This window comes from Xyrauchen texanus, chromosome 48 (assembly GCF_025860055.1).
Source record: "Xyrauchen texanus isolate HMW12.3.18 chromosome 48, RBS_HiC_50CHRs, whole genome shotgun sequence".
Taxonomy (NCBI): Eukaryota; Metazoa; Chordata; class Actinopteri; order Cypriniformes; family Catostomidae; genus Xyrauchen; species Xyrauchen texanus.
Window position 1 is genome coordinate 22,616,259 of NC_068323.1, and position 72,089 is coordinate 22,688,347.

The window sequence follows — 72,089 nt, forward strand, 5'->3', positions numbered from 1 at the left end:
TAATTATTTTTTTGAAGGGTTAATTTCCTTGCGCACAACCCTGGAAACCCCACTTATCATTTCTCAAAATGGCATGCTGTCCAAAACTCATTGCAGTAATGGCACAGCTTGCAAAAGTTCAGATGAAGGGGGAGAACGAAGGGTTATTCTGTTTTCTTTTCTTTTTTTCTAATGAAATGTCTCTCTTATTACTCTCTTATGGCTTTAGTATGCAATTGTTGCTTTATGTTGTAAAAAAACTTCAGCAAATGCTTGCAGTGTCAATGTGACCACTGAGATAACTGCCAATTGGTTTCTTATCCCAAGTCCTAATCAGGCTTAAATCCTCCTGTGAATCCCTGCAGTTGTGCTCACCCAGATACTGCAAGTAAATTGGCACAATTAAAGCCCCATCGTTAATTCCAAATCATTTTAATGTTCTCTTTCTGTTAGAATGTAAAACTTGTCCATTTTCTGAGGTGTTTTGTGTAATCTACTCGACTTTGTCTACTGTCCCCTGCAAGACATCCACTTGCGTTGCGATGGGTGTGGTGGCAGGCGTTGACGTGGATTCGGTTTCAGCCATGATCCCAGAATCCTGCCCCTCTGACCTCATCATCAGTTTGAGCTTTTTCTTTGGTGGGTTCTTCAATGTGCCCAACCTCTCCTTAACCTTGTATTCCAAGGTACTGTGGGGAATCCCGTAGATGTTCTGTGCCTTCGAAACGCTCATCTTTCCACCCATCACCACGGCAATGGCTTCTTCTAGTATCTCGCTGTTATACTGACGATAGCGGCCCCTTTTCTTTCGGGGTTGCTTGGAGCCTGTTGGGTCAGTCTCTGGATCAGATGTTGGGTACTGCGGCCCCAAAGTTGGCTGCTCGATGTCTGCACCCCAGTACTCTCCAACGGCTCCTCCATTGAGAAGGCCTCCTAGGGCAGCCCTGCGACTCTGCTTTGGCAAGATGGCCCTCAACTTTCTGCTGAGCGCATTCTCAGAGTGCACGTTGCCCAGAGATAAGGAGCTATAACTGTAGAGATCCGAAGCATTCCCATGAGAGTCCCAGGACAGGTCCATGCCTCGGACTTGTGGAATCTTCAAGTCCACTGGAGGGGAATGTCCCGGTTCTTTCTTAATCATAATGGAACTGGTGTCAAGGGACTTTGTATCCTTAGAAAATATGCTATGGTTCTCCTGCAAAAGAGGCAGGTCGTTGATGTCACTAAGGTTGCCAGTTACATGTTTAAGCTTCAGGAGGCCATCTAGATGAGATTTTCCCCATACTCCATTACGGGATAGAAGGGGCTGGCTGTTGAGGAGACCTACGGACTCTAGGCTAGCTAATGAAAGAGGTGTTGGTTGGCCAATGAGGCGGTGCTTCTGACTCAGGAGTTCCTCTTTTATGAGGAGTGAGTGAACCAATGGTGGCTTGATGGGTCCAGAAACAATACAATTCTCTCTTATCCCATCATGCAAGCTTCTCGGTGGCAAGTCATCTTCATCGTCAACATCTCGATATTTGTGATCAGCTCTCTGGGAACGCCTAATTTGTGGAAAGATAAGATTGTTTATATGTGAGAATGTGGTATGTTACTGTAGTATTTTTTTGGAATGAACCTGGGAACAAATACTGTACTTCAAAGGACAGGTCTCTTTCTATTAAAGCTCAAGTTTTTTAACATTAGAATAACTTCCAGTACCTGCTTAATATGGCAAGATAACATAACGTAGGCACTGTGGCACCATCAAAACATGCTTTGTTTGTCTAAGTGTTCTGACCAGCCAAACACAACAACATTGGCTCAAACCAATGGTGTGGGGCATTGTTTGGGGCAGTACTATCTTAATTGGCCGACCTATGGCAGATGGATGAAGTGTTTAGGAAACCTGTTTGAAAAGAACATCTTCTTTTCCACCATTGGGTTGAACGGTTTTGACCACGGAAAGTAGCAGTTCCAGTAGCATTTCCATTTAAGAACGGTTTAGTATGGTTCAATTACAAACCATTCCCACCAAGGAATTCTCATCATAGTTAGCAAACAGTGCTCAGGATAGAGAATCGTACTGGTGGAATGGCTGTTATGACGTCACGACTCATGATTGGTCACTTGCTATGTCATTCAATTAAAATCTTAATTTTACATAAAAATACAAAATAAAATCCAACGAACCTGGAACACAAGAACTGTTTGACCCGATGGTGGAAAAGTTCCCTATGATTTTTATTGCAGCTCTGTTTGGTAACACTTCAGCTTTAAGTGTCCCACAGAAAGTTCACAGATAAAATGTATCTATCAGACATCAAAAATGTCTTGTTACAAAAACTTTTACCACATCCAGGAGGTACACCAAGGGTGGTGTAGCCTACCTGTTACAGTTTACTAACCCTAAAGTGTTCTTAGTGAAAGACAGAAAACAGAATGCTGTCTGGATAGTGGTAAAAATCTAGGGTGGAAATTGAAATGTTTTTGGTTTAAATTTTAAAGGAACAAACTATCACAACTGTAAAAAGCGAGGTTAAGACATTTCACCTCAAGTTGTTCTGGCTGGTATGTTCCTGTAATAAGTGTAAATAAAGCATCAGCTAAATTACAAATTAGAACATGTAAAGAGGTATCTTTTGGGGTATTCATTAGCATTTACAAGGTACAAATTTGTTTCACCATGAAAGTCCCCCCCCCATTTTAAGTGTACCTTTTTGTGTATAGGGATTAAAATGTATGCATTAAAGGGATAGATCACCTAACAACAAATAAATTCTGTCTCACCCTCATGTTGCTTTAAACCCACATGACTTGTTTTCCCCGTGGAAAACAATCCCCATTCATTGTATGGAAAAAAAAGAGCAGTGTCAGCATTCTTCCAAAAAAAAGAAGAAAGAAATTGTGTTACATGAAAGAAAGTCCTATGGGTTTGTAAAAACATGACTGCCTGTAAATGCCTGGGTGAACTACAGGTGAAACTCGAAAAATTAGAATATCGTGCAAAAGTTCATTAATTTCAGTAATTCAACTTAAAAGGTGAAACTAATATATTATATAGACTCATTACAAGCAAAGTAAGATATTTCAAGCCTTTATTTGATATAATTTTGATGATTATGGCTTACAGCTTATGAAAACCCCAAATTCAGAATCTCAGAAAATTAGAATATTACATGAAATCAATAAAAAAAAAGGGTTTTAAATACAGAAATGTCGGCCCTCTGAAACGTATAATCATGCATATGTACTCAGTACTTGGTTTGGGCCCCTTTTGCATTAATTACTGCCTCAATGCGGCGTGGCATGGATGCTATCAGCCTGTGGCACTGCTGAGGTGTTATGGAAGACCAAGATGCTTCAATATGTCCCGGTAGACGGCTGCGTTGACTCTGGACTTAATAAAGCACAGTGGACCAACACCAGCCGATGAAATGGCTCCCCAAACCAACACAGACTGTGGAAACTTCACACTGGACTTCAAGCATCTTGGATTGTGTGCCTCTCCATTCTTCCTCCAGACTCTGGGACCTTGGTTTCCAAATGAGATGCAAAATTTGCTCTCATCAGAAAAGAGGACTTTGGACCACTGAGCAACAGACCAGTTCTTTTTTTCTTTAGCCCAGGTAAGACGTTTGACATTTGAAGCCCATGTCCAGGACCCGTCTGTGTGTGGTGGCTCTTGATGCAGTAACTCCAGCCTCAGTCCACTCCTTGTGAAGCTCCCCACACATTTGAATGGCCTTTTCCTGACAATCCTCTCCAGGCTCCGGTCATCCCTGCTGCTTGTGCACCTTTTTCTTCCACACTTTTCCCTTCCACTTAACTTTCTATTAATGTGCTTTGATACAGCACTTTGAGAACATCCAACTTCTTTTGCAATTACCTTTTGAGGCTTTCCCTCCTTGTGGAGGGTGTCAATGATGGTTTTCTGCACAACTGTCAGGTCAGCAGTCTTCCCCATGATTGTGAATTCAACTGAACCAGACTGAGAGACCATTTAAAGGCTCAGGAACCCTTTGCAGGTGTTTAGCTGATTAGAGTGTGACACTTTGAGCCTACAATACTGAACCTTTTCACAATATTCTAATTTTCTGAGATTCTGAATTTGGGGTTTTCATAAGCTGTAAGCCATAATCATCAAAATTATATCAAATAAAGGCTTGAAATATCTTACTTTGCTTGTAATGAGTCTATATAATATATTAGTTTCACCTTTTAAGTTGAATTACTGAAATTAATGAACTTTTGCACGATATTCTAATTTTTCGAGTTTCACCTGTAACCTTTTGAAGGATAGTGATTCGATTTAGTAAAGCTAAATAGATTTGTAAATACAGATTCGTAAATATAGATTTATATCTTATACTAGACACTCATGTTTGACCAGCCGAACAGTAGTTAACTAATGCAGTAGCTTATGTGGGAATTAAAAAAAAGGAAATATATTTTTTTTAGATCAAATAGAGAACAGTGCTTGAGTTCGCTTACATGATGTTACGACATAAAAAAATCCATAAAGACTGTTCTTACCCCTTAACTGTGGGCACAATTGAGAAACCATGAGAGCTTTTCAGTGAGACACTACCATGACTGTGGTTCTTCTTAGTTGAGAGGTCAAGGACTCCATCTGCGAACACAGTTATAAGTCATTATGTTGCAAGATCTATCTTAACCCCTGTGCAACCCTCAGGACATTTTTGTCTTTTTTATTTTTTCAATAATTTTGGCTGTGTTGATGCAAACGGCATATATTTTGCCAAAGGTGTGTATTTTGGGGGGAATTTTTATATTTCAACCTCAGTTCCTATAATACATCTATAATACACTCAAGACCTTCAGGACAAAAATGTCCTCATTGAAACCCATTAAAACTGCAATATTTGATCCCAGTGCCATTAAAGTGCAAAATCATGAATTCTATGATTATAAAGCTTTCATTCTGGAGCCCTGGCTTCAAAATTAAATGTTTAAATATTTTCCAACAGATGACACCATTTTCCCCTCATGTTTAGCCTATGGAGCAAATACATGCTTTTTACCTATTTTCTGTTTGCTGTATTATAAAGCACTGCAGGCCAACTGAATAAATGATGCAGCTAAAATTGTGTGGGTGTGGTGATATGGATGTCAGAGTGTGTTTTGTATGTGTGTACTGTGAAATGTGTGTGTGTGTGTGTGTGTGTGTGTGTGTGTGAAAACCAACAGTGGCATTATATAAACACACTGGCATATAGAATAGAATATATTTATTGTCATTGTATAAATACAATTATTATTGCACAGGTACAACGAAATTAGGTTTGTGACATTCCTTACTATACTATAGAACAATAAAACAATAAATAAGATAAAATAAACCAAGTGAATACAATAAAAATACCAAACATTATAGGAAAGTCCAGCAAATGTAAATAGTGCTATAGCTCAGGTATGTAGTGCAGCAATGGAATCAGTCGTGTGGAAAGATATGAAATGTCAAACAGTAACACACAGTATACACCGTATGCACAATATGTACATTAAGTTATATATAACAATGTAAACAGTGACCAAACAGATCTGTGGGCAAATGACACAAGATGTCAGGGGGTCAGTGGATTGATTCATAACAGTTATTGCTCTGGGGAATTAACTGTTACTCAGTCTGGGTTAATTTCCTGAAAATGAATGAATATTTGGTTGTTATGATCCAAACTGATGTTGTCATGATTACTGTTGTAACCTCCGTTCCTCGATGGAAGGAATGTCCTGAAAACCTGTCTGACATTCGCTCCCCTTTATACCCGTATATCCGGGGGTGGGGCATGCAAATTCTGTCTGCCAACTTGACATTGGCCTTTTCTCAAGTTCAGAGGTACATGAGGCTCTCAGAAAAGAACCGTTGTGTCACTACAATCGACACAACGTCTCGTTCCTGGTCCCTGTGGGCGCATAGTAACTCGCGAGAGTGTGCTAGGTTGAGCCAGTCGTCGAGGTAATCGAGTATGCGGATGACCACTTCACGTAGCGGGGTAAGGGCTGCCTCTGTGACCTTGGTGAAGACGCAAGGTGACAGGGACGGGCCAACAGGGAGGACCTTGGGCATGACTATGAGTGGTGCCTTGGCCCGAGGAACCGATCAATTAGCCGCGAGGGGGGGGGTGGAGGTTTCCAGTCCACCTCGCGCTCGTGGTGGCCCGGGAAAGTATAGTGGACATCCGTGCGTCAGGCTCAGACTGGGCGAGCAGACCCGAAGGTGGCAGCCCAGACGAGTCATCAGCATCAGACGCAGATGTGACGCTCTCCGATGCAGCGGCGGAATCGTCATCCAATTCCGGGGGCTCAAAGGAGAATGCCGGCTGAGAAGTGCCATGGGGCGTGGACTGCACAGCGTGCAGAGAGGAGAAAGCTACTGGAATGCTACTGGAACCACGTAGATCCAAAAGCAGTGCTTATCGCCAGTAGAGGTGAGTGGAACAGTGATGAACTCAGCTTTGCTTTTGCACAACCGTTTGGCTCAGAAGAAAAAATCTGTCTGATATTCGCTTCCCCACTCCCATTTATACCCGTATGTCCGGGGGCGGGGCATGCAAATTCTGCCTGCCAACTTGACATTGGCCTTTTCTCAAGTTCAGAGGTACGCGAGGCTCTCGGAAGAGACCCATTGTGTCACTACAATCGACACAACGTCAAGTGAGTGACAGAAGGGGAATCTAAATTTTGATGTGGAGATTTTTATTCTCTAATGTCCTACTTTAAGTTTTCTAGTCTTGTGAAACTGATGTACTCTTAGTTAAAGTTTGAGTACAGGTTCTATTTTAACCGATTTCTGTGATCACATAAACAGTTTCAATTTCCCAACTGTTTAATGCACATTCCTAATGCAAGGCACTTTTGCAAGATGTGCATAAAATATTATTGAATATTATAAATGTATACCGCTGCAAAACATAGCCTTGAACATGATACATTTCCAGCTAAAATTGCATTCTGGCTTGCCTATATAAACAGTCTCCTAATGGAAAGACAACTTAAGGCTGTGCCATATATTGCATAGTTACGATATTTGCATTATTATTTTGTTGCAATAAAATTGCAATGATTTGAATTGCAAAATAATTTCTTAAGGAAACAAGTTTTATACAAGAAATATTTATTCTTAAATTTGACAAAGATAATATGACTAAATATCATTCTTCCTCATATTCACATATTCAAAACTGTTGAAAACATGACTTTTTATTATATACTATACATGTACTGATTATTTTTTAACTATCCTTTTGGTTTATTTTAATTTATGCTTTAACATTTTTGAATCTACTTGCAATTAATATATGTTTGGTTTAAGTCAGGGGTCAGCATTTTTGACATGAAGTGTCTATTACTTGTGCTGTGGGTCACACAGATTATCCTAATATAAGATCTTACATGTCCCTAAAATTTTACTTGACTAAACGATGGTTCTGATAAAAAATTTCAATCAAAATATATAAATATATAAAAAAAAGAAAAAGAAAACGTGAGAAAAACTGACTGAACTTCTGTGAAGTCTCACCTTGTTCCCTGGGCTCTGTCTCTAGTTTCTTGATGGTGAGGTCCAGTGGGGAGTCCTGATCTGCCATGAGAAGCTTGCTGAGGACGGGATTCTGTGCGGAGGCAGCGGTGCCGGTACCGGCGCCACCACAGACGGAATCAGGTGTGGAGGCGTCCGGCTCCAGCGAGGGCGCTTTCGGCAGGCTTTGGTCCTTAGTGCCGTTGGGCTGGGACTTGGATTGGGGTACGTCCTGAGTTGAGCTGGTTTTTGAGGTATATTCCACAGCGAACTGTCGGATCATTCGCTGCATGATCTCACGAGCCACTAGAGGAATGTGGGGGTCTGTGAACCTTGGGAGGTCTGCTGGGGGAATCATCAGAAGATATGCAATTAGCTAATGAATGTGTTTAATGTGTTTAAATTACATTTAAACCATTAAAAGTAACCAACAATGCCAAAATGCCAGTAGTCAATAACCGTGCATACATTTCCATACCATGGCAAAAATGTATATACAATCGAACACACTTCTAACTTGTGTTAGAAAAGTTGAATATTAGTATAATTATTAAAGAGTTGCAGGTGTGTTTAGTGTCTATATTACATTTAGTATTTTAAGCCTTTAGAAGTAACCATTTGTGCTTTAACACAAGGCTGTACACATCAGTAGTTAGTAATTAGAGTTGTCATAATTACAAAATGTAAGTAGCCAATACCAGTGAAATGTATGATTCAACACCAATTTCAATCCCATGGCCTAAATGAATATGCACATTAAAAAGTTAAATATTAGCATGCATATTAACAATTAAGTTAAAACAATTGCATGTAGCCTTAATGTACATCTCAAATTACGTAAACGTTGCTTTAAGTTTTCCCAATGAATTAATCAAGATAAGTAAACTTTAAGAAAATAAAGAACAAAGACACAAATGACAAAATATAAAGAATAAAAAAACAAAAACAAAGATACAAATGTTTTTATGTATCGAACCACAAGTATTAAAGTATACATTTAGAAATTTCAATATTTTGACATATCTGATTTTAAAAAATGTGATTTACAGTATACAGCCAACATTGTTTACATTATTATCCTTGTCAACACAGAAATTTTAAACAAAGTGCATTTGACCCATCACTTGCACAGCCACATTTTCACAATACAGGTGAAACTCGAAAAATTAGAATATCGTGCAAAAGTTCATTAATTTCAGTAATTCAACTTAAAAGGTGAAACTAATATATTATATATTATATATATTATAGACTCATTACAAGCAAAGTAAGATATTTCAAGCCTTTATTTGATATAATTTTGATGATTATGGCTTACAGCTTATGAAAACCCCAAATTCAGAATCTCAGAAAATTAGAATATTACATGAAATCAATAAAATAAAAGGGTTTTAAATACAGAAATGTCGGCCCTCTGAAAAGTATAATCATGCATATGTACTCAGTACTTGGTTTGGGCCCCTTTTGCATTAATTACTGCCTCAATGCGGCGTGGCATGGATGCTATCAGCCTGTGGCACTGCTGAGGTGTTATGGAAGACCAAGATGCTTCAATAGCGGCCTTCAGCTCTTCTGCATTGTTTGGTCTCATGTCTCTCATCTTTCTCTTGGCAATGCCCCATAGATTCTCTATGGGGTTCAGGTCAGGCGAGTTTGCTGGCCAATCAAGCACAGTAATACCATGGTCATTGAACCAGGTTTTGGTACTTTTGGCAGTGTGGGCAGGTGCCAAGTCCTGCTGGAAAATGAAGTCAGCATCTCCATAAAGCTTGTCTGCTGAAGGAAGCATGAAGTGCTCTAAAATGTCCCGGTAGACGGCTACGTTGACTCTGGACTTAATAAAGCACAGTGGACCAACACCAGCCGATGACATGGCTCCCCAAACCAACACAGACTGTGGAAACTTCACACTGGACTTCAAGCATCTTGGATTGTGTGCCTCTCCATTCTTCCTCCAGACTCTGGGACCTTGGTTTCCAAATGAGATGCAAAATTTGCTCTCATCAGAAAAGAGGACTTTGGACCACTGAGCAACAGACCAGTTCTTTTTTCTTTAGCCCAGGTAAGACGTTTGACATTTGAAGCCCATGTCCAGGACCCGTCTGTGTGTGGTGGCTCTTGATGCAGTAACTCCAGCCTCAGTCCACTCCTTGTGAAGCTCCCCACACATTTGAATGGCCTTTTCCTGACAATCCTCTCCAGGCTACGGTCATCCCTGCTGCTTGTGCACCTTTTTCTTCCACACTTTTCCCTTCCACTTAACTTTCTATTAATGTGCTTTGATACAGCACTTTGAGAACATCCAACTTCTTTTGCAATTACCTTTTGAGGCTTTCCCTCCTTGTGGAGGGTGTCAATGATGGTTTTCTGCACAACTGTCAGGTCAGCAGTCTTCCCCATGATTGTGAATTCAACTGAACCAGACTGAGAGACCATTTAAAGGCTCAGGAACCCTTTGCAGGTGTTTTGGATTAATTAGCTGATTAGAGTGTGACACTTTGAGCCTACAATACTGAACCTTTTCACAATATTCTAATTTTCTGAGATTCTGAATTTGGGGTTTTCATAAGCTGTAAGCCATAATCATCAAAATTATATCAAATAAAGGCTTGAAATGTCTTACTTTGCTTGTAATGAGTCTATATAATATATTAGTTTCACCTTTTAAGTTGAATTACTGAAATGAATGAACTTTTGCACGATATTCTAATTTTTCGAGTTTCACCTGTATATAATTTACAGTATATATATATATATATATATATATATATATATATATATATATATATATATTTTTATGTTTAAGTTTGATACCAGTACTTTGTAAATTACTAATGCTAACAGATTGCAACATTCGGTTTCCAGAAGAAAAATCTCATTTCCATTTGAATAAATTTTTAGTGCTGAAGTTTAATCCTTTCAAGACAGACTTAACGTGAGCTCCAAAGTGTTTAAGCTTCGTATAAGCATGTGTGATTTCCACTTATAATAATAATAAAAAAAAATACAGTTTAATCGCTAAATTCCTGGTGAAGAACTAAACTACCCATAATCCTGAAGAGAGATCAACCAATCAGAGAAGTAGAATAATTTCTGTTTCCAGAAGCTGTTACCATGGAAACATAAATTGAGACCAACGAGCTCCCATAAAGCATTATGAATGACGTAATGACTCAAATACCCATACAGTCTCAAACTACTTATATATTGTATATAATGTATGATTATAATTATAATCAGTTACTATAAGTCATTTTTTATCATGTCAATAACAATGCTTCATGGGATGAGTAGTCCATTTCCTCGTAAAAGAATGTAATACATGGAAAGTACACATTCTAGTATCTTTTTAAGCACTTTTTTGTTGTTGTTGCTGCTTCAAATACAAGTTTGTAATTTCATGATTAATCTTCGATTTGGTTAATTTGGTTTATTATGTATTTTTTTTTATTAAGAATGTTTTAAAATTGGGCGGTCACTGCTGTGCTCTATGACAACGTAGTCCTATCAGTATAGAGGGTATTCCCAATATTTGGTCACTCCAGTGACATTTACTCTTCACAGTTTACACACATTTGAATGATGCTCTCATGTATTTTGCAATACCTCTATTGACCAGGCGAAGTTAATATTTGACTAAAAGCAACTCTTTCATACATTTTTCCCTTTTATGCATTTTATATTTAGACCTTAAAACACTGCATAATTTAACTGTTTCGCAATAGGCTCGGTTATGCTGCCATTGTTCAAATCAAAGCCAACGGATTTGGCAAACACGCTTGTGAAAACAATTCCTACCGGGCAGCAAAGGTCTGCAGACTTCCATAAAGGGAAGACGGTTTCCTTGATACTCTTTTAGAGCACAAAACATCAAATGTCCAGTGTCAGGAAGGTAAATAGACTTCAGAAAGCATTTTGAACTTCAAAACTTGTTTCTTGGATGTCAAAAGTGGCCCCAAAACGAATTGGACACTTATTTTGTTTCCTAATGCAATGATGATTATTTGCCCATGAGTGACTTTTTGGAAATTAAATAAAGGAGTTTTAGTCTTAATTATTTTACTTGCTTTTTGAATTAATTTTAAATGTGCATTTGTTCCTTTGCATTGGATTCCATTTACATCACTGCAAAATTTGCCATTTCTTTATTGTATATAACGTGTGTACAGAAAAGGAAAGACAAAACAAAAAACTAAATGGCTGCAGTATACTGGAAGAAGACATGCATCTCTATGTAAAAATGTTTCAATTATTTTGGTTTCAGTTCATTGAATGACTTTTAATGCACACATGAACTTAAAATGAACAAATGAACTGTGTCTTACCCTTTCTGCAGAAGACAACATTGAGGAAGTCCTCTGCTTGCTTCTCAAGTTTGTTAATGTTGGACTGCTCTTGCTTAAAAATGTCAGCTTCTGATAACACTTGGTTCTTCAAACCAACCAAATTTTCCTACAGAATAAATCAAGGCAAAATCTATTAAATTAGACAATCAAATAATAATAATAATAATAATAATAATAATAATAATAATAATACAACTTGAACAAATATATAAAAAATATACAAAATATATAGTTGTACTGATGGTTGATGACCTCAGAAGGTCAGGTTGAAAAAAATCTTTAAAAAGTGTACTTAATATATGATGCCTTTATGCAAACAAACTATAGAAAAACAGTGATTTAACCCAAGCTTAAAAAAAAAAGTGATAATATACTCTCATATTCACAAATTACAGACATTTAAAGCAAAAAGCATATTGAAATAACTAAAATTATATTTTATATATATATATAAAATAAAATAATTCCAATATTCAGATTGAACTACACTCACCTAAAGGATTATTAGGAACACCATACTAATACTGTGTTTGACCCCCTTTCGCCTTCAGAACTGCCTTAATTCTACGTGGCATTGATTCAACAAGGTGCTGAAAGCATTCTTTAGAAATGTTGGCCCATATTGATAGGATAGCATCTTGCAGTTGATGGAGATTTGTGGGATGCACATCCAGGGCACGAAGTTCCCGTTCCACCGCATCCCAAAGATGCTCTATTGGGTTGAGATCTGGTGACTGTGGGGGCCATTTTAGTACAGTGAACTCATTGTCATGTTCAAGAAACCAATTTGAAATGATTCAAGCTTTGTGACATGGTGCATTATCCTGCTGGAAGTAGCCATCAGAGGATGGGTACATGGTGGCCATAAAGGGATGGACATGGTCAGAAACAATGCTCAGGCCGTGGCATTTAAACGATGCCCAATTGGCACTAAGGGGCCTAAAGTGTGCCAAGAAAACATCCCCCACACCATTACACCACCACCACCAGCCTGCACAGTGGTAACAAGGCATGATGGATCCATGTTCTCATTCTGTTTACGCCAAATTCTGACTCTACCATCTGAATGTCTCAACAGAAATCGAGACTCATCAGAGCAGGCAACATTTTTCCAGTCTTCAACTGTCCAATTTTGGTGAGCTCTTGCAAATTGTAGCCTCTTTTTCCTATTTGTAGTGGAGATGAGTGGTACCCGGTGGGGTCTTCTGCTGTTGTAGCCCATCCGCCTCAAGGTTGTGCGTGTTGTGGCTTCACAAATGCTTTGCTGCATACCTCGGTTGTAACGAGTGGTTATTTCAGGCAAAGTTGCTCTTCTATCAGCTTGAATCAGTCGGCCCATTCTCCTCTGACCTCTAGCATCAACAAGGCATTTTCGCCCACAGGACTGCCGCATACTGGATGTTTTTTCCTTTTCACACCATTTTTGTAAACCCTAGAAATGGTTGTACGTGAAAATCCCAGTAACTGAGCAGATTGTGAAATACTCAGACCGGCCCGTCTGGCACCAACAACCATGCCATGCCAAAATCACCTTTCTTTCCCATTCTGACATTCAGTTTGGAGTTCAGGAGATTGTATTGACCAGGACCACACCCCTAAATGCATTGAAGCAACTGCCATGTGATTGGTTGATTAGATAATTGCATTAATGAGAAATTGAACAGGTGTTCCTAATAATCCTTTAGGTGAGTGTATATCGCATTATTGTGGCAGATGAGTAAAGCATTGATTGAACAGTACAAAAAGTGGCTTTAAAGTCAATATAATGACAGTACAGATGAGCCCAAAGCGAAATACCTTATTCGGAAAGGTACAAATAATGACTTCAAAACGAATTACGAATTCATCCGAATAATAGGAAAAATATTCAGAAGCCAGATCACCCCTAGTTGACAGCAATTTTTTGCAGTTGAGTTCGTCAATCTGATCTGTCATGTTCTCACAGGACGCATTATTGCATTATGTCTGTCCAAATTGTAATTATCGCTCTCTGCATGTGTGAGTCAGATTTGAGGTTTATTATGATCGCAGGTTTTAGGACGCTATGTCAAGTTAAAAGTAGTTAATACTTCGAAAGATGCGTTTGGAGATATCTGCATTCTGCTTCGTCCAGCTGTCAAGAATGCATCCTGGGTGACTGCCTTTATCCTTTCACTGCACTGCTTGCTAGGTTTATTGAGGCGCACTGACTGCCCCCTGCTGATGCGGCCCATTAAAACACAGTTGCATGTATTTCAAGCTTGAATTGGTCAGATGGTAGGTAAATATGTACTTTTATTACTGTATTTATTTTTGGAGACATGATTAATTGCGTAATTGCACTTATAGTTAATTGCACTAAATTAATGCAATAAATCAACATCCCTATTTAAAATAGGTTCCCCTATCCCTGTTTGATATTCAGAAGACAACTTTTAAATAAGCCATTCGAAGGTTAATTTCCCCAAAAAGTATTAACACTGACTCTTTGATGCTCTCGAGTATCACAACTAGTCTGACACAGCAGATTTTGCTTTACCAATAGTGTGAGACTGGGGTGGGACTACGTGTATTGGAAAACCTGTTTGAAAACAGCCACTATTTTTACAATTCCTTTTGGTGTCACTGGAGGCACAGCAATTACCAGCCTAGTCTTGTTGAATGAATGTCAATATCACTGCATTTTTGCAAACTGAGTTTAACCTGCAATGTACTACGCTTCATCTCAGTTTCCTGGTGAAATTAATGCTAGATTTAAGGAACAGGAACTGTGCATTTTATTCACGTTCACGAAAATCACAAATACAAAGGCTAATTATTAAGACTATTAATCTCACACTCTTCTGATATCAAAACAATTTTACTATAATGCATCATTTGAAAAACGATGCATTTTGATGTTTGTATTACAGGCTTACACACTCCAATGTCATTAGCTTGCGTGGTAGCTCACAACATAGAGTGCTGGACTTTGGACTCAAGAGACTGAGGCTCAAGCCCAGCCACAAAAAAGTAAAAGTGAAATGAAAGAGCTCAAAAAATGATGTTGTTGCTTTAGAAAATTAGCTTTTTATGTCATATTTGCATTTTAAAACATTATCGGTTAGATTTAGGTGTCGCTTAAGGGTAAAGTGTCTGTTTTGTTCACCTCTCATTTATCTTTTATGTCACTATTGGTTAGGTTCAGGTTAAAGTTTTAACCTTGTCAGATTACAACACCATTTCACTCACTTTTGGCGCCCCCCGCAGCCGAACATGTTACACAGCAAGGAATTTTTTCACGGTCACGTTATGTTCATGAGATCAGGCTGGAAATTACACACTTCATGTAACGAATGTAAGGCAATGAAGGCAGACGAAGGTTGAGGATCCAAATGCAGCTTACTTTATTACTAACAAAATACAAAGGAAAAACCCTCAATGGGGAAATAAACAAGAAGAGAGAACTCGGGCAGGGACCACAGACCAGGCTAACTACATTCACAAACATTCAACGATAGACAAGGACTGAACCAAAAACCGGGGTATAAATACATGAACAAGGGACAAAGGGGCCAATGAACAAACAGAACTCAAAACAAGATAACAAGATGATAACAGAAGCAAATGGCAAACTAATGAGGACAGGTGAAAACAATGACAGAAAACACGAATGCTAACAAGACTGTGGAGCTACAAAAGGGACAACAGTGAAAACTATGGAATAACAAAAGGGACAAAAATGGAAAACAAAGGGGCAACGGTAAAACAAGACAAGGTCATACATAACACTTCAAGTGCTGAATAGAAAACATTGCAGTTCTCAAGGTGAAACCTTTAATGAAATTCCTAATGCATTGCTTGCTGACATGCATCTATATGAACACCCATGAAAAGTTTCATTACCTTGACTTTTTCACGTCTTAAGCAGCAAAAGAGACAATTTTCATTAACCGACCAATCTAACACTCCCTGTGGCTCACAATCTGTAAGACCAACACAGAAATATATTAGTGGGGTTGTAGTATCAGCATCCTTTTATCAACAAGCCATACATTTAACAAGTGCAGCATATTAAACAGAGGCTGCTAATACGCTATATATATATATATATATATATATATATATATATATATATATATATATATATATATATATATATATATATATTAGTATTGTGCAAAAGTTTTAGGCACTTCTTTAGTTGAATAGTGGGGATGTCTTCAAAGATAATGACATAAATCATTTTCATTTATCACTAAATGTCATACAAAGTCCAGTAAATATAAAAAAGCTAAATCAATATTTTATGTGGCCACCTTTGCCTTTAAAACAGCACCAATTCTCCTAGATACACCTGTTTTTCTTGTCTGATAGGATGTTCCAAGCTTTTGAAGAATTCTATCTATCAATCTATTTAGACAAAATGTATATCACTGCCAATACTTTTGGCCACGGCTCTGTATATATATAATAAAATCTCCCATTCTCCACATTTAGAAAGACTTGGAAAAACTAAGAAAGAATGCAAGAAAGAAGAAAGAAGGGGAGTACCCTTCTGAGAAAATCTTGTAAGTTTTATGTGTTGCCTGTTTTGTCTCCAAGCACCTGACATTAGTGGTAAAATGTCAGAAAGTGTGAAGACATTTATCACAAAATCAGCATTATTGAATTACCACTGGCAATGAAATGTACTATACAATTAAAGGTGCCTTGCCTTGCATAATTTCAATGTGTTGAGTTGCACAAACTGTGTTTAAATATCTATTCTCAACTTTGCCTATTCAGAATTCGGCAAAAACGACCACCCAGGCATGTTGAAGTAATAATAAAGGAGTAGGATAGATACTATTATTCCTAAACACCAGTAGAACAAGATACGTTTGGTTACGTATGTAACCTCCGTTCCCCGAGGGAGGGAACGACACGTTGTGTCGGAGAAGCGACACTAGGGGTCTCTCTTGAGCGCCGATATCCACCTCTGATCTATGAAAAAAGGCCAATGAGAGTTGGCAGCCGGTATTTGCATGTCCCGCCCCCGGACATACGGGTATTTAAGCGGCGCAAACACGGGAGTTCATTCAGGATTTTTCTGAGGAGCCGGAAAAAAAACACAACAGTGGCTCGGTTCAGCGACATGGCGGAGGAAAGACACAACGTGTCGTTCCCTCCCTCGGGGAACGGAGGTTACATACATAACCAAGCGTTCCCCTTCTGTCACTCTCTCCACGTTGTGTCGGAGAAGCGACACTAGGGGACCCAATCCAATCTTGCCATGCGCTGAACCGTGTACGTGAACCGCCAATACAGAGGCGGGCAGGGATTTCATCCAGTGCCGTGCATCGTCTGTATCTGGCTGCACGTACCCTTCCCCAATGCCCCATAAGAACATCAGAATCCTTCTAGTTACCCTGGAAGGGGAGCAAGGCGATGTTTGCCAACATGGGAAAGGGCCAGCCTGGCTGGGCCTCTTTTCTCTCTATGTTTCTCGCATAGAGCAATCACGGCCGGGGCCCTTACACGCATATAGGGAAGGGGGTCTTACCCAGACCCTGCGGAGACCACACCTGCCCTTTTTCTTGGGGAGGAAAAGTGGTAGACAGGTCACACGGCCGTCTTAGGGCTCGTGTGGAAAGTATGGTGCGGTGGTAGATCCAGCCTCGAAAGAGGGGAGTTGCTACAGCACGGCGACCGGGGCAGCTGTAACTGCTTAAGGGAGACACAGGGGTCCGCTCGTAAGGGGACAGAACTGTGGAATTACACACAGGGGGAGTCCGAGCAGGAGTCCTTACCTGTGGAGCACCTATACCAGTACAGGGTAGCCATCAGGGTACCCGCAGTGGCTTGGGTCGGCGAGTTCCTCCGCTGAACCGCGGACCCGGAGGGCTGGGGAGGAATCGACCAGGGTCCCGACTCGGAGTGGGGCGCCCTGGGAAGAAGGCGTACTACTTTACCTTGACGTCAGGAAAAGGGCGCTGGGCGCAAGCGATCCACCCGGCCGGTCTACGTGTTACCGAGTTCTACGGGCTCGGACCTGAGAAAACACGAGATGCAACCGACTCAATGTGGAGGTTGTAAAACCTCGCAAAGGTGTTGGGTGTTGCCCAACCCGCGGCTCTACAGATGTCTGCTAGGGAGGTGCCCTTGGCCAGTGCCCACGAGGACGCAACACCCCTTGTTGAGTGAGCTCGGACCCGCAAGGGTAGGGGCACGGCCTGGGTGTGATAAGCCAGTGTGATGGCGTCGACAACCCAGTGGGCGAGCCTCTGTTTGGAGACGGCATTCCCTTTCTGCCGTCCCCCAAAGCAAACAAATAGCTGCTCAGAGCGTCTGGTGCTCTGTGTGCGGTCCAGGTAATTGCGCAGGGTGCGCACTGGACATAGCAACGAAAGGGCTGGGTCTGCCTCCTCCCGGGGCAGCGCTTGCAGGTTCACTACCTGATCTCGGAAGGGTGTGGTAGGAACCTTGGGCACATAGCCCGGTCGCGGTCTTAGGATCACAGACGTATCTGCCGGACCGAACTCCAGGCAAGTGTCGCTGACAGAGAACGCTTGCAGGTCCCCGACCCTCTTGATAGAGGCGAGCGAGATCAGCAGGGCCGTCTTAAGAGAGAGGGCCCTGAGTCCAATTGATTCAAGCGGCTCGAAGGGAGGTCTCTGGAGTCCTGCCAAGACTACCGAGAGATCCCAGGAGGGAACTAGGCCTGGCCGGGAGGGATTCAACCTCCAGGCGCCTCTCAGGAACCTGAGGATCAGGTCGTGCTTACCCAAAGACTTGCCATCTACAGGATCGTGGTGGGCGGCAATGGCGGCAACATACACCTTGAGGGTGGACGGGGACAGCCTCCTGTCCAGCCTCTCCTGTAGGAACAGGAGCACTGACTCGATCGCGCATCTCTGCGGGTCTTCAGTTCGGGAAGAACACCAACGTGGAGGTTCCAGAGGTCTTTCGGCTGAGGTGCCGGAGCACCTGGTCTCTGTGTGTGCATAGTAACTCTCGAGAGTGTGCTAGGATGAGCCAGTCGTCGAGGTAGATGAGAATGCGGATGCCGGCTACTCGTAGTGGGGCAACGGCCGCCTCTGCGACCTTCGTGAAGACGCGAGGGGACAGAGACAGGCCGAAGGGGAGGACTTTGTACTGAAACGCCTGGCCGTCGAACGCGAACCGTAAGAAGGGTCGGTGTCGTGGCAGAATTGAGACGTGGAAGTACGCGTCCTTCAGGTCTACCGCTGCGAACCAATCTAGATGCTGAACGCCAGCCAGAATATTTCTCTGCGTGAGCATTTTGAACGGGAGTTTTAACAAGGCCCGACTTAAAACTCGCAGGTCCAGGATTGGTCGTAAGCCGCCGCCTTTCTTGGGTACAATGAAGTAAGGGCTAGAGACCCTTCCTCATTTCGGTTGGAGGGACGGGCTCTACCGCACCCTTGGCTAAGAGGGTCGCGATTTCCGTGTGCAGGGAACTGGCATGCTTGCCGTGTACTGCGGAAAAGCGGACGCCCCTGAAGGGGGGGCGGGAGCCGGGCAAACTGAATTGCGTAACCGAGTCGAAAGGTCCGGTGCAGCCAGCGTGATGCGTTGGGAAGCGAAAGCCACGCTTCCCAGCTCTGCGCTAGGGGCACCAAAGGGACGAGTGTTTTGGACGTACCCGGCGGGGCCTCGCAGCGGGGCGGAACAGGTAATGCAGCGTCGGGCGGCTTCGTTGCGGCCTGAGGCTGAGGTGCTGAGAATAGACTCAAAGCACTTACCTTGCAACGCGCGCCCGGCAGGGGGCGGGTTCGTGACTGAGGAGGAGGTCTGATGTCGGCGTCCTCTGGACTCGTCTGAACCGGCCGGCCGGGGGACAGTCGTGGGCAGGCGGAAGGCGGGATCGCCGCGTCCGGTGTACCGGGACTGTCGTAATCTGAAAGCACATTGCCGTGAGAACGGCATTTGCGGGCCAGGTGACCCAGAGGCAAAGGAAATAGCTCTTTTATTGAGAATGTGGGTACCACAGCCCCCGTCAGGGGGTGTGGCAAATGAAAAAACAAAGGATTCTCCACCCGGCCCTCCACCGGGGGACGGAGCGGTCTTACCACCTCCGGAGCTAACGTCTTCGGCTCTGGGTCGACTGTCTCAGGAACGCTTGGGAGCCTTCTGGGTCCTAGAGGGGGTTCGTGAGACAGGGGGCCGGGTTGGGGCGGAGCAGGAGCTGGTTTCTTCGCCGCAGGGGGACGCCCTTGGCCAGTGAGATGGCGTCAATAACCCAGTGGGCTAGCCTCTGCTTGGAGATCCAGTCCCGGGTGGGCCAGTAAGGGGCCTCCAGGATGACCTGTTCCTCATCCTCCCTGATCTTGCACAGCACCGTTGCAAGAAGGCTCACTATGGTAAATGCGTACTTGCGCAGCCCCCGGGGCAAGCTGTGTGCCAGCGCGTCTGTCCCGAGAGGAGCTCCTGTCAGGGAGTACCAGAGCGGGCAGTGGGAGTTGTCTTGGGAGGCAAAGAGATCTATCTGTGCCTTGCCGAATCAGCTGGACCACCTGGGGGTGGAGCCTCCACTCTCCACTGGGCGAAACCTGCCGTGACAGTGCGTCCGGCAGCGTGTTGCGGTTGCCAGGGATGTGAGTGGTGCGCAGCGACCTGAGTTGTGGCTGACTCCAAAGGAGGAGAACGGATTAAGACGTCCTTGCCCCAGAGTAGTGGGAGAAAGCTCCGTAGGGCAAGAGATACAGCCAACAACTCTAGGCAGTTAATGTGCCAACTCTGCCGGGGTCCTTTCCAGAGGCCAGCGGCAGCGTGCCTGTTGCACATGGCGCCCCAACCCTGTCGAGAGGCCTCTGTGGTTACCACGACACATCTGGACAGCTGCTGCAAGGGGACTCCGGTCAGCAGAAAGCAGAGGTCTGTTCAAGGGTTGAAAGTCTGATGGCAAGAAGGGATGATTGTCACACGGTATGTGCCGTGGTGCCATGCCCATCTCGGGACTCGAGTCTGTAGCCAGTGCTGAAGCGGTCTCATATGCATCAACCCGAGCGGCGTGGCAGCGGCTGAGGATGCCATATGCCCTAGGAGCCTCTGGAATTGTCCCACTTCCCTTAGCTGGGCAAGAGCTGCCTCTGCGATCTTCGTGAAGACGCGAGGGGACAGGGACAGGCCGAAAGGGAGGACCTTGTACTGATATGCCTGGCCGTCGAATGTGAACCGTAAGATGGGTCGGTGTCGAGGCAGAATGGAGACGTGGATGTACGCGTCCTTCAGGTCTACTGCTGCGAACCAATCTAGCTGTCGAACGCAGGTAAGAATCTGTTTCTGCGTGAGCATTTTGAATGGGAGTCTGTGTAAGGTCCGGTTGAGAACTCACAGGTCCAAGATTGTCGCAACCCGCCGCTTGTTTTGGGTACGATGAAGTAAGGGCTGTAGAAACCCTTCTCCATCTCGGGGCGACAGATTGGGAAGTGAAAGCCACGCATCCAAGCTCCGCGCGAGGGCCGCTAACAGGACGATAGTTTTTCAGCGCCCGGATCCGAGGTACCAATCGTCAAGCCGCGAAGGCTGTGGGGAGCACGGAGGGTTCCAGTCCAAGCCCACGCTCATGGCAGCCTGGGCAAGCATGTCGGCCATCTGCGCGTCCGTCTTAGACTGGCGGCAGCCCAGTCGAGTCTTCCGCGTCAGATGCCTGGACGCTATCCGATGCAGCGGCGATATCATCATCCAAGTCCAGGGGCTCAAGGGAGAATGTTGGCTGGCTGTGAGGCGAGCCGCACTAATCCCGAGCTTGGACGGAAGCGAGCAAGCGAGCGTGTCGGGGCGGGTGGTTTGTGGGGATTTACCCGGCGAAACCGAGCCTATCGTTATCCCCATATTGCCCTCATCGCCAGCCAGGTCGTCCTCAATCCCGTGGGAAGGAGCAATGCGGGGGCGGCTGAAGTGGCATTCACCTTGAGGAAGGAGAGCCGCAGCCGCAACGCTGCCATGGTCATGTTCTCGCAATGAGTACATGAGCCATCCACGGACGCCGCCTCAGTGTGATCGCTGCCCAGGCACACGAGGCAGCGTCTGTGGCCGTCGGTCTTGGAGAGAAATCGATCGCATCCAGGAACAACACAGGGGCGGAAAGGCATCTTGAAAAAGACGCGTCCTGAAAAGGATGTTCAACGCCGCTGTGTATTGCTCTTTTGTGAGTGGAAAACTCAAACTCTTTTAGAGAAATCAAACTCTTTTAGGAAGAGAACACTCTTTTAAGTGAAAAGCGCTGTCAAAGCGCCCAGGGGCGTAGACTGCACAGCAGTGCAGAGAGAGAGAGAGAATGCCAGCTGGAAACGTGGCGTATATCCAACAGCAATGCTTCTCGCTGACAGAGGTGAGTGAAACAGTGGTGAACTTCAGCTTGCTTGTTGCACAACCGTTTGGCTCCGAATAAAAATTCTGACTGGCACTCGCTGCCCCGCTTCCCTTTATTGTCTAATCATATATAAAAACTAATAAAAGTTAATATTTTAAAGTATCATGCCATTCCAAACTTGAGTAAAAATCAAAACTTTACATTTTGTCCTAAAAGTCTTGTCTTTACTATTCTACCATTTTCAGACATTTAAAAGTGTATTCAGCTACAAATTCAACTACATTGTAATAAAAATTTCAGGCTAACATTTTTTGCAAAAAAAATTATAAATTAATAAAAAAAAAAAAAAAGTATTTCTCTCAAAACTTTGGAACAGTCCAGCACACTACTGTTCCAACATTAAACACAGTTCTGTTCAAGGCCACTTCCACACGAATGAGCTTTCGGTTGAAAATGCTTTGATTTTGCTACAGTACGTTTATGCCTCTCATCCACAAGGAACCATGTTTTTCTCCACCGAAAACTGAACATTTTGAAAAAAGCTCTCCATAATCGCATACTTTGGAAATCTACAATGCTAGGAAACTGATAATGAACTTTTCACATGAAAACGGATTAGTTTGCACATGGCCTAAGTTTAATATTCCATGCCCATTCTTCCCAAAAGGTGTTTTAATTTAAGTCATCTTTGCATAATTTGACAATTTATCTCATCAGCTCTTGAACGGCTCTTTGGGCATAACAATTAATAATGTACTCCAGGAGCTGTCAAATATTTAGACATTTAAATCTTTCTGCCTTTCTAGGAAACCCACTGCTTTTTGGTGAATTTAAAAAGGACCTAAAACAGAGCCCTGAGGCATTCCATTATGCCAGATGAATAATAAAATATCCAGAATATCTGGTTTGTCCTTTAAATGTAACACATTAAACATGATTTATCACACCCAGCTATACATTGACTTGATGTTAGAAATTAACAGTATTCAGTATCAAATGTGAACCAGACTGGATTGTATCATATTGAACCTTGACATACTGATAAAAGTACCTTTGTTGAATATACTGTAGACTATAGAAGATGTCTCTTACATAGGATGCTTGTAGTCAAGGCCATAGTGACTATAGAACATGAGGGGGATGTACGACCAAACCCACCCAAGATTCTCCAATTTTTCACGTTTTATGCCCCTAGTTCTAGTTCTATACTGTTTGGAGAAATACACTTGTAAATAATTTAGGAACTTATCATTGTAATTAATCACTGTTACTCATACCTTGAAAAACAGTAAGATCTTTTACTAGTCCTGGTCCAAACAGCCCCTCCAAAATGCTTTCAAACCCTGTGGAGAAAACAAAGGTAAATTCTTATTAGCTATATGAAAGGTCTTTAAACACAGATCACACTTCTGCCCACGTCCACCCCCACGCATGCACAAACTGCTTTCAGTTTGATAAACGAAATCAATGCTTTGCCCGATATAATACTGCCACTCAATTTAATTAACTGCAAATACTGGATCAGCAGCACAGTTACATGAATACACACTGATGAAGCCTCTAAAATGGGAGACAAAAGAAAGATAAGTATTATAAATGCCTCACAATAGTAATATATTAAAAAGTCGGAAATTATTTCAGTAAGAGGATGTGGTTTTATTCTGCTTGAAGAGAGGCTTATAAATTATTCTATATTTTAGAAAGACAACATATTTTTGATGGGTATTATTATTGATATCGGTCTGGTTAGACGATATTGAAGGCAATATCAGCGTTGCCTTTTTTTTTTACCATTCAAACAGAATTTTATATTGGTTAATATTAATATGTAATATGCTTATTATTAGTATGCCAATTTAATGTTAATTCCATTGTTCAATGTTAGTTCATAATGCATTCAATGCTGTTAAAGTATAAAACAAAATATGCAAAAATGTATTAGTATATCTAGAAGTTAACATTAATCGCAAGTAAAAAATGCTGCATTGTTCATATTTAATTCAAGTTAATTATTGCATTAACTATGCAACCTTAAACTGTTACCTAATAATCTAGACTGCCGCTTTAATATGAATGTTTTGTCTAAATAAAAATAAAAATACGAAATAGTATTTAGTAAAAAACAATTCTTAACTAAGTATTTTTTATATCCTTTCAACAAGAAAAAAATGGAATGAAATAAACTATTAATTATTTTCAGATAAATCTAGGAAAATTAAGTGGAGATTATGCTTGAATCTTAATAATTATGCAAATGAGATAAGTCAAGTTTTTTTTTCTTTCTTACACCAGTGGCAATTTTACTTTATAAACATAATCGCACACATCTTGTTAGATTTGTCTGAAAAAAAAAAAATACATATATATATATATATATATATATATATATATATATATATATATATATATATATATGTTTTAAGAATGGTTAAATATATTTACTTGAAAACAAGACAGAAATAGTCAAAATGATTTTTTGCAGTATAGGTAATATCTCAATTTGCAGTCAAATTTTCTGTGTATTCTCGAAACCAAACTACACGATTTAAACATGAACGGACCATATTGGCATTTTCTGAAGGAAGTAAAGGCAATCTATACAAATACAAATTCATTAGTTCCGCCCTCAGTTATGCTATCATTGTGATCAATAGGAGCATGATCACAAGTTTTTTGTCCTTCAGGAGACTGCAGTGTTTTTGACAGAAGCAAAAAGATTCAGGCTTAGTTAGTATGATTCACTATTCATCAGCCATTCCCACTGCAGTTTGCCTCTAAAGCATGCATTCCAAATTGTTGCTGGCTACAAAGAAACCTTTGAAAAAAACAAATTGAGCACTTCAAAGAGTTCCAACATTCCGGTTCGTTAAATGCACTGCATTACTGCTACAACAGCAGCGGTTTTCAAGCAGAAGTGGATAATTACTTTTTTTTAATTTTTGCCCTGCTGAAAATTCACTTGTTAACAGAGTCTTCTATACCATCCTTACCATGTTATATCCACTGTGCAGTTTAAAAAAAAATAAGACATATACTGTAAACAAAGACTACTTTGCAAACTGTCACAGATGGATTTTTTTGTAGACAGCTTTGTTGTTTATTATAGGAGCGTTTTAGTTTTGACACATTGTGCCGTGCATGTCCAGTGTAAACTGTATAATAGGGGTGGGAAACTGGCGATACGATATACTATCGATATTTAGGTCACGATACAATATTATTGCTATTCTTTGTTTTTGGTGTATTGCGATTCTTTGTTTTTGGTATATATATATATATATATATATATATATATATATATATATATACACACACACACACTGGATACTGTTACCGTGGTATAAAATACCTCACAATATAATATTTTGGTCATATCACTCACTCCTAGAAATGTCTTGTAATATTCAGTAATGCAAGAGGACTGGTGGAGGAGAACTGTGTGGGATATCACCACAACAAAGCAACTCATTCAACCCAACAAGACTAACATTCATACTGCATTACCCTAAATCACAGAGAACAAGTTAAGAATGCATTACATACATACATTAAAAACAGTAAAACAGGGTGGGAATATATCATGTCAACAGCTTTTTGTTTGAACGTCCTGGTGACCATTAATAGTCTAATACAGTGTAGTGGATGTATGAATAATTTACCTTCACAGGGCAGCAAGCACCAATGTCTCTAACCGGTAGATAACATCAATACATTGTACAGAGTCCAGATGTCTGAGGACTAGAGATGACTAGAGTATGAAGAACACTATTTTCAAGATCTTGAGCAAACTGTTATAACAACCCTCACAAGCTATTTTTTTTAGATGGTATATGTAATTGAATCTAACTTAACTGCATCTATTTATTCCGAAATAAGGAGTGATTCTTTATAAGACTCACTTACTGTAAAAACATAAACATGCTTTTACTTCTCTCACTCAAATTAGTCTAAACACAATTACATTAACTCTGTCTCTAAAACCGTAAACAACATTAAAACTGTACAATTATGCTAATGAACATGATTGATATTGTTATATTAGCTTACAAAAATTTTATACATACAACAAATGAAGAAAGGAAGGGAAATGATGAGGAAAAGTTGCTGAAATAGAATCAGAAAATATCGCAAGCCAGATTCGACACGTTGCCTCAGCAGCCTGGAAAACCTGGGTTTGGATCCCGTGTTGAAACCAGGAAGTAATTGTGTTCACATAATCAGTAACAAGGTTTAGGTCTGGGGTTTGGGTCGGGGTGTTCAGTTTATAAAAAAAACGCATTCCTCTTCACTGTATTACAGCCAGCATGACTGAAAACAACTTGCATTTGGCGCCCTTCCATGGACATTTGACCTGAAAAATGGAGCTCCCATGTGCACGTACGCCCAGCAACACCAACTGCTTTGGTCAGGGGGGCAATGTTTCGCATTTCGGTAAACACGGACCAATTTGAGCAAAAGAAAAGTCCCCTACAGTTTCCGGGTTTGCTGTAAAATCAGTATGAAGCCACGACTATAGAAAATCGTTTTATCCCTTAAGCATACATTTGAAATGGGAATTTTGTGGCTGCTATTAGCTTTTGGGCCTATATGTAAATGTACTCTTAAAAATAAAGCTTAAATATGAACAAATATTTGTTCAATAAACTGCTCTCTAGGATGAGAATGTCCCTACCCCAGTACCACCTGCCACTGAAGAGCAATAAAAGGCAGCTAATCATGGTTCATGGATGTGAAGTAAACTTAAGCAAACTGTCCATTTAAATAAAAGGGACAACCCCACAATCTGCCCTCAGGATGTCACGAGGGTGAGTAAATGACAAGAGAATTTTCATTTTTGGGTGAACTATCCCTTAAAGGTGCCCATTTTTATGAGTCATTGCGTATGTAATTCTGACTCACTGTACATTTAGACAAGAATAGCACAAATATACATCAACGTACCCATGATGTAACGTGAGCTGTGGCAGTCAGAAGTTTGTGGGGGGGGATAGAGATAGTTTGTGCGATTAAACGTGTTTTAGGTTTCACTTTCCAACATGCGTTCTCAAGGTCATTCATTCTCACATCAGTCACTCATCCCAGCGCTATAAAGTGAGAACCCTGATTTAAATCAGAGATATATGTTTATAGTGTAACCTTTAGTAACGGCACCACATCTTCACACAGTTGCTTAATATTCAGTGATCTGTGTTGCAACAAAACGCTAAAAACGGTTAAATCATAGATTCTAAGGATTTACCCCTTAAGCGGTTTTGGAGCCTGTAATGGATACTGCATATCTCTTGTGTATCTCATGTATCTCCGGTGTGTGTGATGCTGTTATGGTGTTTACTGGTTGCCAGTATGTCATAATGACCTTTGATAGTGACACCAAAACTATTCATAAAATGTTTAATTTCACAATGAATGTAAATGAAATGTAATTTAACACCATGAGGCATTAGCATAGAGCTGCAGCATATAACTTGGCAAGTGTGGCAGGGGGCACTTTAAAAATAGGGATAACTATTGGTAATTGGATCAGTATCGGCTGAACACGGTGTTAAAATATCGGTGAACGTATCTGCCTCAAATTTCCACCTTTAGACCTATATTTAGGGTTGACCACTTGTGATCGGATTACCTGAAACGCATCTTAATACCAGGTGTAAACGGGGTCTAAAGTACAATGTGAAAAGAGACCTGTGGAGGTAGGGGGAGAATTGAACTCAATTGAATTCAATTGGTTCAGGCCAAGGAAATTGAACTAAGTGTAAAAACAGCCTAAGACAGTCTTGTGTTCATCAAAAGTGATGGTTTGTCAATTTGAAGATTTTACACTTTAAGCCGAGTACTGAACCTTGAGGCACACCATATTATGACCCTATGAAATTAACTTGAATTAAAAACTGCATAATAACTTGTATATTGTGGCTTCGTGGGTATAAACATTTATATACATTTTATTTATTTTTTTAAACTGAATTGTTGCAAAGAGGTTTCAAATATCCAAGATAGCTAATTTACATTCAGAAATGGCACGCATTCCTAAAGAGCCGAGCTGTTGACAGTGTGTTCTAGACTTCTTTCATACCATTTTTAAGAAACCAAGCACCACCCAAGAGATTAATATCATCTTACATAAAAGGAAAGAGGGGAAAAATTAAAATGTTCTCCCCCTCTGGGGAGGACAATGCCTTCATTAAATCATTAAAAGTCAGCATATTGGAAATGGTGCACGTCGGCCTCCCTGCGGTTTATCATAACCCTAAATTAAACTCACTCCCTACCCCCAATCCTTAACATCCTTCATGCAGAGGGGCTAGAGAGGGGGGTTGGGTTTGTACTTCAGGGGAAATCTGCATCAACCACAGCCATTTCTATTTGCAAGGGTCCCTCCATAAGAGGATGGTACAAAAAAACAAAACAAGCTAGTTGTGCGACATCCTGGCCAAAGGTGGCCAAAACAAGGTGCCATGTCGAAGCAAACTTGATTGAGGTTTTGAGAACAAACCAGTGAGCAAACTGACCAATATATAACTACTATAATTGACCAACACACATATGCAACACATTACTTATGCCAAGATACACACATTCATCTTGGATTAATCTTCTGCAAAATCAATAGACCTGGCCTGTGCTTCCCAAAACTATTGCAAGCTTAAGTTGATCATAGAGACCACAGCCTAGGTTGGTATAATGAAAATTCACAATATATTTGCAATTATTTTGTTGATGATAGTATAACAATAAGCAATATATTGAATATCTCTAAGGCTGCACAACTGTGATAGAAATCATAATTGTTAGATTGTAACTGTTTATAAATAGCATTATATGTTTATAAATAGCATTTACATTAAAATAAAAATTCTGGGGCATCTGCATGCCATTTTCAAGCTGAGAACCATTTTTTATTTATTTTATTGCTACATTACGATGGGAAGATGGAGGGATGTAGAAGAATAGTCACTGTGTGCTTTAACAGTCCACTTTACATTGGCCCTCTCCGCAGCATGAAAACAAAAAAAAACAGCTATTATTAATATTTTGACAAAATTATTAACAGAAATGTTTTCTGTCACTTATTGATTAATGCTTGACTGCAGCAAAACAAATAAAATATATATATATATATATACACACCTTCAACGGGAATAGATCTCAATGAAATGCTGTAATTGACATGTTTCATGATTAGTTAATTGTGGCAGCTGTAATTGTAATCTTTTTATTTTTTGGACCAATTGTCCAGTCCTAGTAGCTAACAACTTCGGCCAGATGTGAACACTGAGTGTCCTCGCACAGGATGTGTGACGCAAATCTCATCATCAGCAGAGTGCTGGAGCACTGAACTGAATTTTTTAACACGCGTCTTTGAATGCGCAGAATGCACATGCGCCAAGAATTATGTGCATTAATTAGTGCATCTACAAGGTGGCAGCGGTCACCGCTGAGTCGTTGTTGTCACAAAGAAGCACTAGAAGATGATGTAATCACCGGTAAACAACAGGAGACGAATGTAAAAAAAACTACAGTGAACATGCAAGTCAAAATCAGGAGATAACTGCATTTGTTTAACTCAAGTCAAAGGGACATAAAGACATCATTATGGATCTAAACACCTGAAGAGATATAGTCCGATGTCTCGTACAGTCGTAGCGCGCATGCGCCAACCACCTTTGTATGTGCACGCAGTCATATGGAGTAAACTTTGACAGGTTTGTGGTCGACTGTACGCAAACACTAAGTGTTCGCGTCAAAATCAAAGCATACTTTGAGCATTAGAGTTCAATTAATTTACGTAGATCAGTTCACTCTGTCTGTTTCAGTGAGTCGATTCAAAACTCTGAATCAAATTTGTTTTCATTATGGCTCAAAAAAGTTGATGGGAGTCTCAGCTTGTCCTTTTTCATAAATTAAAATGTTAATAAGAATACATGTTGGTTAATGATGTTTATAAATATGTATTTCTAGACTGGTGCAAATAAATACAAATGTTTAAATATCATGTTTCCTTGTTCATTTAGTGATCCATGTGGAAAAAACACCTTGTTAGGCACTGTGTTAGTCTTTCGTTATATGGTGATTAAGCCTGAATCTGTACTTTTGCCAAACATCTCCATTTGTATTCTACAGAGGAAAGAAAGTTGCACGGGTTTGGAACATGAATAATAGATGACAGTATTTCATTTTTGGTATCTCTTTAATATACAAAAACCTCAAGACATATATTGAATTTAGTCACAAATCCAACATTTTCTCAGTTTAGATCCCGATATATACAAAAAGCAAGTCAATGGACATAAAAAATAAAACTAAAATATTATGTACCAAATCGTCGCAGCCCTCATTCTTCAGCCAATTGTGTTTCAAGAATGCTTCTCCGCATTTCAACTGCATTTATCCAATTTCACTCTGAGCATGTTCAAATTGGGGAGGGGCGATGGAAACTAGGTCATTTCTCTTTGTTTGGTTTAGGAGTTAAAAGCCACACTACTGGTCTTTCTGAAAGAGTAATCCAAATCTATAAAGAACCTGCCACTGTGACCCTGACGGCTATTCTCTAAATTTAGAAACAGGCTGAACGGCTACCACAACATTTCCATGATAATTCTCTGACAGGAAGCTGTCGGCAGAAATGCAGCGTGGCGGCACGCAGGACTCATGCTGTGCAGTTCAACGATCCATTTGGGGCCAATGATTTATTCAGTGTGCCATGTGCCAAAAGCAGAACGTCTAATTAATTATCCAATTATTTAATTATCCAACTGAAGGTCCCCAAAACGATTAGGAATTCAATTGAACAGCTCAGGCTTGATATCTTACATTATTCTTTATATAAACATACATCTAATTGACATAAAACATTCATGTCTTCAATACTCTATAACCATATAGGCTATAGAAAAATAAAGATGGAACTCATGCAACTGAGAATTTCAGGAAATGTATTTGCAGATTTAGCTGTTTTCAATACACCACAGGGTTTTTAGTGCATTGATATGCAGTTGTGTTGTTGTAGGTGGTTGCTTACTATCCCAAGCATCATAGTCTCTAGTAATAATTTGTATAAGATGACAAAATTGTAAGATATCATACAACTTGGCTCGTATGAAAAGGTACAACTTTTAGACCAACCAATAAACAAACTCACTTTGAAATTGATACAAAACAGGCATAACATTTTAGCTAACATCCTATCCAACACTTCATTGAAGGAAAGGAAACAACCGTGAAGAAATTTGGTTATTGTTTCAAAGTAAACCCTGGTTTTTGTCTTTCTTATCTGTTACACTAAAGTAATTTCCTATTAAATCATGGATGACTTTAGGGTTTTCCGTAAAGGTTTACACTTTGTAGTGAGGTTAGGTTTGGGCTTAAACTTAGGAAAACTTGTAACTGATTCTTGTTTTAGTTTTTTTACTCTATGGGACTAAAAGTCATCCATTTTTGTACGAACCAACGCTTACTCTTACCAACTCTCTTACGCTTTCACTATCTCGTACTATTATTACGACTTGTCATGAGCCGGGTTGGCCCAAGTCTCTATGGTATTCTGTTCAGTAGATATGGATCCAGTCTCTCCCAAAGTAAATGTACACGATTTTATGACTTTGTCATAACAAATCAAATCATAAGTCTGATCACTTACGAAAGCATACCTCTCCATGATGCATGAATTATTCTTTTCTCCCAAATTTGGAATACCCAATTCCCAACGCGCTCTAAGTCCTCATGGTGGCGTAGTGACTTGCCTTAATCCGGGTGGCGGAAGATGAATCTCAGTTTCCTCCATGTCTGAGACCGTCAATCCACGCATCTTATCACGTGGCTTGTTGAGCGCGGCGTTACCACGGAGACATAGTGCGTGTGGAGGCTTCACACTATTCTCCGCGGCACAACGCACAACTCACCACGCACCCCACCGAAAGCAAACCACATTATAGAGACCACGAGGAGATTACCCCATGTAACTCTACCCTCCCTAGCAAACCGGGCCAATTTGGTTGCTTAGGAGACCTGACTGGAGTCGCTCAGCACACCCTGGATTCGAACTAGCGACTCCAGGTGTGATAGTCAGCGTCTTTACTCGCTGAGTTACCCAGGACCCCAAGATGCATGATTTGAGATTTACTTCATTTCTGTAGCACAGACAGTGGAGGACGAGATCTATGATGAAGTTTAAGACTTAAGGCCAAAGTATACTTTGGTTGTCCACTTTGCTGCATGCACAGCCCAGATTTTCTCGGTATATGGACAGTCCTCATCTGTACATGCGCCTGCCATTGACTGTACTAAAACAGTATCACAAAGCAGCTGTAGAGGGCATGCGTCAAACGTGTTCATATTCGCTCGTGGTCTGAAGATTATACTTGCCTTCCAGGCGCAATCCAATCCGGAACGCACAAAAACTAAGCATTCCCGGGGCTTTAGGGTTAAGGGTTTGTTAACTTCCTTAAGTATGAGCAATAGTTATTGTGATACTTTCTAATATATATTATTGAATATATATATATATATATATATATTCAATAATATATATTAGAAATTATATATATATAGTTCAACAAATGGGCTGTATTGTGCACTGAGTGACTCCAGCCAGGTCTCCTAAGTAACCAAACTGGCCCAGTTGCTAGGGAGGGTAGAGTCATATGGGGTACCCTCCTCGTGGTCGCGATTAGTGGTTCTCGCTCTCAGTGGTGCGTGTTGTAAGTTCGCGGAGAGTAGCACGAGCCTCCACATGTTGTGAGTCTCCACAGTGTCATGCACAACGAGCCACATGATAAGAGTTTGACTGTCTCAGTAGCGGAGGCCTACGCCCCCTGGACTGAGGTGAGTAAACGCGCCACCACGAGGACCTACTAAGTAGTGGGAATTGGGCATTCCAAAACTGGGGAGAAAAAAAAAAAAAAAAACATTCAATAAAAAGTAACAGAATAAATCTTTTCTTACATTTCAAAACTTAAAAGTAGAGCAATTTCCTTTTGCAATTCACCAATCAGTGTCCTCGATGCTAGATGCAGTGGCACTTTATCAAAAAGCAGCACTAAACATTTTCAAAAGCAGGAATGTTTTATTCAGTGCTTAAGACAGCTCATATTGTTAGTGGAGTATAACAGATGTGGAGGTAATTGAGACTTGAATATTCGACTGCTTGTACTGCAGCTGGAGAGATTCACCCTTGAGAACGTCTTGAATGCTAGATGAATGTAGAGAGAAAGACGCTTTGCGGTCTAGGATTCAGTTTTGCACTTGTTCTGTCCCCGGTAAGGGTAAGCCTCACACACATTTTGAATGAATAGCAAAGATGATGCACAACAGCTGTATGTTACAATGTGATATCAATAGACAAAGTTCGCTATTCTATGAACTTTTATTGAAAGTGCTTTAAAAGTTTCCTGCACTTCACACATTGTGTCAGATTCAATTCAGTTCTAAAAACAGGAAACACTGACACAAAGAGCTGACCTTGTCAAACACTACAAGTTGCAGAGACCAAAAAATTTTAATTTTTTTTAAATGAGCGAGCGTACAATGAGATCTGTCAAGAATTGAAGGAAAAAGAGATTTTGATCATAAATGTTGCGATGGATTCCAACCTTTGTTATCCACATGAGTGTGAGGGCCTAATATGACACACGTGCTGACCACTAAGCCACAGCTCCAGCAATGAATGACATATTCGAAATAAATTTTAAGTATATCAAGAAAATGTTTGCTGCTGAATTTAACAGAAATTATGGTTTGCATCAATTGTTAGTTTGCAGTCTGAATTGACAGTGATGTGATATAAAGACTGCTTATCACAAGCCCTTTCGACATTTAATCAGGAAATTAATTATCGATTTTAAACAGTTAAAATGGTACATTTTGATATCAGAAATTAGGTTTGCACTTGTCAATATTTTCATTCTTTACAATAATGGCTTTACTCACAAAAATACCCATTCTTGGTATTAAACAAATTTGAATTTCAAATGAAAAAATCTGTAATTGTTGATATTTGTAACTGTATTTTAGGTAGTACAATTTCACAACTATCTCTCTTTCACGCTTGTTCAAAACACAATCGCAGATATTAATTTCGTACTTATTGGCATTCCAAATACTTATATCAGCAATGTGCTTGTTACTAGTAAAATTATAATATATATATATATTATATATTATATATATATATGTGTGTGTGTGTGTGTACAGTGCAAAAGTTTTAGGCACTTGTTGCATGTGAGGATGTCTTCAAAAATAATGACATAAATAGTTTTCATTTATCACTTAATGTCATACAAAGTCCAGTAAACATAAAAAAGCTAAATCAATATTTGGTGTGTCCACCATTGCCTTTAAAACAGCCCCAATTCTACTAGATACACCTGGACACAGTTTTTCTTGGTTGTTGGCAGATCTGATGTTTCAAGCTTCTTGAAGATTTCACCACAGTTCACAGAATTGCTTCTGTGTCTTTATGTAATCTCAGACTGACTCAATGTTCAGTGGGGGGTCTGTGGGGACCATGAGATCTGTTGCAGGGCTCCCTTTGTTGATGATGAATTCAATCGTCAATAATTGAATTACAATTAGTAATAATGGAATATTTTAATATCTGTCATTCCGTTTGAACTACTAGCAATGTTACTTTCAGATATCTACAATGTAACTACTAAGAAAGCATTTTAAGATATCTAAAATGCTGAATATAACATGTTAAAATGACTTTAAAAATATCAGAAATGAACAAACAGCATAACCAATGCAGACTGATTCATAAACAAATGACTCTTATGAGGTGAATATTTTAATGAATCACTCAAAAAGACTCAGAACTAACAATTTATCAGTATAAATCAGCATAAATGAATCGTTGTATTCGTCAGAGCGGAAACTAATGGTTGCTGGATGTTTATGTGACACTAGGGATGCACCAATCTGATACCTGGATTGGTATCGGCTCTGATACTGAAGCTTTTAGACAGATCGGGTATCGGTCCGACGAGCCCGATCCAAATCCGATACTGAGTGTTAGTCATGTTCGTTACTGTCAAGCTCAAAAAATGACAAAAGAATCATAAAAACCCAAATAAAGTAGTTCATATGACTCTTTATTCAAAGCCACTTAAAGACATGCGATAGCTCCGTGAATCACAAAAGGCTGTGTTTTATAAGTAAATATATAAAATGCAATCGCAGCTCCAGCCCGTCAGTGAGTGGCGCTGCTCTGTTTACACACACACACACACACACTGTCTGAAAACTATAACAATATTTTTTATATTTTACAAACATAAAAGATGCCACATAACATGTAAAGAGTAATGATATAAGTGTACATGACCATCATTTTGACTGCCTTCACAATTGAATGCCCTTTATTCATATTCTTCATAAAGACACTCTTGTCAAACTAATTAATTTGAAGGACTGCAGAAAAAGCTAATTATGAGGTCGCAAGGTGCACATCTTTTACTATTAAAGAGAGAATAGAAAGAGGGAAGTTTGTATCTGCAGACTGGGTTTTTCTCAGACGTGTGCTTCCTAACCTAAGGGCGTAAAGGAGGGTTTGCACGTTGCTTAGTGACACTGGGCGAGATCACTATACTTCTCTTAATTAGCCTTTCCTCTCCATCCTTTTGTCTCCCGCTGCACGTCAGTCATTTTCCAGACTATATTTAGCATGTTTTGGTTTGCAATTGAAAAGTTGCTTTAAAAAACAAAGCTTGTCTGGATTTTGATTTCAAAAGAACGTGTGTACAGTATGACAGATGTCTTGGAGGAATATATTCCAATCAAGGAAACAGTCCCCATCACCCATCAGATGATTGACTAATTACGATTCGCAAATTATCAGGAGTAGCATCAGCTGATGAAACCAGCGGTGAAGTTAGGTGAGTATTTATAACATGCTGTCATAACAGTATGTTCTTAGAGAACACTGTAGGAATCTAGTGCAGATTGAGGCATTAGATCAAGTGCATATTGCTAGTTGGTATGGCAGGAGCAGTATATAATCAAAATCAGTATATAGCACATCATGAATTTACTGAAGAATGAGTTCTCTTACGAGAGGTTCTGTCGTATTGCGTAAGCTAGCTTACGCTATGGGAAAGATTCATCTTTTCTGAGATATTGAAGCCAAAAAATTATCCTTAATTTTGTATCATTTGTCAACGCAGTGCAGCAACTGCAGACCTTGAGCGGGCTAGCTAGCGAGCTCACTGGTTGCTCTGCGGCAACTGCTGCAGCCTATAGACGAACTTGGGCGAACTCGCGTCCAATGAGAGGCTTACTGCATCAAAGCCTGCCAAAATGGCCGTGGCTAGAGTGCATATAAGCGTAGTTCGTAGGCTGGAACCCTGATTTTCATCTCTTCAGCGAAGCTCTTCGCATCTCTGAACTGGAAGCCGCGTCGCCGTTCGAGGGGCATCTAGCAAGCTTGGACAGCGCTCGAAGAAGCCGGCCGTCTCCGCCACCTTCAGCCATCCTGCGAGCTACGCCATCCGGCGACGTATCCTTTTTTAGAGCAAGCTAGTTCTTAACGAACTTCACAAAAGAGTAACGAGCGTCTTTTTTTAAGATGCCTCGCACCACTTGCGCTTCATGCCGCGGCCCTCTCAGCGCCGGAGACCGCCACATCATCTGCGCTCTCTGCCTGGGACCGGGGCATGCAGAGTTCGCCCTCGCTGAAGGCGGATGCGACCTCTGCGAGGAGCTTCCGATGTCGACCCTGCGGGCTTGACTGGAAGCGCTCAGAACCGAAGCCGCCGCGCCGCCTTCCGTTCCGCCGCGCAAGAAAAAGCGCCGCTCCCAAAGGCTGCCAGAACCGGTGATAGAAGCGACTGCCTCGCGACTGCCTCTCCCTCGAGCATCGCTCTCGAGTGGTCACCGCCCCCTGAGCAGGCTCCCAACAGACTCGACGGCTGCTTTCTTCAGAGCCGTTGCCGCGCAACACCCGCGGCCAGGGCCGCTCCCTTCCTGCCGGAACTCCACACTGAGCTTGCAAAGTCGTGGATGCGCCTTTCTCGGCCAGGATCTAAGAAGCGTGACGGACCTTGCCCTTCGCGCCACCAAAGCTGCAGCCCAAGCTCTAGGGAAGTGCATGGCCTCGCTGACTGTGACCGAGAGACACCTGTGGCTAACGCTAGCCGACATGGGAGAAGCAGAGCGCTCCACGTTCCTCAACGCACCGCTCTCTCCGACCGATCTCTTCGGCTCCGCGGTGAGTGGCATTGTTGACTGCTTTTCAGAAGTCCAGAAAGCCACCAAAGCCATGAACCTCTTCCTGCCGCGTCGCGCTAGCTCCTCTGCAGGCCGCCCACGTGACCAGCCTCCTGCACGAGCCTCTTCACAGCGCCCAGCTCAACAAAGTCAGACTTCTCAGCGTCGACAGGGCTGCCGCCCTCGATCGCGCTCAGACAGCTGCCGCAGACCGCCGCCCCCCAGCGGGCCTCGGTCTAAGGTTGCGCTGAAACCTGAGCAACCGAAGTCCTCCTAGCCTTGTTGAAAAAAACGACGGCTCAGTCCCGCCGCGGCCGGACCACCGTCAAAGCTTCGCCCGCTGTCAGTCCCCCTCTCTCAGGCTACTACAGTGGTGGATTCAACAGCCAACAAGCCGGTGATACTGCCCGCTTGCCTGCACTCAAACGCCGTTTTCACGGCGACCCAAAGAAATCTTGAAAAGAGCAAACATGCCTTATGTGTAGAAAATGTGCCCACAATCCAGTGTTCACCCCTACACACAAGCATTACACTTCCCGTGTTCCTATCAGAGCCCACTCACATAAAGCGGACACAGCCCGTTCGAGTGTTAGAGTCAATAAACGTGCCCACGAATCCATGCGCGCGCCCCTTCTCTGGCCGCTCTGTCACACGACCAGCCTTATGTGTAGAAAATGTGCCCACAATCCAGTGTTCACCTCTACACACAAGCATTACACTTCACGTGTCCTGATCAGAGCCCACTCACATAAAGCGGACACAAACCGCTCGAGTGTTAGAGTCAATAAACGCGCTCACGAATACGTGCGCGCGCCCATTCTCTGTCCGCTCTGTCACACGGCCAGCAAACACTTCTCTGTATGTAAGTCCCGTGCCCGTGACTATGCTCGCGCATCACTTAACAGATGTGACTCTTTCCCCATTCACCTCAATCGGGAAGTCACTCACAGAACAGCCTGTCCCTGCTGTCTGCGAGCAGTCATGCATAAGCACAGTAAGCGTGCTCACACATTCTGTTCAGCGCGCTGTGTGCGGCAATCAGGGCGATTTGGCCATTCACCCTCTAGCGTTATGCTTCAAAGCGTGGGAAGCTATCCCAGGGATATCCAAATGGGTGTTAAGCACAATAAAACAGGGCTATTTGCTACAGTTCGATAGCCGCCCTCCCACCTTCAGAGCGCGGCTCGAAACTATTGTGAACACGGAAGCAGCCTGCATGCTTCGTTCAGAAATAGCAAACCTTCTGTGCAAAAGGGCCATAGAGAAAGTGCCGCCTTCGCTGAGCGAGTCGGGGTTTTACAGCCATTATTTTCTTGTTCCCAAGAAAGACGGTGGCCTCAGACCAATATTAGATCTCAGGGGTTTGAACAAGGTGCTTGCAAAAAGACCGTTCAAAATGCTTACAATCAGGAAACTCCTCGCGCATACGCGCCAGGGGGACTGGTTTATCTCTCTCGATCTGAAAGATGCCTACTTTCAGATTCAGATAAATCCCCGTCACAGGCCATTCTTGAGATTCGCCTTCGACGGCCAGGTTTATCAATACACCGTCCTTCCGTTCAGCCTGTCTTTAGCACCCCGTACTTTCACGAAGTGCATGGATGCGGCGCTCGCACCCCTGCGGAGTCAGGGCTTGCGAATTCTGAACTATTTGGACGACTGGCTGATTATGGCACAGTCACATACGGAGCTTCTGTCTCACAGAACAGTACTCCTCAGCCATCTGAACAGTTTGGGTCTTGCAGTCAATTGGACCAAGAGCTCACTACAGCCCAGTCAGGCAATTTCCTTCCTTGGAATAGAACTAGACTCCGTGGCTATGACGGCTCGCTTATCTACACAGCGCGCGCGCCGTGTCCAGCGACTAGCCACGTCCTTTCAGATGAACAGCCTCACGCCTCTGAAAAAATTTCAGAGAGTGCTAGGTTACATGGCCTCAGCCGCAGCAGTACTTCAGCTGGGTTTACTGCGCATGCGCCCACTTCAGCATTGGCTAAACACCCGCGCGTCTCGCCAGGCTTGGGCCACAGGCCGCCAGCCGATCAAGGTGACTCAGACCTGTATTTCAGCTCTGCAGCCCTGGACAGTGGCCGAATGGTATCAGCGGGGAGTGATGATGGGAGCTGTATCTCGCCGAAAAGTCATCTCGACAGACGCGTCCAACACGGGTTGGGGCGCGGTCTGCGAGGGCTCTCCGGTTTTTGGCCTATGGTCAGTTCAGGAAAAGCTCCTTCACATAAATTATCTGGAAATGATAGCGGTCGAGTATGTGCTTGTGCGCTTTCTCCCGGTCATTCAGGGTCACCACGTCCTGGTCCGTTCGGACAACAGATCTGTGGTATCCTACCTACACCGTCAGGGCGGTGTCAGATCCAGGAACCTCTTCCATCTGACGAAACGCATACTGAGTTGGTCCCAGTGCCACCTGCGCTCGCTGAGGGCGACGCACGTGCCAGGCCACCTGAACGACGGCACAGACAGACTGTCCAGAGACAATATTCCTCCAGGGGAATGGTCACTGCACGCTCAAACAGTCCAGAAGTTATGGCGCATATTCGGCAGAGCAGAGATAGACCTCTTTGCGTCAGAAGAGAACTCTCACTGCCCAATATTTTTCTCGAAAAGTGAGGACGCGCTGGCCCAGGACTGGCCCAACCGCCCGCTTTACGCCTTCCCTCCCGTCTCGCTATTGCCACAGGTAATGCAGAGGATCAGGGAAACGCGTCACTCGGTGCTCCTCATAGCCCCGCGTTGGGAGAATCAGACATGGTTCCCGGAGCTTACGCAGCTGTCACTGACAGCGCCGTGGCCCATCCCAGTGAGAGCAGATCTCCTCTCTCAAGCTCGCAGCACGATCTGGCATCCCCACCCAGAGCGCTGGGCACTGCACGCGTGGGTGATCAACGACTACCCGTCGCTCTGCCAGAAGGGGTAATAAACACCATCATACAAGCTAGAGCCCCTTCCACGAGAAGACTCTATGCGTCAAAATGGTCTGTGTTTTCAAAATGGTGCACCGACAGAGACCTGGACCCACGGACATGTGGGGTGTCGTCACTGCTCGTGTTTTTACAAGAGCTGCTGGATAAGGGCAGATCCCCATCCATGCTCAAAGTGTATGTGGCGGCCGTCGCGGCATTCGCTGAAACCCTGCACGGCCAGTCACTGGGAAAAAATGAGCTGGTCATCCGCTTCCTCAAGGGAGCTAGAAGGATGAACCCCCCGCGCCCCCCATCGGTTCCTATCTGGGATCTTTCTATAGTTCTCGAAACTATGAAAGCCCCCCCTTTCGAACTGCTTCAATCCGTGGATTTGAAATACCTTTCACTCAAAACCGTTTTTCTGACTGCCCTGTCATCAGTCAAACGTGTGGGAGACCTTCACGTGCTGTCTGTCAGCGCTGCGTGTCTTGAGTTTGGACCAAGTGACTCCAAGGTCATTTTAAAGCCTAGACACGGCTATGTTCTCAAGGTGATCGGTACTCCTTTCAGAGCACAGGTCATTTCCCTATCGGCGCTGCCAGCATCCGATAGCGAACGCGACGCCAATCTCCTTTGCCCAGTCAGAGCACTGAGATTGTATACTGCGCGCTCCGCCTCTTTCAGACGCTCTGAGCAGCTTTTCGTTTTGTTCGGAGGGCGCACCAAAGGTCTCGCCGCCTCGAAACAGACACTGTCTAGATGGATAGTGGACGCTATTGCTGCCGCATATGCGTGAAAAGACCTGCCATGCCCGTTGGGCATTAGGGCTCACTCCACTAGAGGCATGGCCTCATCGTGGGCATGGTCCAGCGGGATTTCCATTCACGACATATGTGTGGCAGCGGGCTGGGCTTCCCCCTCCACCTTTGTCAGATTTTACAATCTGGAAGTGCCCGCCGTGCAGGCAAAACTACTAGCGGTTTCATACGCTACAGCTCCCCTGGTGAGCTGCACTGATGGGACTCATTCCACACAGACCGGCACCGCCGCTCTGTCGTTCCCTTCCCACTATGTGCTTATGTATTACACACACACTGGCCCGCACTCTTGCCGGCCAAATATTATTTCCACACTCACAAGGGCTCCCCCGGGTCCCCCCACCCCCAGGGCTCATGCAGTGGATGCTTGGCGCGCACGGCGTTGACAATGGGTTCCCGTAGCGTAAGCTAGCTTACGCAATACGAGAGAACCTCTCGTAAGAGAACGAATCGGTTACCTAACGTAACCTCGGTTCTCTCTAGACGAGGGAACGAGTATTGCGTAGCCGGCCGTGCTCGCGGCACGAGCGACTTTCGCTTCATTCAATGAAAACCAGGGTTCCAGCCTACGAACTACGCTTATATGCATTCTAGCCACGCCCATTTTGGCGGGCTTTGATGCAGTAAGCGCGCGGACGCCTCTCATTGGACGCGAGTTCGCTCAAGTTCGTCTATAGGCTGCAGCAGTTGCCGCAGAGCAACCAATGAGCTCGCTAGCTAGCCCGCTCAAGGTCTGCAGTTGCTGCACTGCGTTGACAAATGATACAAAATTTTTTGGCTTCAATATCTCAGAAAAGATGAATCTTTCCCATAGCGTAAGCTAGCTTATGCAATACTCGTTCCCTCATCTAGAGAGAACCGAGGTTACGTTAGGTAACCGATTCGTTACTTCTTAGAAGTTACAGTTACGAGCCAGTGAGATTTAACACGTCAATATTTTGGCCTTCTAAGAATAATTTTTAGGTTACCAATCCCCAGTTGCAGAGAATGTACACACACTAGTCAAGAACTATTGGCTTCCAAAGGCATATTTATATGCTCTTGATGGTAGTGATTAGTATCAAAAGCAATGGTTACTTAGCCATTATACATCAAATGTACAGCATTAGGCTAATGTACATCTCTGGATTCAAGTCTGCTTTAAAGCAGGTTGGTTATAGGGTTAAGCGTTCCAAAAAACAGATTGTGATATAGCACAAAGGAACCATCTTTTTGCAATATTCATTCATTTATTGTGCTTTCACAAAAAGCCCTGATTATTTTGAGTATTTGAACAGCATACCACAATAGTGTGTGTTTGCAAGGCACTCTGCATTTGGTTTATTTTCAGTGCTGGCGCATGTCAAACAAATGTAGTCATCTCCAAGTGAAGTACGTCTAGTAAAATATTTATTTGACTGATTTCTTTAAATATAGCATTTTTCATAGCATGGGGGGACATAATCGTCTGATAATGAAAGAAGTGCTTCTGTTTTGCACCTGAAATTCTTGGTTCAATACAGAAATGTACATTTATATACACAGTATACTGTATAAACTAGTGCTGTCAGTGGATTCCATTTTTTAATCGTGATGAATCAAATATTCTTTTGGTAGTTAATTGCGATTAAATCACAGATTATGAAAATGCTGAAATTTGACTGTATATACACTTCTTTTCCTGTCAAAATGCATTTATTTACATTTTAGGTAAGAGAGCAAAACAATATGAAACAATATGATGGTTTATTAACATTTTCCAAACAAAACCTTCCACAGTATAAAGATAGAAATGCTGTAAAATAGCACCAATTCAAGAGACATTAAACGTGGGAGTTTGACTTACTGAAAGAACTAGTGCCCACACAGGTTGCATATTCATTGCAATGGGCTTTAAATCTCTTAAACTCTCATCCTCCACAATATTGATCAGCCAGTAGACTGTTGTTATCTGCTTTCCTTCAGCAACTGTGAAGCTGCGTTCATGATTCACATTAGAGCGTCAACGCCAGCGTTAAACGCCACTTTGAACTCCACGCTTACAGACAAAAACGTCTCATTCTGCATTTTGATGATAGTTAAAACTTGACGTGCTTCCGTGGTAATTAAAACGCTCCTTACATTTGTCCCGTCTAGGCTTCTTTTGTACATCAAATGGTGTTAAGAGTTCCTTAATCCATCTCCATTATTTCAAGGAAGCACAGTTGTGTGTGTTTGTGGTGTGTCCATTAGTGGAATCCTCCGGGCGGACACATTACAAAGGTTTCACCCTACCAAGAACTGTTGGTTAATGTTGTATTAACGGTAAATTTGTTAATCACGATTAAGAAAAATGTATGACTTATTTTAAATTAATCCCATGCGTTAACGCTTTAACTCCGACAACAATTATTTACAGTATATATTTGTTCTAAGTTGGCTTTTTCCGGAACCATCATTTTAACCTTTACTGTAAGTAGAGTAGTAAAAATCTACTTAAAAATAATCAAGGCATGTTTTCCATACTGTTTTACATAATGAGCACATGGAAAAATTATATTTTTTATTTTCCTGTTATACACACTATAAAAATACATAGTACCAACATATAAAATTATACTAAAATGTTTTAATATGTGTTAAACTGCCAAGAGGAGACATTTTATGAGTGATGACACAAACATATTCTTCTAATTCTGAATCAGAGTTTTCAATCAATTTACTAAATTGGACAGATTAAATGTAATACACAGAAAATAATGTGACCAGTGTAATCCGATTCCTGAACCAATGACTCGTATGAGGCAGCACTTTTGAATATATATATATATATATATATATATACAATAATACCTACAATGTGAGACATACATTGCGAAAAGTGAAATCCGATTCCCAAACTAATGACTCTAGTGGTGCATTCACATACAATGCGAAGCGAGCGTTTACACACAAAGTTAATGCGAAGATGCGAATAGACGCAAATTTGCGCCGGGCGGTGCAAATGAAGCAAATGGCGCGACTCGAACGCGTGAAATCGCGAGTTTACATTTTTCAACTCGAGTGAAAAATCTGCATGACGCTTTGTCGGAAAAACCTATCGGCATTGAGATTTTTTGGATGTCACTGATGTACTGGCAGAAGAAATCAGAAAAAAATTGATGAGAAAATGGTTGTAGCGGTGTGTGGGCACCTGGAATTGTATGACACACCGTCAGCGTATCTGGGACTTCCACAACAGATACAGAGCAGCAATCGTTGTGATATCGGCCATGGTTGATTGCGGATAGACAAGTTGTCGTAGAAGCCCCTCCTCCTGTCCTTTTCCGGAAGAGAAGGGGGAATAATCGCGGGCGAACGCGAGTTTAAACACAAATTTAATCCAGCAGTCAAACTTGCGCGAGCAATGTGAGTCAAAATTTGTTTTGCCGTTGTATGTGAACGCACCATAACGGTGCAAAAACAGCGCGTGACTTTTACGAATGACTCTTGTCATTTCTCCTGTTCTTTTTGGTGAGTCAATGGATGTAGTTAACTACACAATAGTTTAAAGATACACAATATGAGTTTTGTCGTAATTAGTGGTATTTAATAAAAAAAAACATTAATAAATGAATTAAATTATTTAAAAGTGTGAGTAAACACCATTTGCAGAAATAGTTTCTGTTCAAATATGAAGCGATCTTGTTTTGCAAGAGGCTTCTAAGGGCAGTATATGCAATAGGAATTTCCAGATATTTCTTCTTCAAAAAGAGAACCGTTAACAGAATCGTTAAATACCTTACGATTCCATTCCCTATTAGTGGCTAAACAAAAAGTGCATTAAAATCATTGCAATATTCACAATGTCGCTAATGATTTATATAGCCAGAAAACAGCACTATTATAATTCTATAAAAAAATGTACAAAAAATTATACATCTATGGCCCACTCATGTTAAAGATAGACAAGAAAGCAAACACCAAAAAAATAACAGACCCGCCATAAGGAATAATGTATAAATACATGTATCCATTGCACCCCTCTGTGATCATACAACAATACACAAATGAAAGGAAAACTGTATCTCTCTCATCAACATACAATGCATGTGATGTGATACTGCTCAAAAACTCTTTCCCACAAAATGAGCTTTTTATTGAATCCGGGTATACAGGTCACACCCCAGACAAAAATCAATAGTCAAATCATAAAGATTAGCAAATATTTGTTTCATAGACCAGTTCACTCAATGCGAAAAACAAAACAAACAAACATCAAATTAGTGGAAAAATTAAGAGATTTTCCATGCAGTGCGTTTTTTTTTTTTTGCCCTATAATGCCCAAAATAATTAAACAGAGCTAAGCTAGAAACTATTAGACTACAGAGCAAATATCATACTTTAACCATAATGCTATATATATATATATATATACACACGTCTATTGTTTTGTGTTTCTCATATGATTTATGAATAAAGATTTTTCATGGTTGAAATTCAAAAGTGCCAGCTCAACTTTAGCAAATAACATCACTCCATGCTCCCTGTATTTGCTCAAATATTACCGTAAGCTATCTGGTTTTAATGAGATTTATTCTGGCTAGTAAAGCGTTAGAACAATTATATTGAAAAATCCTAAAGCTTTTTCCCTTTTTAACCAGCAATATGCAAGGTGACAGAAATAAATAGTTCTGTAATAATTCAGGATTTTACAAATAATAAATAAAATGCTTTATTTTCATTTTTAATTAGTGCCAGCTACTGAACAAAGAGCTACACATTGGGATTCACAATTAATCCTCGTTTAATAGCACAAAGACCCTAAAGACAATAATCATCAGAGTATAAAATCATCTCCATAAGAGAGGGGGCGATGTAATTGATATGAGATTTGAGCAGGCTGAGGGCTGTTCTTATCATATGATTTTCACATGGATTCCTGCTCTTTACTACTTTGGAACAAAGGAATCATTCACATGCTGGGATCCACATGGATGATGGTCTGAGATATAGGGGAGAACAAACACGTAATCGTGAACTAAATCGTATGTCTGCATAACTCAAAATGAACACATGACGCTGTTAACATGAGACCACAAAAGAAAGAAAAGACCTAAAACATTCAATACATGCATTCTAGACAGTTAGGAACCTCCGTTACTGAAACTGTATTATAAAATCAATAATGATGCTGTAAAATGTTTTCTGACCACAAAACCAAAGCTAAAATACGCTTTCAAAAAACATTAATGCATGTGAAATGTACGTCAAAAAATCCCATTAAGAAACACAAGGTGCACTAAGATAAAAATGAAGACTTGAAAATTAGAAAACTAGGATAACGATTTAAAATGTATTAGCCACACTTACACACACACACACAAACACACACACACACACACAAAAACGTCATACACTGCATCAGCATTCCAATGTTTTCTTAAAAAGCGGCGTTAGAAGCAGAAAAATAAAAGATTATATTAAAGAACCAAATTCCTTCAAAATCCCCCCCCCCCAACCCCCCCCCCCCCGCAGGCTGCTTTTAGGACAGCCCGTGTCAAGCACATAATCTAAACCTATTTCGGACATGCCGAGTGTTCGGGGTTTTTAATAGCAAACAAACCACAGTGTCACATGTGGCGGGGGGTTTTGACACATTTAGATTTACAGGGATTCAGTGCAAAAAAGTTTCAGCTCAAGTCATTTCGTTAAACGCCTACTCACAAACATCTCACTTCACCAAATCAAAGCTCTTGCTTATCTAGAATCTTTTGGCAATTTGGGAACAAGATCTAACATTTTAATATAAAATTAATATGTTGTCTTTTATGAGAAAATAAAGCTTTGATTTCTTGCATTTACTTCTTAATTTGCATTTGCAAGAAAAGCTTTATTAATTTCACAAATAGGTGATTCTCACAAAACCTGTCAAGGAAGTGTCCTGGTACTCCCTTGATAGTTGATCCTGCCTTTCATTTTCACTGATTGAACGATTAGGCTTAAATATGACAAGGATATCTTCTGGACATGTGGCCATGTGACTCACCTACATTTATTTGCAAATTACATCCAAAATAACGACTGTATCACATGAGAGGGAGGCAAAAACAATAAATATAAGAAAGCAAGTGAAACCATGTGGCAGATTCTACAAACGCTTGGCAATTTGGGGACAAACTACAAGAACTAAATTGTATTTTTAGTAGGGCTGTCGATTTAACGCGCTAATTTAGCTTGATTAATTAAATATAAAAAGTATGCATTAAAAAAACGTATCATGCAGACCAATTAATCATGGCCCCTGACAAGTACATAAATACGGTAATAAAAGTATAGATTTTCCTACACTGTAAAAAATGTCTGTAATTTTAACTCTAAAAAACTGTAAAAATGCTACAGAAATAAAACATTAATTGATTAACGAATATTAATTGTAAAATATACTGTAATGTTTAAATATATTTTAAAAGACAATACAGTAGTTTTTACAATAAATAAACAATAAAATGTTGTAAAAATTAAATTTTTTATATGTAAAACTATGATTTTCCTGTATAATTAATGGTAAATATGTACATTGTTTAACAAGAGAGTACATGTAGTTTTTACAGTAAATTATTGTAAAAATTACAATAAAAACAACAATCGGGCAATCCTAGTATTCCTTGCGTGACACATCATATTTCATTATATTTTATGGGAATATTTATGTTTCTTCTTATTTTTTATATCATGTACATTGGAGTGTTCTGTGTTATATTTGATGTAATTTAATGAATGTTTATTACATTATATTCATTTCACATGTGTTATCCTGATGGTGTTTAGTGTTTGTGTGAGTGACACTGAGCACTGTCTCTACATGTTTATTACATTATTTTAATTTCAAATGTTTATCTACATGTTTATTGCATTATTTTATTTTCACCTGTGTTACCCTGATGGTGCTTAGTGTTTGTGTGAGTGGCACGGAGCACTGTCTCTACATGTTTATTACATTTATTTTTATTTCAAATGTGTTATCCTGATGGTGTTTAGTGTTTATGTGAGTGACACTGAGCGCTGTCTCTACATGTTTATTACATTATTTTAATTTCACATTTGTTATCCTGATGGTGTTTAGTGTTTGTGTGAGTGGCAGAGAGCGCTGTCTCTACGTGTTTATTACATTATTTTAATTTCAAATGTGTTATCCTGATGGTGTTTAGTGTTTGTGTGAGTGGCACTGAGCACTGTCTCTACGTGTTTATTACATTATTTTAATTTCACATTTGTTATCCTGATGGTGTTTAGTGTTTGTGTGAGTGGCACTGAGCACTGTCTCTACGTGTTTATTACATTATTTTAATTTCACATTTGTTATCCTGATGGTGTTTAGTGTTTGTGTGAGTGGCAGAGAGCGCTGTCTCTACGTGTTTATTACATTATTTTAATTTCACATTTGTTATCCTGATGGTGTTTAGTGTTTGTGTGAGTGGCACTGAGCACTGTCTCTACGTGTTTATTACATTATTTTAATTTCAAATGTGTTATCCTGATGGTGTTTAGTGTTTGTGTGAGTGGCACTGAGCACTGTCTCTACGTGTTTATTACATTATTTTAATTTCAAATGTGTTATCCTGATGGTGTTTAGTGTTTGTGTGAGTGGCAGAGAGCACTGTCTCTACGTGTTTATTACATTATTTTAATTTCAAATGTGTTATCCTGATGGTGTTTAGTGTTTGTGTGAGTGGCACTGAGCACTGTCTCTATGTATTTATTACACTATTTTAATATCACATGTGTTATCCTGATGGTGTTTAGTGTTTGTGTGAGTGGCAGTGAGCACTGTCTCTACGTGTTTATTACATTATTTTAATTTCAGATGTGTTATACTGATGGTATTTAGTGTCTGTGTGAGTGGCACTGAGCACTGTCTCTATGTGTTTATTGTATTATTTTAATTTCACATGTGTTATCCTGATGGTGTTTAGTGTTTGTGTGAGTTACACTGAGCGCTGTCTCTACGTGTTTATTGTATTATTTTAATTTCACATGTGTTATCCTGATGGTGTTTAGTGTCTGTGTGAGTGGCACTGAGCACTGTCTCTATGTGTTTATTACATTATTTTAATTTCAAATGTGTTATTCTGATGGTGTTTAGTGTTTGTGTGAGTGGCACTGAGCACTGTCTCTACATGTTTATTACATTATTTTAATTTCAAATGTTTATCTACATGTTTATTGCATTATTTTATTTTCACCTGTGTTACCCTGATGGTGTTTAGTGTTTGTGTGAGTGGCACTGAGCACTGTCTCTACATATTTATTACATTATTTTAATTTCAAATGTTTATCTACATGTTTATTGCATTATTTTATTTTCACCTGTGTTACCCTGATGGTGTTTAGTGTTTGTGTGAGTGGCACTGAGCACTGTCTCTACATGTTTATTACATTATTTTAATTTCAAATATGTTACCCTGATGGTGTTTAGTGTTTGTGTGAGTGGCACTGAGCACTGTCTCTACATGTTTATTACATTATTTTAATTTCAAATGTTTATCTACATGTTTATTGCATTATTTTATTTTCACCTGTGTTACCCGGATGGTGTTTAGTGTTTGTGTGAGTGGCACTGAGCACTGTCTCTACATGTTTATTACATTATTTTAATTTCAAATGTTTATCTACATGTTTATTGCATTATTTTAATTTCACATGTGTTATCCTGATGGTGTTAAGTGTTTGTGTGAGTGACACTGAGCGCTGTCTCTATGTGTTTATTACATTATTTTAATTTCAAATTTGTTATCCTGACGGTGTTTAGTGTTTGTGTGAGTGGCACTGAGCACTGTCTCTATGTGTTTATTACATTATTTTAATTTCAAATGTGTTATCCTGATGGTGTTTAGTGTTTGTGTGAGTGGCACTGAGCACTGTCTCTATGTGTTTATTACATTATTTTATTTTCACCTATGTTACCCTGATGGTGTTTAGTGTTTGTGTGAGTGGCACAGAGCACTGTCTCTACGTGTTTATTACACTATTTTAATATCAAATGTGTTATCCTGATGGTGTTTAGTGTTTGTGTGAGTGGCAGTGAGCACAGTCTCTACGTGTTTATTACATTATTTTAATTTAAAATGTGTTACCCTGTTTAGTGTTTGTGTGAGTGTCACTGAGCACTGTCTCTATGTGTTTATTGCATTATTTTAATTTCACATTACCCTGATGGTGTTTGTTAGAGTGACTCTGAGCGCTGTCTCTATGTGTTTATTGCATTCTCTTAAATTCACACGAGTAAGCCTGATGGTGTTTAGTGTTTATGTGAGTGACACTGAGCACTGTCTCTGCGTGTTTATTACATTCTTTTAATTTCCCATGTGTAACCCTGATGGTGTTTAGTGTTTGTGTGAGTGACACTGAGCACTGTCTCTATGTGTTTATTGCATTATTTTAATTTCACATATGTTACCCTGCTGGGGTTTAGTGTTGTGTTAGTGACACTGAGCAATGTCACTACATGTTTATTGCATTATTTTAATTTCACATGTGTTACCCTGATGGTGTTTAGTGTTCGTATGAGTGACACTGAGCGCTGTCTCCATGTGTTTATTGCATTATTTAAATTTAACACGTGTTACCCTAATGGTGTTTAGTGTTTTTACAGTGTAGTCATGTAAACTACAAAAGTTTTAAACTGTAAAATGTAATGGTTGTTCTGTAAAGTTGTTTACATTTTCACTGTATTTTTTACATAATTATTCTGACACCCCAAGCTGTCATTTTTTTTGTTTGTTTAAAAAACAGGATTTTTTTTCTACAGTGTACCATATGTGCATCTCAAGCTTGAAGTACATCCGTTTTTACGAGCCATGTCAACAGGCGGCAGCGTGGCTCAACAAACTTCACAAGCAGCGTAGCCACAAAATAAAAAGCACTCACTAAAGAGGACGCACAACAGGTGGGCGAAGCACGACAGAATACAGGAATCTTAAGATGTGAATTTCAAAGTCCTTGCTACTTTTAACTTTACACAGTGTCCTACAAATGGGCAATTATGACACTGAATACCAGTGAGAAACATGTCCGTCACCTGTACATAGAGCAACAATTAAAAACATTGCAGATGGAGCGCAATAATGTGTCCTGTGGGAACTTGACACATTGACGAACTAGACTTGCTAAACCGTAGGCTTGATATATGATATGAAAATAAACCAAACAATATATTGAGTTCTTAAGTCATTTTTTGTACTGTCTAATCAATGCTTTATTCATCTGCCACGATAATGCAATTTATTTCAAACTCAATTTCAATGAGTTATCTTTATTTGGGGGGAATTTCTCAGCAAATAATGATGTAAGTAATTAATTGTCAATTAATTTGATTAATCGGCATGTCATGCAATTAATTCAATTTTCAAATTTGAATCACATTTGCTAATTTCAAGAATACTACAAATTCAATACTGTCAATCAGGCTTAATTTGTAGTATTCTTGAAATTAACAAATGTGTCCAAATTTAAATCGTTTTTTTTTTTTTAACAAAAAGTGTCAAATGTGAAATAAAGCTTAATTTTTTTTAAGCAAAAACTTATGTTATTTAATATTTTGCTTATTTAATTGTAAATAACATACCAAATGGTCTACTTAACAATCAAAAGCCACTGTGTACGTGCACACACACACACACACACACACACACACACACACAACAAAAACTAACAGGATTTGTAAGAATTGATCCAATGCTAAAGTCAGAATTGGGATCTAGATGCCCTTTGACAGAATAAGAATCCCTGGGGTTTTAAAGAAGAGATCAACAGAGACAGACTTCACAGATGTCAAAATACTTAGGCGCAGAAGCGTGACATATTTAAACGCTGCGAGAGTTCTCAACTCTTGACTTAGAGCAAAATCTGGCAGGAAAACCAAAAGTATAACCTCTGTGGGAGTATAGTGTGACTACTTTGAAAGTATTTCCCATGGTTTATTGCAACACTGACTGCTTCAGAGCTTCAGTGTAAATGTGGTGGAAAGCCTGTACTACAGTAGCTGTAAACTCTAGATAATTCAAACCAGCCTGCATTCTGAAATGACAAGGAAGAATTCTAAATTATAATTTTTTTTAAACCCTGACTTCATAGAGGCACCATTAAATAATTACTGCACACTATTTAAATGACTAAAACTTCATTTGTAATCTTCATCTAAACACATATTAGGTTAGTTCATTTCAAAATATAAATAGTATGGTAGCCAACTTTTGTCGCTTGTTGTATATTTCAGTGAAAGTGTAAATATTTGATATAAAATATTAAGTAAAATGCAAATAGCATTTATTTCATTATTTAATAATTAATTTGATAATATTCTATTCAGCAAGAATTTGTAATTTCCCCTTTATAGGCGACAAGATGTATGCAGATTCTCAATCTCTCAACAGAAAGAAAATCCGTATAAAATTCAGACATATTCTTATCAATTTAAAATGCTTTTGATTTTCAGCTGTGGTCAAAAAGTATGCAAATTAAATCAAATCAATGCACCTTCCTGCAGCCTACATACCAATTAAATCTGCTGGAGACTGTCGTCAAATAGCTCCAGACGCTACCTTAACAACCTCTTCACTTGGAGGTGGATGTTCAGAAATGGCTAGCAACGTTTTACGCTCAAGCAAGAAAAATAAGTCACTCTCAATATGTGCCAAAAAGATTCTCAAACCACAAAAAGAGCAACATGTATTACTATGAATGACTCGACATTTTAGGAACTTTTAAAAGGATTGGGATATCTAACTCAAAGCTGTTGCACTGACATTGCTAAAATGTTAGGCTATGTCAAAGGAATATCCAAAAAGGCTGTTGCAGGGAACAAAATTGTCCATAAGATTGTTGATAATCTTTGGTGAAAAGAGGAAAAACAAAGCAAAGAGAGAGGTGGAGGTAGATGATGACTAGAGATAAAAATCAAAAGTGACATTTTCCTGATGGTAATAGTTCTCACAGCAAGCAACTTTGACTTTAGTTTTTCATTTGTGAATCTCGTGCATTACACCAAATGTGTGGCCAAAAATCCATACAAAAACAGACCGAAAAGCCAAACTATCTGACCTTAGATTTGGCACTGCAGTGCCCGACTGTTTGCAGGGGGTTAAAACAACAACAAATGAACACATTTGCAAAAACAAATCTGAGCAATTAAAATACTGCAACCTCACCTCGATTGGTTATTTAACAAAATTAAGGATCTACACATATCAAACAAAATTTTACAGACATGGTAGGAAAATAGGGATGATTTACATCTATATATAATTTATGTAATGACTGTTATTTTGGATTAATCAAATGCATTTCGTATAATACGTGTTTATTGTATTGTTTTAATTTCACGTGTGTTATCCTGATGGTGTTTAGTGTTTGTGTGAGTGATGCTGAGAGCTGTCTTTACATTTATTTCATTCTTTTCATTTCATTTGCAATGGACACATCTTTGATGGTTAAAATGATTAATCGCAACAACAACAAAAAAACATACACAAAATAGAAAATTAAATGGAATGATTTGAGCTTATGAGTGGACTTTCATGGACTGCTTGACACTTTTCACGATAAGTTAATTGTGGCAGCTGTAATTGTAATCTCGATTACAATTGAATCTCGTAATTCAATTCATTGTACAGCCCCAGTAGATCGCAAAGGGAAAAAAAGATCCTACACTGTAAAAAAAGGTCTGTAATTTTAACGGTAAAAGACTAAAAATGCTACATAATTTTTTTTTACAAATCGTAAATTGGTTAATGTGTAGTTACAATAAAATATACGTTAAATATTTTAAATATATTTAAAAAGGCAATACATTTAGTTTTACGGTAAACTGTTGTAAAAAATTAACAAATTTGGATGTAAAAAGTATGATTTTCACATATAATTAATGGTTAAATGTATATTGTTTAACAAGAGAGTACATGTACTTTTTACAATAATTAATTGTTAAAATAACAGTAGTAAACGGACTTTCCCACAATTCTCTAAATGACCCATCATATTTAATTATATTTTATGGGAATATTTATGTTTCTTCTTATTTTTAATATCAGTTATGTACATTGGGGTGTTCTGTGTTATATTTGATGTAGTTTAGTTAATATTTATTGCATTATTTTAATTTCACATGTGTTACCCTGATGGTGTTTAGCATTTGTGTGAGTTACACTGAGTGCTGTCTCTACATGTTTATTGTATTATTTTAATTTCACATGTGTTACCCTGATGGTGTTTAGTGTTTGTGTGAGTTACACTGAGTGCTGTCTCTACGTGTTTATTACATTATTTTAATTTCACATGTGTTATCCTGATGGTGTTTAGTGTTTGTGTGAGTTACACTGAACGCTGTCTCTACATGTTTATTGTATTATTTTAATTTCACGCATTACCCTGATGGTGTTTAGTGTTTGTGTGTGACACTGAGCGCTGTCTCTACATGTTTATTGTATTATTTTCATTTCACATGTGTTATCCTGATGGTGTTTAGTGTTTGTGAGTGACACTGAGCGCTGTCTCTACGTGTTTATTGCAATCTTTTAATTAAACATGTGATAACCTGATGGTGTTTAGTGTTTGTGTGAGTGACATTGATTAGCACTGTCTCTATGTGTTTATTACATTATTTTAATTTCACACGTGTTACTCTAATGGTGTTTAGTGTTTATGTGAGAGACACTGAGCGTTGACGCTACATGTTTATTGTATAATTTTAATTTCACGCGTGTTACCCTGATGGTGTTTAGTGTTTATGTGAGTGACACTGAGCGCTGTCTCTACGTGTTTATTACATTCTTTTAATTTCACATGTGTTACCCTGGTGGTGTTTAATGTTTGTGTGAGTGACACTGAGCGCTGTCTCTACGTGTTTATTGCAATCTTTTAATTAAACATGTGATAACCTGATGGTGTTTAGTGTTTGTGTGAGTGACACTGAGCACTGTCTCTATGTGTTTATTACATTCTTTTAATTTCACATGTGTTACCCTGGTGGTGTTTAATGTTTGTGTGAGTGACACTGAGCGCTGTCTCTACGTGTTTATTGCAATCTTTTAATTAAACATGTGTTACCCTGATGGTGTTTAGTGTTTGTGTGAGTGACTCTGAGCACTGTCTCTACGTGTTTATTACATTATTTTAATTTCACATGTGTTACTCTGATGGTGTTTAGTGTTTGTGTGAGAGACACTGAGCACTGTCTCTACGTGTTTATTGGTCATTGCTCCTGGAAGAGCCACTGTTGGTGAACTTCATGTCATCATGTGCATTTGTGTAATTACTACGTTGCTTAACAATACCTTATAAAGTAAAAAGCTGATTTTTACAGTTTCTGAAGTTTAATATATTATGTTTATCATTTAATAATATAAATTATGGCAGTGCAGGATACAATATACCATAAAAACAGTTTTAAACAGTAACATTTAAAGGTTGTTCTGTAAAGTTGTTTACATTTTTACTATATTTTTTACATAATTATTCTGGTGACCAAAGCTGTCATTTGCTATTTTGTTTTTTACAGTGTAACAATAACTGAACATTATAGTCTATTTACAGTATTATAGTACACTATTTAGATTCAGTGTCAGACTGCATCTTGAAAACAAATAAAAACAAAGATTAATACAAATATGATATTTATAAATATAGCACCAAACTAACAATCCTTGTTTCTAAACGTTGGTGTTAACTCGCAATACTGGCACACAGGCGTGCATGTTAACAAAAGAGTTCAGATTTTGAAACTTTGACCTTTGAAAGTTTGAGGAAATGATTTATGGTGATCCCTTGAGTGTTCTCGACTGAGTAAAAAAGTAAAAAAATCCTAGCAGCCATTATCCGAATACACTGCAAACTTGAGCCCAACTAATTCTTATTTTCCCAAAACACACTTAGAATTAATCTCTTATCATCAACTATAACAGAATATCTGCACAACCCAAGATACAAGGAGCAAATCCAATAAGGCATTATTACACTTTTAGCAGGGTTTCCACATGCTTTAACTAGTGAATTTCCAGACATTAAGGATTTCTGGATAAGCATTCAAAAATCATTTTACAGAGATTGCACTTACAAAGAGCACTTTCTAGCTGATGAAAAATTCAACTCGAAACGTTTATATTCATTTTAGAAGTTTTCCAGGCCAGCACTGTAAAAAAATAAATAAATCTGTTTTTATAAAAACAAAACAAAAATGGCAGCTTCGTTTGCCAGAATAAAATGTAAAAATACAGTAAATATTTAAACAACTTTACAGAACAACATGTTAATTTGACAGTTTAAAACTGTTGTCATTTACATGATCACGCTAGCATAGTAAAAAATAAACATCATAAACTTGATAACAACATGTAAAAATCACCGTAATAATTACAGAAGAGCACATGATGACAGGAAGTTCACCAATAGTGGCTCTTCGAGGAGCAATGACCACTAAACATGTAGACACAGTGCTCAGTGTCACTCACACAAACACTAAACACCATCAGGATAACACATTTGAAATTAAAATAATATAATAAAAACGTAGAGACAGTGCTCAGTGTCACTCACACAAACACTAAACACCATCAGGATAACACATGTGAAATTAAAATAATATAATAAAAACGTAGAGACAGCGCTCAGTGTCACTCACACAAACACTAAACACCATCAGGATAACACATGTGAAATTAAAATAATGTAATAAACACATAGAGACAGCGCTCAGTGTCACTCACACAAACACTAAACACCATCAGGATAACATATGTGAAATTAAAATAATGTAATAAACACATAGAGACAGCACTCAGTGTCACTCACACAAACACTAAACACCATCAGGATAACATGTGAAATTAAAATAATGTAATAAACACATAGAGACAGTGCTCAGTGTAACTCACACAAACACTAAACACCATCAGGATAACACATGTGAAATTAAAATAATGTAATAAACATTCATTAAACTACATCAAATATAACACAGAACAATCCTATGTACATAACTGATATGAAATAAAAGAAGAAACATAAATATTCCCATAAAATATTATGAAATATGATGGGTCACTCAGGGAATTCTGGGAATGCCCGATTATTGCTTTTTTTTTACTGTAATTTTAACAATAATTTACTGTAAAAAGTACATGTACTCTATTAATTATACAGAAAAATCATACTTTTTACATATAAAAAAATTTGATTTTCACAACATTTTATTGTAAAAACTACTGTATTGTCTTTTAAAATATATTATATTATTATTTATTTTAAAGTTAATATTCATTAATCAACTAATGTTTTATTTCTGTAGCATTTTTACAGTTTTAATTGTTAATTTTTTTTACTGTGTAAAGCACAATTTTAAAATTGCCTGATTTTCCAAAGCTAAATATTCTGCACTGTCAAATATTTTTTGGGAAAACAAAAGAGCAATGACTCAATTTTTATTACACCCAACACTACCTCAATGCCTTGTTACTTCCTGAAACAGGCCTTGGGTACACAGATGGGAGTACTGTCCTGACAGCAAAAGAGGATTAGTAAAGTCAAAAGGCAGGTTTCAATGACACATGTCCCCTTCTGACAATAAAAACAATCCTTTTCATAGTAAACAGAGATCTCTGAGCACAAGTATCATATATGATCTGTTAAAGTGCATTCAAATTGTTTGACATGTTGATCAAATCAATGACAGACCAAGAGTTGCAATAAAAGCTTTACCATCCACAGAGACCCACATTCATTCGACATCTGCAATTTCACTTTAATGCAATGTAAATACAGCATTAGAAAGACTTTGTGGGGCTGTCTTTGAAATATCTATATTGTTGTGGTTGATAGAGTGAAAAACATTCACACAAAATCTGCAGTTAACAGATGCCCAAAGCCAGGGAGATTAAAACAAATCTATCTTTGAAAACTAGGAAACGTTGGGGTTGAGATTCAATAGATCAAGGGCGTAGATTTGTCTTAAATATTGCGGTAGGGGGGTGCAGCATGAAGCATTTACATGTTTCCATTGACCATGGTATAAATATTGGGGGGTTGTACTTGCTGTTTTGATTAAAGAGGGGGAGGAAGAGGTCGCCCCCCCCCCAGATAATCCCCCAAAAACATCAGATACTGCGATTTAAAGGGATTAAACAAAGCTAATGAAACATTAGATGAGGGGGTCATTGAAAATGTGAAACAAAAATAAGTAGGCTAAATAACAAATGGAAATTAAACTCATGTGTTTTATTATCGTTATTTTTCGACATTTAAGATACTCTTGCGTGGAATTGGCCTCACTGCTCCAAAGCGAGCACTCGATTTACGAAAAAAAATAAAAATAAAAAAAAAATCTAAACCGACTCAAATATCAGTGCACATATTCCGCAAAAAAAAGCCTATGTCCGTCTCAAAAGAAAAACATTATTTTTTTCATCGTTCATTTTAATATAATCTTGCCTTGACAAGGCCGCGACATCAACTATCCAATATGCGCAGTGTAATTTTCTTTGTCAACCCCCCACCTTCCCCTAAAATACAAAATTATTTTCTGACATTTCTCCATTGCAGCAATGCGCGCTCCCCCAGCGCGTATGATTTGAGGGGAGGGAACGCGCGCAGCAGCAGGGGCGGGGACGCGCACGGCCTTCCCCCAACCCCAAATAATACAGTAGCCTACAATAAAACAGGGAGCGCGCACCCTGGCAACACGGACGCGTTTGATTGGTCAAGGCACAATTCCCTCTGTACACGTAACACGCCCTGCTTACAATAAATAAACATCGCCCAAAATTTCCTAAAAAATGAAAACTTAATGGAATGTTTAGCCACAAAACTTAATATTGCATAATGAAATACAAACACAAACATATATCTCATAAGCAACGTTTGCCAATTAACGGCCGCGCAACTAAAGTCATAACTGCGATTTTTGGATGAGGTCCAGCGGGTGGTGAGCGGCTAAGAAAAAATCGTTGCGAGACAAAAAAAAAAAGCCGCTTCCCTCGCTGAATATAAACATTCAGTCAACACATGAAGCAGTACCGGACCATTCTGCATGTTAGGTTAAACGAGCTTACCTACACAGTGAATGAGTTTATGCCTCCACGAGTCAAGTTCCTGCCGAAAGCCGCGCCTCTCGATCGTGCATTGCTGCCTTCTGCACAGACTCGCCATTTTCTATCGGCCCCTCCCGCGGGCGCGCACCTTAAACTGGGAGCTTCCCAGCGTCGACGTCATCAGTACTCCTCTCTCTCTCTCTCTCTCTCTCTCTCTCTCTATCTATCTCTCACACAATTCAGTTCAATTTAGATTAGCTTTATTGGAATTTAACGTATACAATGTACAATGTTGCCAAAGCACTCATTAACAAAAACAAATCAAACAAACAGAAAAAATACTAATTAAAAATAAAGTTCTTAATTAGTGTTTTTGTTAAAGGAATTTTTTTTTAAATTAAATACACAAAATTTCAAATAATAAAATATTAGTAATAATAAGCATACAGGTGAGTGCACAACATGTAAAGAAAAGTAACTGCAGAGAACAATGAGTAACAGTAAATAATACAGGAGAACATGTAATCTGCTGCTAAATCTATACATTCAGCCTTCTCTCTAAGAACATATGAGAGTTTCTCCGCATTACTCAATCTACTGAATTCAGGCAGTATCTGTCCTATGAGTTTAAAATATGTGTGTCTTATGCTCTCTCTCTCTCTCTCTCTCTCTCTCTCTCTCTCTCTCTCTCTCTCTCTCTCTCTCATTGAGAATAGCACCAGATTAATGGGTTCTTCACTGCTGCAGCACTTGTGACATGTCCCTCCAATTTCCAAATATTATTCAGCCTATAACGAGTATATAGATAGATAGATAGATAGATAGATAGATAGATAGATAGATAGATAGATAGATAGATAGATAGATAGATAGATACAAACTACAATTAATATAATGTATAATATAATTATACTGTATATTGTATTGGATATTTCATTGATTGTGATTATTAAATTATAGGCCTACTTGATATCATATGGATTAATGGATAATTAATAAAATGTATAATGTCTTATCATATTTGTATTCATATTTGATTAATATATTTATAATAGATATTAATGTATAAAAGTAATTTACTGAAGCTTTAGGCACTTGTGAAAAATGCTGCATAGTGAGGATGTCTTCAAAAGAAATGACATAAACAGTTTTCACTTATCAATTAATGTCATACAAAGTCCAGTAAACATACAAAATAAAAAAGTTAATCAATATTCACTGTGACTACCTTTGCCTTCCAACTTTGCACCAATTTTCCTAGGAAAGCTGGACAAGTTTTTCTTGGTTGTTGGCAGAAAGGATGTTCAAGCTTCTATCTATTTAATATATTACATATATATGTATACATATATTTAGTATTTATAGTAATCATAATCATTAAAATGAATATAACCTCAAATATTTCAAGTGATTAATTACCTGACTGATTATATCAAATATCATATAATAATCATAAAAACCAGTAAAGCTCTGCAGAATCATGCAAAATCCCCATTGTGTCGAGCTTTCTAAAACAAAGAAGGTGGCTTAATTAGTTAGTGACTTTACTCAATTAAAAAAGGTTGTTCAAAACGGGTGGCTTGCAGCTGCTCAGCCAATCAGGTGTCACATTTATGAAGCTATGGGGGAATTGAGTGAAAGCGATTAGCTAACTTTCATCCTAAGGCATTCCTTAGATGTGTAATAGGACTCCTTTACTCTCAATATTAATGCTCACAGTATAAAAGGTAATGTAAAGTTAAAGGTGTTAGTTATGTGAAAATGGAGTGACTGACAGCTTTTATTGTTCTGGCTGCGGCACCACAGATTTCCCTTTGTGATAGCAATGAGTTACTGTGGTAATAACAGAAGCAACTTAAGATATTTGCTACACGAGGATGTTAAACTTCTTTTTCACTCCAAATGGTATGGCAATGCATCAGTCTTTAAAGGAATAGATCAAAAAGAAATAAAGAAATAATAATCATAATTAACAAAAATGGTCGTCATCTACATTGATGTTCCCTTTGTTGAGGGTTTATAAAGGGATTAATTAATGACTACTACATCTTTTACAAACACATTGTAGATCACTGGCATGACTGTCTTGTAATACTTGCCAAATAGAGAGCATTTTAACTTGCATGTTATAAACGCTTAATACGTTATTCCATAATTCATGGGTTATGTCACAATTTATAAGAAAATACACTATTTTAACGACTTGACTCACTTGTGTTGTAACGTTTCTTGGCACGTGGATGTCAAAAGAATGATGCGACTCCGATTGCTCTCCCAACTTACCTAAAGTCCTCTGCAAAAACACTTTTCAGCTCATCATGCTCATTCACAATAAAGCCTTAAGTATCATTTAATACAGCCTGATGACCATTAATCCATACTGAACTTCATATACATAGGTTTCTAATGCTGGCAAGGTCTTAATAAATGCTTCATGTGTCTATTTTACATGAAGGTACATTTGTGTAGGTTACTAGTGTTGAATAAGTGTTACTAAGCATTTATAACATGCGGTTGGGCAAGAACATGACATTTGCTCATTGTTATTCATGTTATTTTAATGGCACACAGTATCAATGACTTATAATGCATTTGTAGATTAGTTATGGGTTGTTGAAGAGCCCCTTTGAAAACCCTTATCAAATGGAAAATCAATGTAAAGTGTTACCAAATCAGTTCTTTTTGTTTTTTCTGTGAAATACAATGAAAGTAGAATGTAACCTGTTAAATCTAACTTCAAAATAGACAACAAAGTACCATAAAAGTAGTCCATACTATATTTCAAGTCTTTAAAAGCCATACGGTAGATTTGTGTGAGGATGTTATCCTTTATAAGGATAAAATATCAAATCATCAGGGATGGGCAAAGGCATGTGTCAAAACATATATTGTATAGAGTTATATGTGATGGTTAGATTGATACTAATCCAAAATCTACAAAAAAAATATTTTTATTTAGCATACCATGAATGGGAATCCCAAGTGTATTTTTGACTGATGTGGAATGTGCATTGTATCTTAGTAAGGAGCGAGGAGAATAACTGAAAAGACTGTATTTTATTCCCCTGTTGGAAACCAAAACATCCAAAATTCCAAACAAAAAGTCTCTGTGATCATCTAACAAAGAATCTTCCACAGGCATCTTTATAGACAGCTAAACACACAAACAGAGATGCTGTATGTACCAGGGCTCCATACCCTCAAGGTCTTCTTTGCAGTATGGTATGAACAAAAGGAATCAGTCCCATGGGCTAAGACAAAGCAGTCACTCAGTGATCTGAATACACTATTTTGGTAATGCTATGGTCAACTGTAACAGAAACAGTTTTGTTGCATATGTTACACTATATAGAACAATAGAACAATGCAGTAAATTGACTGTTGTAGCATTTTCCCATGGATACAAAACTGACCTGTTGATTGGCATCTTTTCACAATCTTTTTAAAGCTGATTAGAATGTGGTTTTCTCCCATCCCAGCTTAATATGCAGAGACAGCTATTAAGCAAACCATTTGTATGTCGATATCTCTGGAAAGTGGAACACTGTGTAGCTTTCAAACATGGCTTTGTTTGTTTCAGAGTCTTGAACAGCCAGACACAACAGCTGGTACATTTACATGCACCATAGAAGTTCAATTTCTGTTGAACTAAAACTAAATAAATCTATAAACATAAAAAAAAAGAATATATTTTTGAGAGTAGTCCAATTTTTTTTCTTCAGACTTCGAAGAAAACAATTAGATCAAAGAGATAAGTGCTTTTAGTCAGGTATTCCGAGCCGCAAAATCCAGCGTGCTAAAAGAATAACGTTTTTTTTAGTTGTGAATGATATGTACAGTGAAGAGGAATGCACATTTAATTAATCATATACCCTAAACCTTGACCCAACCCTAAATCTGACTGTCAGTGGAGTAAAAATGGAGGGAAAATGCTCTGAATTTGTACACGCTCAACATTCATAGGGGTGGCTGGGTAACTCAGCGAGTATTGACGCTGACTACTAACCCTGGAGTTGCGAGTTCGAATCCAGGGTGTGCTGAGTGACTCCAGCCAGGTCTCCTAAGCATCCAAATTGGTCCAGTTGCTAGGGAGGGTAGAGTCACATGGGGTAACCTCCTGAGATAGAACCTCACCCTTACCATGGCAATGCTTACTTTATTGTCGAAGTGACATGACACATGAATGATGCTTGGGATGGGAGTGAATGGGATAATTTTTGGAGGGTCTAAAGGCAGAAATGGGAAGATTATAATTTTATAAAAGCACATGCATGAGTTCTTCTGTTACAATTTGTGTATTATTTGAGCTGTAAAGTTGTTTTTATAGTGGTTTTCGTGTATTTTGTAAAGCACAACCTAACATTCTGGAGTAAATTAGCTTTTTTTGGTTTTGGTGTGAATAAAACTTTCATCTGCAGCTCATCGCTCAAACTCTTGAAATTTAGACTTGGTGTAAATAGGCCTTTAGTATGACTAAAATCCTGCTGGGCAGCACTAAGTAGAATGTTAGTAGCGCATATGTATTACTTACTCTATATGGTATGTTTTCCCAAAATCTGGGAATGACCTGTGGTGGAATGACCCGCTCCTCTCTCTCGTCATTGTCGCCTTGCATCTTAAGGCCGTCCTTCAGCCAGGCTCACAACGGCAGTGAGCAGGAGAGAGGTGCAATTAAATGAGCCACGTCTGGGTGACAGATGATGAGGCACACCTGATGTGAGTGGAGCATCATCACCACTGTCATTAAAATGCAGAGCACGCCTCTCCTCCCCTCTATTTCCTTTTGTGCACACACTGGCATCTTCACAGGTCCAGGAACTGAGCGGGGAGGGGAACTTGCCAAATTAGATATATGCCGGACCTGCACCCTCTGAACCACAGCGCAAGTTGGGAAGCCATCCCCTAGTATTCTCTGTCCCACTCCAGGCTGTCCATCTAACCCACGATCGAGATGGTTTAGATGGACACCTGGAGTGGGACGGAGAATCCTAGGCGATGGCTTCCCAACTTCCAAAAGTGTAAGTTCTTCTTAATAAGCATTTGCCCTGCGGTTGGTTGAGGCTGTCATGTTTAAGCTGTGTTTTCTCTGTCTCCACCTGGGTGAGAGTGAGGGGGTGAGCTGGCCTGGAGAGGTTACCCCATGTCTACTCCGACTATAGGGCTTGGTTGAGGAATTAGCATTCCCGTGTGAGTGGCAAAAGAGTGTGGAACTCTGGCTCCGATCTCAGTGTTCGGATAGAAGCATGGGAGGAGGAGCAACCAGGGTGAAGCTTAGGAGTGGGGAATGTGGCGGAATGACCTGCCCCTCGCTCTTAGGGTTGACCTTCAGCCAGGTTTACAATGGGAGTGGGCAGGAGAGAGGAGAGGTGCAACTTAGTGAGCCTTGTTTGGGCAGTGAATGATGAGGCACACCTGATGTTAATAGAGCATCATTCATGCTGCCATTAAATCACACAGCATGCCTCTCTCCTTGGGAAGCCAGCTTCTATCTTCTTGTGTGCACAAACTGGCATCTTCGCAGGTCTAGGAGCAGAGCGGGGAGGGTACCGGATGAATTAGATGTGGGCCGGACCTGCTCCCTCAGAAACCTTGTGTGGGTTAAATGTGTCACTGGGGAGTACCACACGCATCGTAGCTGACGGGCACGCTTCATCACACTCGCCGTGACATTTCAGTAGCCAAACTGCCACAGAAGCTGCCATCTCTTGTGTTATGTTTACCTTGTCTTGTTTCACTGTTGCCCTTTTGTTTGCCATTTTTGTCACTTTTGGCATTCCTTAGTTTTCACATTTGTCCCTGGTGTAACTCCATAGTCTCTTTGTTAGCGTTCGTGTTCACCGTTCATTGTGTGCACCTGCCCTCGTTAATTTACCACGTGCCTCTGTTTTTTCCCTTGTTATCTTGTTTGGAGTTCTGTTTGTTCATTGGCCCCTTTGTCCCATGTTTTTGTATTTAAACCCTGTCTTTTTGGTTCAGTCCTTGTCTATCGTTGAGTGTTGTTAGCTGGTATGTTTTCCCTTCCCGTGTGTTCAGCTTTATGTTTATTTCCCCATTGAGGGTTTTTCCTTTGTGTTTATTTGTTTATTTTGATCATTCAATAAAGTTAACTGCATTTGGATCCGCACCTCCTCGTCTGCCTCGCTGCTTACTCGTTACACCTTGCGCCACGGACCACAGAGGGGAGTGGGTCATGGCCACCGGACCCGTCCCACATCCTGGACCATTTCTTTGGACACTCCCCTTCACAAAGCCCGTCTCACAATGAGGACGGCAGATTCCCCTTTTTTTGGACACTTTCCCCAGTTAGCACTTTAATTCCCCCCTTTTGGACATATTCTGATTATTATCAATTTTAAATAAATACCTCATTGAGTTCTGATGCCACACCCACTTTGTCTGTCTCTTGCTCACCCCGCCACAGCATCGTTATATAAGTAGTATGCAAAAACATTTGTAAATTAACAAGTGCTTTGAACTCTTAAGTCCATTAAGTGCAACTTAAACATATCTTTCACCCATCTTTCAGTTAATCAGGAAAAAAATATTATATTAACACTAGGGCTGTCGATTTAACGCGCTAATTCAGTGCGATTAATTTGACAAAAATAATGCATAAAAAAAAATGACGCAATTAATCACAATGCCAGTACCAGCTGTTTACTCCAGAGGGCAGTAAGTGACACTTCAGCTGTATGAGCAACGCGCAGTTTATACAGTGAAGAAAGCAACCATACAGCAGCAACAACACAAACATGTGTTACGTTCTTGCGTTTAAAACACCTGAAGGAGCGCAAATGCGAACTAAGGGATTTCAAGATGTGTTTAAAGATTGAGAATTAAACTATATTTAACTTGACACAGTGACCTAAACATTTTATGTTTATGATGCAACGCACCCGAGACGCGACACAAGCATGTCTGACGCTTATTGAAATTGACGGGTCCTTAAACAAGCCCTCATAATAAATCTCCAGCTGATTGACAAATTCACTTGTGTAATGGATTGCTGTGTACTGTATGCCAATGATTGACTTATGATCAATAATATGGTAGTAAACAATACATTGTATTCTAAAGCCACTTTTTGTATTGTCTTATCAATGATGAACTCTTCTGCCACAAGAATGTAATGCATTTTAATTATCTGAATATCTTTTATTTTATATATAAAGATAAATATGTATAATTATTTCATCATTATATATTTAATTATTGTTATATGAGGGGCTTTCTCAGCAAATTAATATATTAGGATATGCGATTAATTGCGAGTAATTATTTGGGACACCATGTAATTAATTAGATTAAAAAAAATATATCGATTGACAGCCCTAATTAACACATTTTGATGATTGCAAAGCCGTTGTACACTTTTTTCAGCGAATATAATTTTTTTTGTAAAAATCACATAAATCAACAGGCAGTCTCTGCAGTCTGCAAATATGACATGAATGATTGGTCTAGATTATATGACACATAATAGAGTATAACATTTTACTGTTCTTATTTTATAAGCACAACTATAAAGGCAATATAAATATATTTACAAAGGACATTAAAGTGAATGTGCAATGAGTGATTCCCCCCTCTCTCTTCCTCTTCATCTTCTTCCTTTCTCCAATGGCTGGTTCAAAATGGCTCCAGTAGCCTATAGTATGTTTACATGGCAGTCACAAATTGCATGTTGCATAATAGCAGTAAGGCTGCAAGTGCACAGTGCATACAACTCTAACGAGATGATCTATTAATATTTCAGTAGGTCTGTGAATAGTCCAATACTGATGCCCGTCATTTTAGTCCTGTTCTTTAATCTATATGAAGTCGATATGTTTAACCCTGACTTACCAAGGCATTCATTAATTTCTACTTTCTAACGAGCGATCTACATGCTGGTTTGGGAGACAGGCATTACTCCATAGTAAAATTAAATGATCATAAAAAGCTGAGGTTGCAATGTTATCGAGAATTTTTTTTGATTTGTACCTTTTTTTTCGGACGTCGGGGGGGAACGGCACCAATTGAGGTAGTGTCCTGTATTTTTCAACTTGAAAAATAGATGGGAGCTCAATGTGTGCTTAAAGGACTATTCTTGTAATCATTGCTTATATGCATTTTGGTGAGAAATGTCTGAATATTGTCCATAAAATATCTGCTTTAAACCCCAAAAAAACTTGCACACAAGGCCTTCATTTCTTAACTCTACTCTCACTGCTTAATTCATTCCTTAGCCTTGTCTCATGCTCGCTGCTCAAAGCATTTAGGAATAATCTGATGTTCAAATACCAGTGTAGTGGGGGAGGGGCTTCATGGACAGTGTTTCATGGTTGATTGTGAGCACAGTAAGTGTGTTATAGGGGCCAATACAAATAATAATGTATTAATATAAAATGCCTTCATAATATGCAACTTCAATTTACATTAAACATTAATAGCTTTAACCTATTCCTACAGAAGTGTCATGCCTGTTCAAAGTAAAGTGGATTTTGAATGCAGCTTCCCAACAAAACTATTGAAAAAACAAAAAATTAGGCTAGAACGCATTCACATAAGGACTGTTGCTTTAGCCCATTAATTCAGTGTGATTAATTCTATAAAAATGTTTAAAAATTTAAAGCACAGGGCTGTTAATCAGAAGGTTGCTGGTTCGAACCCCACAGCCACCACCATTGTGTCCTTGAGCAAGGCACTTAATTCCAGGTTGTTTCCAGGGGGATTGTCCCTGTAATAATTGCACTGTAAGTCGCTTTGGATAAAAGCGTCTGCCAAATGCATAAATGCATAAATGTAAACGTAAATATACACACATATTATATATTCAATATAATATGTTATTTTAATTTGTAGCACGTAGATGCAGATAAAATGATTCTCTTTGACCATTTGTGGTGAATTACAGTAAAGAAAAATAGCTCAATAGCATTCAAGTGTCACTTATCCAAGAATCTGACATAGAATGACACGTGTAATTGTGCATTGCGGTATGAATACCTTCTCAAAAGTGTCCTAACAACTCTATCTCAGATATGAAATCTCAGATTCAACACTTGAAAATACATTTTTATACAACCACCTGCAGAGCTATTCCAAGGAACGTGTGGGTTACAGCAGTTAATGGAAACAACAGGAATCAGATTAACTTAAATAAAAAAAACAACGAAATAAAATAAAAAGAGCCCTTAGAATAGAGTCTCTGTACCATTAATTCCCATAATAAAGCCTTCATGTAAAATGCACGTTTTTGTATTTATTAGCATAAACTGGACAGAACAATTAAGTAAATAACTAGAAATAAACCAAACATTAATGCATCAGGAAATAATTTACATAAATATCTTAGAAATTGGTCTGTTGCACATCAAGTTCTGCTCAAAACCATTTTAAGCATTGAAACAACCACTTTTTTTAAAGAGCCATTTGAAAAGTTCCTGTTAAAGGTATATTGATGTATATGATGATGACCGGTTTTATGAGTAAAACGTAAACCCGAAAATGTGCACTTACTGTAAATATAATTAGATCATTTGCACATTCTTGAAGAACAGCATTAAAGCTTCTGACTGACACAAAATCCGCACAAATTCAGCTTAAGTCCTAATTATCTGGCAACTGTCACTTGTTATTGGCTTGATGTGGTGATGACGAGCACTGCACAGATTGTGCGTTGCAAAAAAAAAGCTGTAATTTCTTAATATACATTTAACTACTGTATATTGCTATAGTTAACTATATAATGCAACATTTTCTGTTTTAAGAAATTCATTTGCAATAAATTTAGTTAAAATAATTAAATTCTCCAATCTTGCAAATGTGCAAATATGCTGTTTAAAAACATAAATTATTTGTTCTAATTTATATGCACATGCACAACAATAAAATAACGATTTAACTTTGCATAAATTACTGTGCATGTAAGTAACCGTTTAATCATATTATCATCATTAATTTGTCTAAAAATAGTTTCTCCTTTATAGACTGCTTTCCACCTCACATTTTATAAGATTCATGTATATATTTACAGTATATATACAATCTCTCTCTCTCTCTCTCTCTCTCTATATATATATATATACTGTAAATATATATTGTACTTATAGTGTATATAATAATAATAACAAGAACACGGATCGTAGTACAAAAAAAGCAAACACAAATGTTCTCTTCAAACCAAGGGTTATGTCCTTTTCCCCACTCACCTACAAAATCTCTTGGTTAAGAATGTCTTTTGTAGATTAGGAAATAGGTGGCTCTGTAAGAGCCGACAGATGGACAGCCTAATTTAGTAAACCATTAGCTGGCAAAAAAGCAATAGCTTCCCCCTCCTCTTCACTCACACACTGAGGCCTGAGGAGGATTGCCATGCTGTTTGACAATTTACATGCAGATGGAATCTCTCATTTTGGAAGAAAATCTGCACAATCTGAATGGATTAAAATGAGGAAACATTTGTTAAACAGCGCTGAAAATACTGAACTCTTATTGGTAGCTGAGAGCTTGATCAAATTAGCCAAAATTTGTAGTACACATACATGCAAAGGGTGAGGAATATAATTCTATCGGGAAGACACGCAGGCTTGAGTGAGGTTTAAGATGCCATTTATTTGATGAATATAAAACAGAAAAGTAATGTCTCTCTTTGGGATAGGCCCCGTCTGGCGGTCCGAGGGAGTTGTACTCTGAACCATCATATCCTGCAAGAGATTGTAGGCAGGGTCGAGGAGCCTACCCCCGTGCCGGACAGGGCTCAACTGGTGGTGGTGGGGTGGTGGAGGTTGACGGTTAGCACACTGAAACAGCAATGTGATAAATTGTGAGCAGACTTATAAAGCAATGGCTTACATGTGATTGGCTAGAAGTTACCCAGCTAATGAAGTGATGATGTACAGCTGCTAGTCTTCCCTCCAGAACTACACTGCGCTTCCATATCTGGGTTCTGTAGAAATATAATCCGTCAGACATCTGAAAATAGTGAAAATGCACTCGGCTGCTCTTTACCATCATTTGATCATCATTTGATAGACCCAGTCTCATGAGTTGGCTTGTGCAAAAAATAACGGCTTTTTTGACTTGTAATACAGTAAACAGGAATGCATATTTGACTAATTCTACCCCCTAACACAAACCCCAACCCTTAATCTAATATTTGAGGAGAAAACGCTATCTTCCAGATCTCGCTCACAATTGTTAATGTGAACACGATTACTTCCCAGAACCTGTTTTTGAGTTCTCTCCCATTGCACTAGATTAGAATGTGTTATCACTTGTATTGATGTAAAAATGTCTGATGGGTGAGACGTTTGTCAGAAATTCAGCAGAATGGGGTCGATTTTAGGGTACATGAACATTCGGAAGCAACGTATCGATTTCGCATGCGACCATGCTGTGGATTGTTGACATAGTAACAGCAACCTTGAAGTCTTTTTACCACACATCTTCAAGAAACAGTTTTTATAATAGCATTATAATCATGACCAAACACCCCATCCATCAGCGTGACCACAAATAAATGCATCTGAAAGAGAATTGACATTTGGTGCCAAAGAGACTGTTAATGTATTACATTTGAAATCCGGCGATTGAGGCATTTCTTTTCAGGATCGATTTTGCCTTTTTTTGCAAAGCAATCCCAATGATAAGATCCCTTTTCTTGATGCATTGTTACCCTTCTCTTCTTCAAGAGGACTATATCATCTTGCCAGGCCGACATTGTGAATAAGAACCTTGCTATTAAGTGACTAGACTGATTAAATATTGGTAGAAAGAAATGTCAAATAGGTGTGCACATCCAAAACCCTTGTTGGGCTCAGGTGCAGGACAAAAAATATTAACAAATTACAAAAAAGAAGGTATAATTGGTGAAGAGATGAAGAAGCTAGACCTCAACTGTTTTTGCTTCAATGTAGAGTATGTTTTAAAAGATTTTACACTGGACATCATGTAGTGATCAAACAGTACCAAATTGTTTTTAGTACAAAGTTGAATTTTGATGCTTTTATGCTCTCTGCAGCCAATTATTCATTGCATAACACTCATTGTGGTCAGCACAAACCATGTTCATCCTCACTGCAATTGAACCTGTTTTTAATGTAGTCTGGGTTCTGTCTGATTTTACCTTGCATAGTTTTGTTCATGGCTTTTGAGGATGATGGTATATTCTGCAACCTGTTCAGAACATATTGGCATCTGCCTAATTTGATCAAGTGACAGATTAATTGGTCAGCAAAAGATATTGGAAATGTTTTCGCTACCCATTTCAAGTTGAAAATCCCATTTCTTTTACCATCTTATGCAGTTGAGAACCACTGAGCTACATGACCAGATGCTGAATATTGGCAGTGAATGTATGGGAAAAACAAGCCCAAAAAACTTGACTGTTTTTGGGAAATAAGCAAAAAAGAGCAAAAAATAAATAAAACAAAAGGCAAAGAAAAACAAACCCAAAGTAACTCATAATAAGCGGACATGGCATCAATGTAACATATATACATGAATAAATATGAAAAATTAGAGGATGGAAATGGTCAAAATGTTCTCACGGGAAATCGGCATGTTGTTTCCGAGAGTTCCGGTACCCTAAAATAGGCCACATTATTTGGACTCCCTGACAATTTTTCAAATCAGACATTTTTGCATCAGCTCAAGCATGTTTACCTTCCCTTGTGGCATGATAGGAAGTGCTTTGTGTCATCAGCACAGGAGACCAGGTTCAAATTCCATGTTGAAACCAGGAAGTAATTGTGCACGCATAATCAGTGATGAGCACAATTCTGAGGTTGCAACCCCCTAACATTACACTTTTACTCTGCTGATGGTTAGGTTTAGGTTTGGGGTTTGGGTGTTAAGTTTATAAAATATGCATTCCTCTTCTCTGTATTACTGCCACGGCTGAAAACAACTCACGTCACGACTCGCTTTTGGCGCCCCTCTGTGGACATTTCACCTTGAAAATGGAGCACACACATGCCAATACGACCAACAACACTTACCACTTTGGCCACTGGGGGCAGTGTTT

At 39.5% G+C, this 72,089-nt stretch overlaps 1 protein-coding gene across 1 annotated transcript; it reads right to left on the reverse strand.

Moving 5' to 3' along the window:
• Positions 1-472: 472 nt before the first annotated feature.
• On the reverse strand, positions 473-59,198 carry LOC127639380 (ligand-dependent corepressor-like). Its single transcript, XM_052121351.1, has 7 exons — positions 59,102-59,198; positions 23,401-23,466; positions 15,709-15,788; positions 11,824-11,950; positions 7,502-7,840; positions 4,495-4,591; positions 473-1,523 (listed from the first exon to the last, which is right to left on the reverse strand). Exons 1-7 carry the CDS (start codon positions 59,196-59,198, stop codon positions 473-475), a joined length of 1,857 nt encoding a protein of 618 aa, XP_051977311.1.
• Between the last annotated feature and the right edge of the window lie 12,891 nt (positions 59,199-72,089).

Bases quoted from the DNA above. Each gene is read 5' to 3' on its own strand.
- LOC127639380 (XM_052121351.1), bottom strand. From the start codon at position 59,198: ATGGCGAGTCTGTGCAGAAGGCAGCAATGCACGATCGAGAGGCGCGGC. The intron at 11,951-15,708 runs GTAATGAAACTT...TTTATTCTGTAG, and splicing joins TAAGACGTGAAAAAGTCAAG to GAAAATTTGGTTGGTTTGAA. The intron at 1,524-4,494 runs GTAAGAACAGTC...TCCACAAATTAG, and splicing joins ATTGTGCCCACAGTTAAGGG to GCGTTCCCAGAGAGCTGATC.